The 72,089-nt window shown below is 35.7% G+C and overlaps 2 protein-coding genes across 2 annotated transcripts; both read left to right on the top strand.

The window, feature by feature from the left end:
- The first annotated feature begins 5,056 nt into the window (after window positions 1–5,056).
- On the top strand, window positions 5,057–5,992 carry LOC119533444 (olfactory receptor 4K1). Its single transcript, XM_037835483.1, has one exon. The coding sequence runs from the start codon at window positions 5,057–5,059 to the stop codon at window positions 5,990–5,992; it is 936 nt and encodes a 311-aa protein (XP_037691411.1).
- Window positions 5,993–15,965: 9,973 nt separating this feature from the next.
- LOC119533443 (olfactory receptor 4K1-like) lies at window positions 15,966–23,913 on the top strand. The gene is made up of 4 exons (XM_037835482.1): window positions 15,966–16,015; window positions 17,410–17,566; window positions 18,292–19,196; window positions 23,836–23,913. Exons 2-4 carry the CDS (start codon window positions 17,563–17,565, stop codon window positions 23,911–23,913), a joined length of 987 nt encoding a protein of 328 aa, XP_037691410.1. The 5' UTR covers window positions 15,966–16,015; window positions 17,410–17,562.
- Window positions 23,914–72,089: the final 48,176 nt, after the last annotated feature.

Here is a 72,089-nt window from a genome sequence, read left to right as displayed (position 1 = left end):
GGCTGGGTTGAGCCTCCCTTCTTCCCCTCAGCAGATTACTGTTTTTTTGTTTTTTTGTGTGTTTTTTTCCCCTTTCAGGGAGCCAGCAGCAAGACAGTCTATGAGGTCTGAGTGGGGAGGAGTGCCAGACCCCTGGTCTGGGGAACTTACAATGTTGCTGCATTCTCAGCTTTTCTTCCAGTTCCAAACACGTCCCATGTATGACTGGTTACTGGAGACCACAAAAACACGGTTTCATGTAGCTCTTAGGTAATTGCCAGCTGCTTTAAGGGAGAGACAAAATTCTGCACCTCACCATTCCACCATCTTGCCCCGCCCTGTGTCCTCTGGTTATTTTTAAAGTTATATTTCATAAATTTGTCTACATTATTTTGGTTATATAAATATGAACATAAAAATTTTATCAATCTTGAATTTTCTTTTTCCCTCAAAATTATGTTCTTAGATCTCATATATGTTTATACACAATTTAATTTATTAATTTTAATCACTGATGCATTATATCACTCTATATCATTATTTTTTATTCTCAAATTTATAGACACAAGTTTTTATAAGGCAGTTTATTGAGATATATTCATACAGTATACACACCATCCAAAGTGTACAATCCACAGCTTTTAAAGCAGAATCACAGAGTTGTACATTCATCAGCACAATCAATTTTAGAACATTTTCATTACTCCCCAAAGAAAAATCCCATACCTCTTAGCAGTCAACTCTCAATCCCTCTATCCTTGAAAAGCCCTACATAACCACTAACCTAATTCTGTCTTTATAAATTTATTTATATTTACATTTTATATAAATGGAATTATATGATATGTAGTACTTTGACTCTTAAGTTTTTACCAGTATGTCTCTTGTTTACCCAAGGCTGCAATGTGCAACAATGTGCATGCGTCTTTATGTATATGAACATATATGTACACATACATAAATTTATACTTACTTATACAAACACACATGAAAATATACATAATAAGTGGTAGGGATTCTTATCCTCAATTTCCTTCTTTAAAGGTCACCATTTAAAACTTACTCCAAAATGGTACAGCCACTGTGGAAAGCAGTACGGCAAGTCCTCAAAAAGTGAACAGAATTATCATGTGATCCAGCAATGCCACTCCTAGATACATACCCAAAGAAACTGAAAACAGGGACTCGATAGATATTTTCAAACCAATATTCATAGTAGTATCTTTCATAATAGCCAAAATGCAGAAATAACCCAAGTGTCTATCAACAGATGAATGGATATACAAAATAGTGGTACATACACACAATGGTGTATTATTCAGCCATATAAAGTAATGATGTTCTGAGATGCTGCAATAAGAACGAACACTGAGGACATTATGCTGAGTGAAATAAGCCTGGCACAAGAAAAGAAATACTATATGAATTCACTTATATGAGATATTGAGAAGTAGCAAATTGATAGACACTGAAAATAGGTTAGAGGTATAAGGGGAGAGTGGGGAAGGATGAGGAAGTGTTACTTGGTGCTGATAGAGTGTAAATTTTGAAAATTTTTAAATGAAATTTTAAAAACTTGCATGAGATCTCTGGAGTGAATAAGAAAACTTCCTATATGAAATATTGTGGAACAAACTTGTGTTTTGGGGGAAAAAGATAAGATATGGAATGGAGAAGAAATGAGAGCACCTTCAAATATTTAAAGAATCATATTGAAGAGGTGGTGATTTGTCCTATGAAGCTACAGATAGTAGAACCATTTGAGTACTCAACAATAGATTAAACTCTCTTGTGAAGTAGTGGGTTCCTTATGATCAGAGGAAACCACCCTTAAGCTAGGAGATCATTTCTGCAAGATTGCATAAATATTTTCCTTGTCAATTAGAAAGTGAGAAGGTTGGAAAATTACTTTGATGACTATGAGTTCAAAGGGAAAATCAAATGATTTCAGATATACCAACCAGTTGGCAAACTTTTGTGTTCCTTCTCTGTCCTTGGAAAAATAATTTGTAAAGCATAATTACTCCCACTGCATGGTGACCTCAGAGATCTCTAAAGGGTAATTTCTTAATTCTCCAATGAGATCAGTTCCTTGGGATCAGGATGCAAGGCTTTATATTGCCTTACCTTAGGATATCATGATTATTCCAGTGGTTGAGAGCCAAAGGAGTAGAGCCCTATTTAACTCAGGGCAGGACATGAGGAGCTTACTTTAGCACAGTGCAGGGGCCCAAGTTAAAATGCATCAAGTCAAGAGTACATTGCAAATATTTTCAGAATGAAGACTCATAACCAAAAATAAGAAGTTCACAAATAAATTGAAAGACACCAAATTAAGGAAAACAAGGAAGCACTTACAGCTGAAGGAAATTATTAAAAGTGTGAGTATTAAGCATGCATTTTTGTCATATATTTTGGACTAGAGAAATAATAGATATACCGTCTTCTAGATGCAAAAGCAGTAGCTAGAATTCAGCAAAGGGAAAGTCATTGTTGTCTCAGTAAATTTGGAAGCTGTCTAGAAGAGGTAAATTCCTGTTCTCCTTCTCTGTCTATATGACTCTTCCACAGCACTGGTTTCAGGGCAGTTCTGATAGAAATAGGATCATAATCTCAAGAAGAGAGGGAACCATGTTGCAACTATTCTATGTCCTCTCTCCCTTTTATGCCTTCTTTTTGGAGGATATTTAGCCATTTGTTAAAACAAAGATTTACAAGCTATCGAAATCTGCCTAGAAGAAGTGAGGAGTTCCTGTGCAAAGTAGAATAATGATCAAAAAGGATGCTTTGTTACCTTTGGTTTCTAGTCTTATTTAAAAAAAGTGTTCAAAAATAAATTATGGATAAGACAGATTATGCACACTTACAGTTTCAGGATTCCATTGACATATTTTAGTGAAGGATATTAATGTAAGATTAATTTCCTATATATCAACTTGGTCTTAAACTAGGAAGGAGAAATTTTGTCACAGTGCTTTTTGAAATCTGAAAACATTTTTACCCCAGAAGTACACTGGCAACATGAGAGCAAATTATCCAGCCTCAAAGGAGCTGGATATTCTAAGCATAGTCCAAGGAATTCTGAGTGACTTTTTCAAACTTATATGTTCTCATTACATAACTCCCTCTACACTTTGAAGTTTAGAGAGGAAAATAGTCTTAGAGATAATCTAGTTCTATATTCTAAAATTGATTACACAGCTAGTAGGTTGAAAAATGTTATACATCTCTACTAGTTCTTTCCTACCTTAATTATTAAGAAGAAAATGAAATATAATGTCGAGCCTGGTCTATTAAGAAATCCTAAGAAGTTAATTTGGAGAGGATTTTTTGGGTATTTCCTGTATTTTGAAAAATGAAGACTGTGAAATCTTGTCATTCACTAGGTATTGGAAAGACTGACTCTTTAGGGAATTTGGCTATTTTCAGAAAATTTCTGTCTCAAAGCTAAGACTGATACACTAACTTTATCTAAACTGATATTAAACCACATGCTTTCTTCTCCCCTACCCTTCTCTCTCTTGACAACACACCCCCTCCCCGCCCTGCCCTGCTGGCCTTCTCTGTCTCAGGCATTGTGCATACATCATCACTTGTAATCTTTCCAGTATCCATGAAATGTAATGAGTAATATCACCATTTCACGTTTTAGGAAACAGGTTGAAAGAAGTTAAGAAGCTTCTTAAATCATTCCATTATAAAATGGAGAAGTTGAGATGTGAACCTTATCTGCCCAGTTTCAGAGCCCCAGTGCTCTGTTCTGATCTAGCTTATATTTTTTGTTTGAAATCATCTCCCAGTTCACCATGGTAGTCATTACTGTTTCTATAAACAATATATTAGTTCTATAAACTTTTTGCAATTTTCTGTCTTAGCATCTCTCTTGTCATCTCTGTGTCTCAGTTTTCACATCTATAAAATGGCAATGTGAGTGTAGGTAGCTTGATGGGTAATAATGAGGATTAGGTGAGTTAACGCAATAATGTTTTTAGGAGAGTGCCTGGTATATATAAAATGGCATGAAATTATTATTACTGTTACAATTATCATATAAAGCATATTTTCTAATACTTGCTCTGAGAGAAGTATGCACCAGATGTGTGATTCATTTAAGTGGCAAACGATATTACACAATAAAAGCAAACTTCTGTGCTAGATTCTTTCTTACTGTGACTAATGGTTTCTATTAGTGCTGTTATCATCCACTGATGTATCTGCATGCTCTGCTACAAGAATAATGTTTTGTTCACTAGCCTCAGAGGTCTCCGAGTTGCCTCCCTACAATATTTCCCCATTAAATTATCATAATATTTAGCAGATTTTACACAGTGGGTTGGCTCCTGGGAGAAGTCTCTTACAGTGTCATATTTTAATTTTTAAATTCAAAATTGTAGCTCTTCAGGTCTTGTTTTTTAATCTTCAAAGTGAACACTTCCTTCTTTTCCAGTGTTTGCTTGCCTTCTTCTCTCCCTGTCCCATGTGAACTCATTCCAGGCTTGGCCCAGATCTTGGCAATGAGATGAATATCCCACGCTGGAAGCTTGTAATCAGGTCAGTTCTGGCCTCACTGATCTGTTTATATACTTGGGTAAATTATGTTTCAGAATTCTTCTTACACTAGATATCAGAACTGAAATACAAGGATGGTAACCTCTGAATGAGTAGGTTTTAGCACTTCAAAAACCAGATTAAAATTACATTAAAAAGCTTAAAAACAATTTAAACAGTTTAATCTCTTTTATCTTGCTAATATTTATTGTATTATTGTATTAATGTATTACTCATTTTTTATTTGCCTATTTCTGATTTCATATTATTTATTTTTAATATGTGTGTCTTATCTCGATAATTATAATTGGAACTATATCCTGTCCTCTTTGTTTCACACTTCTTTGACTTCCCATTGCAGTTTTAGGTGCTAAATATTAGTCAACTAATTATCTATCTATATTTCATTAAACTGACTCAACTGAAAGCTTATCACAGATCTTTTATATGTAAACTAGATATATTATAATGCCAATCATTCTGATATTTCCCTAATTTACTTTTATTTAGGTGACTATAGATTGGATACATGGCTCATACAAATGAATCAGTGGTGTCTGAGTTTGTGTTGCTGGGCCTCACTAGTTCTTATGAACTGCAGCTTTTCTTCTTTGTGATCTTCTCTATCATGTATGTGGCATCTGTGCTGGGCAACATCATGATTATTGCTATCATTTCCTCTGACTCCCATTTGAACTCTCCCATGTACTTCCTGCTCAGTAACCTTTCCTTCATTGACATCTGTCAGTCCAACTTTGCCACCCCCAAGATGCTTGTGGACTTCTTTGTTGAGCACAAGACAATCTCCTTTGAGGGGTGCATGACCCAGATATTCCTTCTTCACAGTTTTGTTGGGAGTGAGATGATGTTGCTTGTAGCTATGGCATATGACAGATTCATAGCCATATGTAAGCCCCTGCACTATAGCACCATTATGAATCGGAGACTCTGTATGATTTTTGTGTCTATTTCCTGGACTGTGGGTATTCTTCATTCTGTGAGCCACTTAGCTTTTACTGTGGGTCTGACATTCTGTGGCCCCAATGAGGTAGACAGCTTCTTTTGTGACCTTCCGCTGGTCATAGAGCTGACTTGCATAGATACGTATGAAATGGAAATCATGACACTAACTAACAGTGGCCTGATCTCACTGAGCTGTTTTCTGGCTTTAATTATATCTTACACCATCATTTTGATCACTGTTCGGCACCGGTCCTCCAGTGGCTCATCCAAGGCACTTTCCACATTAACTGCCCACATCACAGTGGTGATTCTTTTCTTTGGGCCTTGCATTTATTTCTATATATGGCCTTTCAGTAGATTTTCTGTGGATAAGTTCCTTTCTGTGTTCTACATTGTGTGTACACCCTTGTTGAACCCCATCATCTATTCTCTGAGGAATGAAGACTTTAAATCAGCTATGAGAAAATTAAGAAAACATCATGTGAACTCCTGGAAAAACTAGGGGACCCACATGAGGGAGCATGATCCTCCATGGCAATGAAAGCTTTCAGTGAATCACAGCATCATGCCAATGAGCTCTACAAATGATGTGGTTTATTTAGTTACAGAATTATTATTTTGCTCTGAATACTCTGGTTTATTTTGCTCCTGGTTTATTCTTTAAATGGAATTTTAAACAATTCCTTCATTCTTTATACTTCTAAATTACAAACTGTCTTGAAATTATTTAGTCATACTTTGAAATATTTTACACAGAAAACAGATTCTAATGTGCATAAAATTCTATTAATATTACTAAAATTGTGGTTCTCTTCAATTTACCACTTGGGATGTTTACAAGCTGCAATCAATATATACAAGGAAATTAAGTCTTTTATTTCTTTATTCAACTTATTCATGATATTATTCCATATACTGACACAGTAGAAAAATCATATTTCACAACATGGTTTTCACTTCACTGATGTACACTTATTAGCTTATCTTTCCATTGTGTAATGAATATTTTGGTTATTTATAATTTTCCTTACATATTATTAATAATACACAAATCCACAAATATTCCTATATATTTTTGGGCCTTTTTGATAAATTGGTATCCATTTCTACTCATTACAAGACTTTTTCTAGATATATGGTGCCATCAATAACACGTTTTTAAAATAGCATGTTGGTTACAACGAATTCCACAACATTCCCAAAAAGTTACAAATGTTTTGAAATCATTTGCAAACATGTCAGGTTTGAATATTTAAAGGCAAAGCAAAATGATTTCACTTCACAGTTATCTAAACCTGAGAAATGCACAGTGACAAAATTTATTGGTGACTGAGAACCAAATATGCAATGTATTCTTTCATATATCTTGAAAACATAAGAAAGAAGGTAAAATTCATGTACATCTAATATAAAAATAGAATCTATTAAATATTGTTTTGTTTCCTGTATACTTTCCACCTGACATTGTTTTATGAAAAAGGTCTTATAACTGAAAGATTAAATATATTCAAAAAATGGAAAGAATTGCTTGACCCAAAATATAATGCCTGTGATTGTTATCAGTCCACACTCAGTATTTTAATTGTACAATGAAACATAAATGAGTGGCTTTGTGCATAAATATTAACTCTGCAGGCTACCTCTTATTTTAAGCTAAATTTTAGATATAAACACACAGCTAAGATTTCTAAGAACACCAGATTTTTAGGCAGTGTCATTTGTACAATGTCAAACATGAATAATCTTTTAAGTTTGAATACCTGTTACATATTTTTATACAGTGCCAAAAAAAATTGTAGTTGTACAATAAACAGATCACTCATGATATTGTTGTTGGTGGTGTTTTTTCCTTTTGACTCTGCCCTGATCATGAAAATGGAAAGGCTTGAATCATAGCCTTGAAAAAGCAGGTCATTTGACTGCTCTGATCCTCAGTATTCTAATATGTAAAATTGGATTGTTAATAATAGCCATTTCACAGGAAAGATTTCCAATAATGGAAATAAAAGCATTTTATGAATACTTAAACATTAAGCAAATAGAATTATTGCTTTTATTTTAACAATATTACAGTAGTCTTAACAATGTTGGGGGGAAGAGAGAGTGTGAACATGATAGACTCACTTTTGCAAAAAAAAAAAATCATCCAAAATGGATATTATCTTCATTAATGAAGAAGAAGAGGGAGAAAAAGGAGAAGGAGAAGCAGCAGCAGCAGCAGAGTCAGTGGAAAAGGAGAAAAAGGAGGATAAAGAAGAGGGAAATTTGAAGCTCTCAGTGGCTATTTGATTCGATTTATTCTTTGTAGCATTGGAGACACAGTCTTTCAGTTTCTAATTCTTACTTTGGGTATATTTGAGTTTTCATGATCAGGCATGGCTATCTATAATCTATCACATTAAGTATGACAAAAATCTGCAAGTCATAAAATTTTTAAAAAATGATAAATTTGACTATATTATTTTCTACAGAGATTTTAAAAATATCCATCACAAATAAAGTCAAAAGAAAAACTAGTTAAAGAAATAGAACTCAGAGACAAAGAACAAATGTTTTTGCACATAAAGAGCCAATAGGAAAACTCAATAAGCCAACAGAAAATTTGGCAAAGAATATGAATATGAAATTTCTTGTTATTGTAATGGACGTGGTTCTTGGAACATATAAATAAATGCTAAAACTCAATTATAAAAATATTCAAGTAAAAGCATAGCAATATGTCTTTGTTCATCTACAGATTGGTAAAGATCCAAAGGTTTGATAGTATGCTGTGTTGATAAAACTGTGGGAAAATAGCAACTTTCAAAATTTATTGGTAAGTCTCTACATTGAAACAATATATGGAGGGTAATTTTCAATACATATTAAAATTTTAAATTCTTGAATTGGTAATTCTAGTTCTAGTATTTTATCTGACAGATATACCTACACATATGTAAAAATATTTACATAATATTTATTGCAAGCATTGTTTTTGAGAAAAAAATTTTGAAAAAAATACGAATATGAAAACCTAAATGCCCATCAACACAGACTCCTGAAATACAGGTACAGCCATAAAATACAATGTTGTGCAGCTATTAAAAAAGAGTGAGGGAGTTCTTTATGTGCTGAGAGTATCACACCAAAGTATTCACATATGAGAAAATCAGAATGCAGAACCATGTTGTTCTAGTTTGCTAACACTGCCAGAATGCAAAACACCAGAGATGGATTGGCTTTTATAAAGGGGGGTTTATTTGGTTACACAGTTACACTCTGAAGACCATAAAGTGTCCAAGGTAAGTCATCAACAATCAGATGCCTTCACTGGAGGATGGCCAATGGTATCCAGAAAACCTCGGTTATCTGGGAAGGCACGTGGCCGGCATCTACTCCAGAGTTCTGGTTTCAAAATGGCTTTCTCCCAGGACATTCCTCTCTAGGCTGCAGTTCCTCAAAAATGTCACTCTTAAATGCTCTTGGGGTGTTTGTCCTCTCTTAGATTCTTTGGAGCAAAAGTCTGCTTTCAAAGGCCATCTGCAGAATGTCTCTGTAGTCTGAAGCTCCTCTCGGTTCCAGTGCATTCTTCAGAGTGTCCCTCTTGGCTGTAGCTCCTCTTCAAAACATCACTCACAGCTGCACTGAGTTCCCTCTGCCCATCAGCTCATTTACAGGGCTTCACTGATCAAGGCCCACCCTGAATGGGTGGGGCCATGCCTCCATGGAAATATCTCATCAGTGTTATCATCTGCAGTTGGGTGGGTCACAGCTCCATGGAAATCTAATCAGCACCAAAGCGCCTGCCCCACAAGACTGCATAAAAGAATATGGCTTTTTCTGGGGAACATAATACATTCAAACTGGCACACACGTGTAAAGTGTCCTACCATTTTTGTTTACCAATATAAGTGTATAAAAAATACATTATTTAGATGCAATTGCTTATATAAACATAAATTAACTCTGGAAATATTAAAAAGCCTGGCGAAGAATGCTATCTTTGAGGAGAGGAACTGGTTGCCTGGGGTAGGGGATAAGAGTTAGATCAAGATTTATTTTTATATCTTATTAAACATCACATTAAAATATTACTTGAATTTTACTTTTTGGGCATGATGGAATAGCAGATATAATATTTTCCTTCCCAAGTGAAATGAATTATAAAGTGGATAAAACATATTAAATAATAACTATTAGGCATTGGACAACAGACAGTGAATAACAGTAATACCTTTGAGAAGAGAAACAATCAAGGTGCACTCGACTGATTTTCTAGCTTGTAGTCGGAGAAAGTTTCTAGGCTTCAGTAGAAGGAGGAGAGCCTAAATGAACCTGATACTCTCCCTGAGTAAAAGAGAGAATTTCTGGAGACCAGAAAAGTCAGAATAGAAAGAATTTGCATGGCAAAACACTAGAGAAGAAGGAGCTACACAGAAAGACAGCTGAAAGAGTTTCAGAATACTACTTCCAAGTATTTGGCTAAATATTAATCTGTACATCTGTGGGGAAGCTTGATGAAACCCAGGAAAGAACCACCTGGAAAGAAGTGGGGGGGTGGGGAGTCAGAATAATCCTAAACTCCCACAGGACAGGGAGTAGTTTATGCTCCCACCAGCAAAAGTAGAATATTGGGTATTTGGCAGAGTTATGGGAGAGTATTGCTCTAGAAGTACTGAAAAATTAGCCCTAGATGAGAAGCCAATCTGGACTTGTGCTAACAAAGTTTACAAGCAAACCTAGAAAGGACCAAACTGATTCCAGGTACTTAACTGTGTCACAGAATGAAAACCAACAATATATGCAGGAATACAGAAAAAGAAATAAAGACACACTGCAAAATTCATAAGGCATAATACAGCCTATAGGGATTAGCCCACAGGGACTCAGAGCAGAAATCAGTGGAGAATGAATTCTCCTACAGCTCCCAATGTCAGGGCTATCTTCCAGGGAAGGGTAGGATATCAGTATTTCACATCCTGCTCCCAGCTACCTATTGCTGACATTAAGTTCTGGGCTAGTGAAACCAAGTGGTTGGTGCTCCCATCTTCCAGCTAGCTAGGAGAATAGAGGCTTTGCCTTGGGTGCAGTGTCACTGAGGAAACTGGAGCCCTGCTCACCATTGAACCAGCTTGGAAGGATTGTGGTTCCACCACAATGGGAACCAAGAAGACCTGAGGCTACTGCCCCTCCCCCAACTCCACCTAGCATTCAGCTCCTAGAAAATGTATATCACTTAGAGAGAAGTGCACCATTTTACTCATCCCCAGCCCCACAGCCTGGTTTGGAGATTATGTTTGAGAGGAGAATCAGGCCATAATACCAGTGGCTCTTAATGTCTTCCCAGAGGAACTGTCTTCATTTGCAACAGAGTGTGACAAGTTCAAGTTTAAGGGAACTCTCAAAATCAATGGAGGTGTGGTGAAAGGCTATTGGGAGAAGATTAATGGAGCCATTGGACAAAGAGACTAAACGGTAGACAGGCTTCTTTGCCTGAGAGAATCTGGGAGTGAGACAGCTGGCAGTTGACCTCTAGGAGCCTGAATTTGATGGCTCAGTCTATGGAGCTCTAAGGCTTTGGTGGCAATAGTAAAGCAATATGCTGGCAAATAGTGGGGTTTAACAAATGGGTAGGGTCTGGGAAACAGTCAAAAAGAGCCTTGCCAAAGCCGCTGTCAAACAGGTTGACTGTGGCCATACCAAAGACTTTGCCCACCCCAGGAAGAGCAACATCAGAGACTTAATGTTGGAGGGGGAGGAGAAAGCCTGAGCATAATAGACTCCACTAAAATAATCTAACCACTCACTAAACAAATAAGCAAATAATAACAAGCCCTGCAGGAGACAGGAGGGGGAGCGGGGGGACAAGTACTCAGACTTTTTGCAATATATTATCTAAAATATGCAGTTTCCAAGGAAAAATTATAAAACATGAAAATAAACAGAAAAGTATGGCTCATGCACTAGGGAAAAAAACAGGCAACAAAAACTGCCTGTGTTGTCATCAGATGTCAGATTTAATAGATAAAGCTCTTCAAAATGGTAATTAAAAATATGTTCAAAGAACTAAAGGAAATCATGATTAAAGAAGTAAGGAAAAGTATAATAATGTAACATCAAATAGAAATGTCATTAAAAAGAGAAAAATTATTTAAAATACCAAAATAAAATTATGGAATTGAAAATTACTATTGCTGAAATGAAAAATTCACCAGAGGGGCCAACAGATTTCAGCTGGTAGAAGAAGGAGTTAGTGAACTTGAAGACAGATCAATAGAGATGATGCAGTCCTAACAACATAGAACAAAGCATGGGGAAAAATGAACAAAGCCTCAGAGATATGAAGGACATTACTAAGCCCACCAACATATATGTGATAGGAGTGCCGGAAGGAGAGGACAGAGAGAGAGAAAGGAGCAGAAAAGCTACTCAAAGAAATAATGACTGAAAAGTTGCGTTTCCTTACATTAGACGTTAGTTTACATACAGCTTTTTAGCAGCACATACACAAAAAGAAAAGGGCTGGAAGTGGAGCAAGGAGAGAAAAAACAAACAACAGAAGATGTGAATGGGGGGTGAGGAGGTGAAGACAGTGGTGCAATTATCTCTTATAAGAGGTTTGGTATAACTGACGAAGAGTTTTGTTTATAGTTGGAGAAGAAAGTTAAGAACTCAGTGTTCTTAAAATGGAGAAAGTGGAATAAACCCAGGTTAAGGGTAGTGAGATTGATACCATTTCTATGACTTTCTCGAAAGACAAATTATTTTGACAAATGAAAAGAAATCACCTCACAGCCACTTATTCATGCATTCACTGGATCAATAATATTATCAGAGCACCTACCATTTAGTAGTTTCTTTACCAAGACACAGGGATTCAATGGTGACCCAGAGAGACTGTTTTTTCCCACTTGGAGTTTACAGTCTTGAGGTGAAAAGGGGGGAGGAAGGAACAAACACATGTAAACAAACAAATATATAAACAAATGAAAATAGAGATGACTGCTGTGAAGAAAAAAATAGTGTCTTGAAACAAAAAAAAATTAAAAAGAGGAGCAGAAGGAAAGGGAAATGTGCTCAGGAAAAACCTCTCTGTCCAATGACCTTTCAGCTAATCCTGAAAGATAAGAACATAGCCATGTGAAGAACCAGAAGACATATTCAGGTAGAGGAAAAAGAAAGTGAAAATCCTTGATGGGAAAAAGGTATGTTCTACTCAAGGAAATGAAAACAGGAATTTAGTGAGTGAGCAAAAGGTAACAAGAGATGAAGTTGCAGGGTAAAATGTAAAATTGGAAATTGTAGGACTTGGTTAGGTGATTGAATTTTATTCCAAGGGCAGTGTGAAGATATTTGTCATTTAAAAGGTGAGTGGCATGTTCTGACTTTTTCTGAGGTCTCTCTGATCACTCTTGGAGGAAATGATTGGATAAAGTCAATGGTAGAGGTGGGAGACCATTAGAAGGATTTGACACATTTAAGGAAAAAGAAAAGGAAGATTTTGACAGGGTTGATGCCACAGAAATAGGAAGATGTTGATAAATCAGGATATATTTTAGAGACAGGCAAAGCTGGGCTTCTTGATGGATTGGATATGAGGTGAGGATAAGAGAAAGAAAAGAGCTAAGTTTCTGGCTCAAACCAGTGAGTCAATTAAAATGCCATTACTTGGTAAGGGACAGAGTAAAGGAGGAATATGTTTAAACAGAATAATCAAAATGTCAGTGAAACATTAAAGAGAAGATGTTGAGAAGGAATTTGGCCTATGTCAGCAGCTGGGAAAAGCCTTTGCTCCTCTATTAGGTTCACTAAATATCCTGGGTACTCTCTGTGTGTGTCAACATATTCATTTCCTCTGTCATTCTCTCCTCTTTGTAGACTTTCTCAGCCCTTCTGTGGTCTCATGGGATATCTTGCCACAACAGCCAAAAGCAAGATATGTGTATGTCTACACAACTTCACCCGCTTATACTCAATTAAGCTTTCTGTCTGATTCTGTTGGATGGCCAAATTATTGAGCACTGACAATTAAAATGTGGGATGCTTTTTTGTTTAGAATATTATCTAGTGTGGAATTTTAAACACTTCTTTATCATAAATATCACTATGAAAGGGAAGATGTAAAAGAAGAGTTCTAATTTCGTTAGGCCAACAGCTAGTTTATGTTTCTTCTTATCTGATTTTCTTCGGGCTGTGCTTACTTGCATTGTTTAGACAAATGGAAACAAGGAAGCTGGAGTCAGGCCGATTACTAAATGAGAGTAAATATAGATGTTGCAAGCTCCTGAGTCACTACATTTCCCCTTGTGATATATGCCCTCGCTTGCAATTGCAAACCAACGATTTAAAAGTTTTATCATCATGTTTTTGGGAAAAGCAACCAAAATTGCATTAATAACTCCCACAGCAAGATGACTTCACTTTATAAAGTTCTTTATTTGGTTCTTGCAATTCACAGGATTGGTTATCTGAGATTTTGAGGGGTGTGACATGGTGTTTAAATATTTGTTTTGTGGTCACTTGAACTCATTTGTTTTTGTTTTTCTTTTAAATTGGGTTTTGGAGGATTCTCTTTTCAAAGCTGTTGCTCTCTCCTGGGATTTTTCATAGCTGGTATGTGGAATTTAATCACATCAAGCAAAATGCTTAAAATAAATGTTATCTTCAGAATGTTAAAAGAATTCTGGACTGAAATTATTACCAGAGTTAAGATGACCTGGGTTCCTAAACTTGGAACTTGTGTGTGAGATTCTAAAAACTGCAACAAAATGTCAAGCTATCTCTAGTTACTATCCCACCAACAGGAGAGATTGATTGAGCAACCAAGATAAAGGTGAGCATGTTGATATTTAGTCCAGAAATAGATGAGATGATGTTAGATTTTGTGCCTGGGACAGAAAATTGTCCTTTTAATGAGTAGGTAGACTTTCTCAGCTAAGAGATAGGTTCTCAGTTATTAAGTCCTTCTTCATTAAGAGACTATAGTGAAGTACGTGTTTACGTGTACAAACTTCCACACTAGCAGTGTGGCCTTGTGACAGTGACTTTACAAATAAGACTTAGCTTCTTTTACTATAAAGTTAAGATAATAATACTTCCTTTGTAACATTTTTAAAGATAAATAAGATAATGCAAGATGTGTTTAGCACAGGCTTTGCATAACGTTGACGAAGAAAATACTGGCCATTATAATTACGAGTAGCAGAGGCTTTTCCTCCCAGCATTTTACAAATACTGAATGCTGTAATTTGACATTTTTTTCCCTTAAGGACTTTTCAGGCTTTTATTTATTTATTTATTTATTTACATTCTCTTGCATCAGAGTGAGCTATACATACATACGTATATATATATGCAATGATTAATCACATATGAATGCAAGGCAAGTAATTCAAGTCCTTCATATCCAAAAGCCTTTATCCAGTCTGATTAATTATTCAGAGACAGGAAGTCAATTTCCTCATATGAATATAGTTATCTTCATTGCCAAATCATCTTCTTTCTCTTCCATATTTTTTACTGATTCTTTTCCTGTCTCACATCTGTGTCACCAACAAGAAGACTTTTACATTATTGTTTGTTAATCTGAGTTGAGCAACCTCGGGTTTGATCCAAAGGAAAATCTGCTACAATTTAGCCTCCTGCTTTGTAAATCTCACTTTGCTCTTTTTGCTTGCTTGGAATGCTTTCTACAGTGCTTTTAGTTAGACCTTCTGACTGAGTCAAATCAAATTCCAAGTTTATAACGTACTATGTATGAATGCCACATTATTCTTTAATTGAAAGGTTGGTTCATGTTCAGTGTTATCTTTAACTTAGGTAGAGATGTGAAGTTATTTTCCAAGGTAGCATGCAACTCAGGTCACTAACCATCCATTTAACTCTGTATTTGAAATCTGAGGTAGATTTCATTATGAAACATCAAAGGCTTTCCTCTCTCACACTTTGATAACTACTAGGGAATTAATTCTGGCTCTGGTTTATCCCACTTTCCTTCTCTTATAGAGTAGAGTTAAAGAACTCTGAAGACTGGAAGTAACAAAAGATGAGCACAGAGTGAATTGTAAGTAATCCTACTTGGCTTCTCTCTTTTGTCAGATTTCCACCTCATTATTTCAATAAGTTATAAGTTCATTATAGAAAAAAAATGATTTCATTTGGTATTATTTCATTTTAATCTTATTTTTGGTCTTTTAAGATCCACCAATTGTGAATCTACTCAGAAGCATATACTTTTTCATTTAGATTGGCTTTAGCTGGGTGGTAGTAAAACTTTATTATGTGATTTTCAGTTTTAATAGTACGCTAACACAACACAAATGTATGTAACACTTTTTTTGTTTTCACATCTCTTTCAAATATATGCTACCACAGATAAGGAGTCAAAAGATCAGAAAGTCATGATGAAATGCACAAGGACATGAACACTATCAAGTTGGTTCACTGTTATATCCCCAGACCTACAAAGTGCTTGAGACAAAGTCACAATAGGTGCTCAGAAAGTTGAATGAATGAATGAATGAATGAGAAAACAGTATCATAAAAAGTAAGTAGTAAAGCCAAGAATTAAACTCAGCTCTTCTGATCTCAAATTACGTGCTCTTTACATTATAGTATCCTGTGAAAATTTTCAGTTATTGCCTTTCTGTGAAGACTGGCCAATCACACAACTTTGAATAAGGATGACGATTTGTCCTTAATAAGGAAATACCTTTGAATGGTTTTAGAGAAATTCTGCTTGTACTTTTAGAGCTAAACAAAGTCAGGTTAATGAAGAATAATTATAGACAAAGTAGAACAGAAAACTTTGGGCTTAACTACAAAGTTATAACCACAGTGTGGAAAAGCATAAGATTCTATGAGGTCTTACCATAAAAAGTAATGAATTTTTTTTTTTTTTTGGTTTTTAATAACCTCCATATTTAAAAGTCATGCCATAAATAGATAATACATCTCAACTAAATATCATCAGATGTCACTACAAACACACAGGGGCTCCTCTCAGCTTGGGAGAGCCAGCCATGAACATCATTTCAAAGGGCCCTTCCTAGAAATTGCAGATCATTTCAACTTTATTTTAAATTATCAAAGTCAAACCAAGCATTTTTATGGAAATACAGAATTTTCACAGCAATTTTATATGCATATTTCACTCCAGAAAATAAAATTAGTTTTTATGAGTACTCATTTAAAGACAGGATTTATAGTTTCCTAAAATTATAAACATATTTAAGCCCATGAGGCAGAATAATGTTCAGAATGGCCAATTATACATCTGTCAAGTCTGTAATAAAATTTAATGCATTTGACAAAAAGCATTTGACAAAATATATATATTTGTTACTTGTTAATTCCCTCCACCAGCCCGTTTGTCTTCCTTAGGCTGTAAACTACATGAGAGTGGGGAAACCATTTTTGCTTATTGCTTTGTCTCTAGAGTCTATAATAGTGTTGGGTACAGCACAGGTGTTCAATACTTATTTGTAGAATGAATTAGTTACATCAGAGAGCCTATTCAATAGGCTTTGGAAAATACTTTTGCTGTTATAACATTAGACTCTATTAGAGAACAAAGAGGTTATAAAAGCCTCAGCAAAGATAAGTAGTTCAAATATAAATTTAATTAGAAAATATATTATTCTAATCAAAATTGCATGCAGTCTCATCTTTGAAGAGCAAATAACTGGACATATTGAACAGTATTATATACAACTGCTGTAAAAGGGAAATCCTACTGTGAAACCTCAAAAGAACTGTTTTATTTTATTAAAAGTAATGTATGTTTCAAAGGTTTTAGGAAGCTAGTTCTTTCACTGACAACCCTCTTAACTCATTAATGTAAAATCTAAATTGTTCTAATACACAAAAAAAGATGCAATCTCTTGCTTATGCTAGCTAAACTTGTTTCAAATTAATTTCTCTCTATTCTTATCACTGCAGGTATATCAAATAGATGGCCACATCCCACTCCTTTATCATGTCCCTTACTAAAGTAACTATGCTGGTTTCCATCTCTTTACATTTGGCCTAAATTTCCTCTCCCACCAAGATTTTACAAGTCACTAGAATAATTTTCTACTATTCAAAATCTGAATGTGTAAGTATAGAACTTGTGATTTTCAAAATACTATGGAGAATTTGCACATTTTTCTGCATAAAATGTTTTTACAATATGATGGCAAATATTGCTTTCTTTCAACTTCTTCCCTCTTTCTATACTGATTTATTTATTAAATAGATTGTCTCTCATCTATCTATCTATCTATCTATCTATCTATCTATCTATCTATCCAGTTTGCCATTACATAAATACAAAAGTAAAAAATAATTCATCATGGGAAAGGGGAGTATTTGTTAAAAAAAAAAAAAATCAGGGGACACAAAAGGGCAGGAGGACTTGCTTTTAACTTATTGCATCAATCCAGTAGAAAAGTTGAGAGTGGCAACAAAGGAGGAAAAAAGGGAAGAGACCAAAACTGAAGGTAAATGAGATGGAATTCACAAGGCTTGGTAACTGTGTGTGGTTCTGAAAGGAAAGAATCTAGAATGACTCTCAGCTTTCTTGTTTGAGTAGCTAGAATATATGTAATATAATTCAAATAGGTAATAAAGAAAAGAAAGCTGTGTTTAAAGAAAAGAATAACTCATATAATTATTCAAATAACCACAGGGAAATATCTATTTCCTAACAATAATGTGAATAAACACCACTTTACAGCCTCACAATATTTGTATAGTTTTTGGAATTGTAGCATCTATTTCATTTGCCTGAAAGGTGAAGGACTTATCCTTATCCATTTCAATTATTTTTCTTCCCTCTAGATAACTTCAGCAGTCCAGATTCAGTTAATGGATGGAGAAATAAGTCAGCAGTTACTGAATTCATTTTGCTGGGCTTGTCTAGTTCTCAAGAACTCCAACTGTTCCTTTTCTTTATCTTCTCTGTGTTTTATGGAGCTGCTGTGCTGGGAAACATCCTTATCATCCTCACAGTAATTACCAACTTTCACTTGCGTTCCCCAATGTACTTTCTCCTTAGTAATCTCTCCTTCATTGATATGTGCCAGGCTACATTTGCAACTCCCAAGATGATTTCAGACTTCCTCAATCAACACAAGACCATCACCTTCCAGGGATGCATGTCACAAATCTTCTTCTTGCATGTCTTTGGTGGTACTGAGATGGTGCTTCTTGTTGTCATGGCCTATGACAGATACATTGCTATTTGCAAACCTCTGCACTATATGACCATCATGAGTCTAAGGGTGTGCACCATTCTGGTGGGGGTGTCCTGGGCCATTGGCCTTGTACACTCAGGCAGCCACCTGGCATTCACAGTTGATCTGCCTTTTTGTGGACCCAACAAAGTAGACAATTTCTTTTGTGACCTCCCTCAAGTGATCAAGCTTGCCTGCTTAGACGCCTATGTTTTGGAGATCCTGGTGCTCACCAACAGTGGCCTGCTCTCACTTATCTGTTTCCTTCTTCTGCTCATTTCTTACACTATCATCCTTGCTACTGTCCATCACCAAGTTTCTGGTGGAATGTCCAAGGCACTCTCCACCCTGTCTGCCCACATCACTGTTGTGGTTCTGTTCTTTGGCCCATTTATTTTCATATATATTTGGCCCTTTGAGAGCTTTCCAATTGATAAGTTTATCTCTGTGTTTTTTATTGTCTTCACTCCTCTCCTTAACCCCATCATTTATACACTGAGGAATAAAGATGTAAAGGAAGCTATGAAGAAGCTAAGGAACCGACACGTGGGTTCCAAGCAGTTCTTTTAAACAACACAGATCTTTACTTCTCGGTCTTTTGCAGAGACCATGTATGATTGTTATCCATGTGATTCTATCACAATTAGTCTTTTGCTATTAGAAGACTTGAAAATGGTGATCTAAATATGGTAAATACTGGGCAGAATCTCATATTATGAATACCAATTCCTGTATTCTCTGGCTTGCCTTATCTTCCCTGAAGCATAGCTATGGTATATATTAAAACTCCTAAGTAGTCTTTTTGCCTTATATAGGCTTATTTTAAAATATCTCTTGTAGCATTTTTAAATGAACTCTACATTAAAGTAGATTTGCTAACTCATCTGACCCAACTAGAGTAGCATAGAGAACAGTTTAGCATTATCTGAGTTAAAAACAGAATCTGTGTTACCATGTTAGGCTCTATGAAGTCTCTAAAACTGAATGCTCCTCTGCCTTTATCACTTATAGCTCATAAGCTCATAATTATTCCAGCTACTAACTTGGGTCTTACAAATAATGCAAAAATTCCACATTCAGAAATAAGGCATTATGTTGTATAAAATCACATCTGTATTACATTTATCATTTGTACTAAATTTTAAAGACATCGACTACATTGTAGCAATTATGTGGCTGAGTTTTGCTGCTCTGGCTTAGAAACAAAGAACAAAACATCAGAAAATATAACTAAATCCTTAGTAAAATTACAACAGAACTCTTACGCTCTCTGGGAGAAATGTCACAGCATTTATATGCAAATTTTCTTTATGCTTTATAATAAACCTTCCAGTAGTTGAAAATCACTGCAGTATATCTGAATAGTCAGTGTTTTTGTTTGGTTAATTTTACTGGAGAAGGAAAATTTTAAAGTAGCCACAAAAGCACATGCAAGTAATCAAAAAATACATTCTATTCTTCTTTTTTTCTCAAATTTTAAGTGAAACTTCAGAAGCATCCCACCAAATCATGGGAAGAATAAGAGAAGAAGGACAAGAACGTGGTTGATTGATTCCCTTATCAGCCACAGGATCTAACACTGTCAATACTGGGTGATTTAATTTATGCTCTGTTTGTATTATGTTCAATTCAAATATATAGTTTTTGAAATGAAGATGTGATTGTGTGTTTTGTATTTATGGCTTAGAATAGATTATAAGTTCCTAAGGCAAATATTGATCTATTTTTTACTATATTTGTCAATGTTCCAAATGTTTAAAATGCAAGTGCCACAAGGGTGATATAATTCATAAAACATTAATCTTCAGGTAATTTAAATTTTCTTTTCATACAAATGAGGCATTTGGAGTTATGGGTTAGAAAGCCAATGGAAAACTAGATTGTCCTTCTCTAATTCTCAGAATTTTATGTGGTTCATTGAATTCCATAGGACTCTAATGTTGTTTTCACATTTAGGTATCCATATGTAAGGTTACTTACTTGGATGATACTTTAATAAACTGTCATTGATTAAAAGTGGTCTGTAAAATATCACTGATGGGTTTCAAAAAAAGAGGAAGAAGTCATAGTCCCTTGTTAAAGAAAAGCTTTCAGCTTAATTAGCTGAGCAATAAAGAAGTTCATAAATAACTGGAAATATGCAAAGTTCATAAATAATAGAGGCAAGTGAAGGATTATTTATTAATAAATGTATACATTCAGTTAACAGTCTCATTGTGGTAAAGTTCAGTCTGCTCAGCTCAATGCAACTCAATGCATTTCAGCATTTTTTTTCTCCTTCCTTAATCTATGCCAGACACTATGGACACAGAAAAGAGAGTAAGGAAGATCCCTGGCCTTGTGGAAATGACTGCACATTAAGAAAGCAGGGAATCATGTAGGTTTTGAATGAAAAGGGGCTTGCTCTGTATAAGGGTTCCAGAAAGGTAGTGCCAGGAGAGAACATTCATCTGGCCAACCACCAGAAACCTCGTAACTTGATATTCACTGAATGGATTTGCTACAGTTCAAATTATGGTCCACAGAATCACGGACTCAGGAACTCTCAAGCTGTTGATAATTGCAAGAAATGTGAAAAAGAAACTTGTTAAATTACACTGAAAATTATAATTGTCAAACAAAACATATAATCACAATGTTGTGACTGGAACAGAAGCCAAATTATTAGTTCTTGGTTTCGGTGAATCTATGTTAAAATTAAAAGTTTGGGTTACATAATTGGCAAGTGTAGGGGCATCAGACTGATAGCCTGACAGAAAATCCTCACCTGGACAACGTTGGGATGGGCTCTGTTATTTGTCTTAGTGACTCTCTCTCTTATTTTTCCTTACACTCAGGACTGGGTCTAATATTTCTACCTCTCATCAGGTTAAAAATCAAGTCTCACTGACCTTGAAATTGGTCTCATTCAGAGCTGAAATTTGTTCTCCTATATGCTAATAGAATTTAACTTTCAAATGACAACCTGATTTCATCATTTCTAAAGTTTAAGGTCAAATATGAGCAGTAAAAGCAAAGAACAAATGTACACATACTAAACAGAGTAAAAAAAACCAAGTTAACAGATAATAAACATTTAAATCAAAACAACAGAAAAATGTCATTTTTCCCTATCAGATGGACAAAGAATTAAATGAAAGAAAAATATTGAATGGTACTGAAATTTTGGAAATATGCAGCCTCTAATTTGTCAAAAATTTTAAACAATTTTTAGAAAGCAACATTGTGCATTATCAAAATATGTCCATACTTACATCCCAACAATTTTATTTTTAGGAGTCTATCTCAAATAATTAATCTCACAATTCTGTAGCACAAAATTGAATATTCATATATATTGGAGATCCTGGATTTTATAATACATTTGGTCCCTGTAAAAAATTGGTGAATGCAAGTCATCAAGAAAAAATAAAACTTGTGCTTCCTTCTGTTCAAGGGGTCTCTGAGAATAGAGAATGATATTTATTCTCTTTTCTGGGAAAACAGTCCTCTACTCCCTTAATGAAGCCAGCATAACCTTGATTTCAAACTTTTACAGAAGTTGTATAAGAAGGGAAAATTATAGGTAGATCTCACACACAAACAAAGATACAAAATTCCTTACAAATAGCAAAGTGAATCAGTAATACATATAAAAGGAGAGTTAATACTAAGGTGTTTCATTAATAAATTAAATTATATTTATTAACTGTACTGAGTCATGTGCTTATTTACTTAACCTTGGAATATTATTTACAAATAGGTGTAGCAAAAATGGAATACTATGTGACCTAAATGTCACAAAAGGAAGAAACTAAATTTTACTCTTTTTAAAAAAAGGTTCTGAACACTCATGAAATTCTTCATGGAATAACTTCATGTTCAGAGGAATAACATCAAGTTAAGATTATCCAGGAAGACAAAGTTGGTCTAACATGGTAACCATTCAATGAAATTCACAACATTAACAGAAATAAAGAAAATACATGTTTGTTTCAATAAGTAAAAATAAATTGATAATAGTCAACAATCATTGTTGAGAAAAAATCCTTTTAGCAAACTAAGAATAGAAAATGTCTGGCTGAAACTTCACCATCTAGGCACAGATAACATAAAGATCCCTGAAAATGACACAGTTATCTACTCCATCATCTGGGATAGCAGTTCAAAAGGGAAAAAAATCAATAAAAATAAACACAAAGGGAAACTTGGAATAGAGGGAGGTGGTGGTTTAAGGTATATCTGATTCAGAAGGACTTAATTAAGTTAGTTGAGTGGATCCCAAATCGATCTGATCATCAAAGTCAGAGATCAGTATAACAGTTTGCTTATAATGTGTGTATGAAAGGAGAATTCAAACACAGGTGGAACTAAAGTGATTGATTTCTGAGCTTAGAGCCTCTGTCCAATAAATCTGATGGGATATATTCTTTAGGAGATAAGGGTAAAATTCTAAATCATGTAACTATAAATATTTATAGGAAGAAGAGCCTCATATTTCAAAGATAAAATTTAGCTCTCAACCTAATATCCATATTTAAGCTTTGATACTAAGGTGTTTCATTAATAAATTAAATTATATTTATTAACTGTATGGAGTTGATAAAAATCATGTTCTTATTTACTTAACCTTGGAATATTATTTACAAATAAGTGTATCAAAAATGGAATACTATGTGACCTAAATGTCATAAAAAGAAGAAACTAAATTGTTACTCTTTTTTAAAAAAGATTCTGAGCACTCATGAAATTCTTCATGGAATAACTTCATGTTCAGAGGAATAACATCAATAGCTTTTACACATTTTTGGCTTGGAATGGCAAAAATATAATACTATATTGCAAACTACTATCAATTGAATTAAAATATGAGCTTTCACTTGAAATAGAACAATTTCCAAACAGAAGTGAAATGGTATATACAGAAAGGACTGTCTGATCATAGCATGGACATAGTGTGTGGGGATCTCGACATTTATATGTTTGGTTCTAGCAAACAGCCAGAAAACAATTGCTTGAGTTGACATTTTTAACTCAAGTTTATTGGTTAAAGTCCCTATGTTCTATACAACACATTGTAACACTCTCATTTCATTGTTGTCTTCATGTTCTTTGGGCCATGCATCTTCATCTACATGTGGACGCTAAGCAGCTTCCCTATACCCTGAAGAATCAAAAAGTAAAGACAGCTATGAGGAAACTGAAGAATAGATTTCTGAGTTCTAACACGGCAACCCCTTCTCACTAGTTTCAGTTTTAACTTCTAATTCCAGGGAACTTCTGGTTTTAACTTTGTAGGCATTAACTGCCACAGTTTTTCTTTACAGAGCAATGGTCACAATGATCTGCTAGGCCCTTATTTTGGGACTTATTATCAAATTGTAACTTCCAAGAATTTGTGACAGCACAGGGTAAGAGCATTTGGAATAACTCTCATCTGTATGTTCAAAGTGCATTTTCAATTTCAGAAGATTAAGTGGACAGAAACAATTTTTTCCAGAAGCAAAGACTATCCATACAAATGCCAGGAGTGATTGTTCAGTTAGGAGATTCAATGTTAATACCCCTTTAATCAGAAAAAAGGAAAAATGAGTTACAAAAGGAAGAGTAAGTAGAGGGAGAACTAAGAGACAATTACATTTACATACAGCTAGCAGCTGAAAACTACTCAGAGAGTTGCCCCTAAATTATGACATATAAGCAGCATTTCTGTAAGTGTTAGAGACCCCCCACTCATGTAGGAGGTCAGTCTCTGATAGGCAATGATTTTTCTACATTTATCTTCAGCCACTCCTACTTAACCTTTAAACCTATTTGTGATCTATTCTATTTTAAAAAGCTTGGGATTACGTTTCATTAAAATGTTGATGGGGTCCAAAGAAAATGCTGTTAAGTGGAGGAGTCTGTGCCACTAACGCTTAGCTAATAAGCAGAGCTATTCAGCCAAGTTAACTCTTGATAATTCAGAATGAGGAGAGAGGCTAGAGAATTCCACAAATCAGGAAACATTATGAAATGGGATGCAAATTGATATACTGTGTTTTGAACATAAACTATGGGGTTTACTGCCTGGAAATTAAAACTAGAATTACATTAAAATGTACAGAATATAATATTAAGTTAATTTGTGGAGAGCCTACACTTTCTTTTTCAAGTGTTTTATTGCTTTAGATTTTGGTACAATTAATTTTCCTCTTAATATATGGACAAAAAATAAGAAATGTGTGCTTCATAAAACAATGTCAATGTAAGAAGCATGTTTATGTATTAAAATAGGTATTGTTACTGTTTTAAACAAGGGTTAGGTTCAATGCTAGCATTAAGGTACACAAGGTCTCACTACCACCTGCTGGTAGGTACTGGAATTAAAAGCATTTCAGGTCATGATAAATAATTTCTCCGGGGAACCATGCTTTGCAAATCATCTCCCAGAAATGATGGAAAACATGAAAGAGTTAACTATTATTTGGATTTTACTAAATGATGTTTATGACATATGGTGACTAGTATATGATTCAGTTTGAAATCACAAGAGGAAAGATCTGTTACAACCACAGTATTTGACAAATATCAAGATGTATTCTTTTCTGGCATTATTGAGTAAATGGAGAAAACCAAGAATAGATATGCATTAATTATAAGAGACAAGTTAAAAGAAGGAAATAACTAACTTTTATTTTAAACAAAATGAAAAAATAAGGTGTTTTTTTAAACCTTCATTAATGTATTCAACAAATAAGGGGACAACCTTACAGTTTAGAAGTGTGGGGTATTGTGTTTGAAACCCAGGCAGGTTTTAAATTGTTGGATAACAATGTTTGCATTATCAACATGGGAATGAAATGTGTTTATATCCACAAAATAAAAGCCCAATTTTATCTGAAATAGGGATAAAAATGAACCAATTTAGGTTGTGTGTGTGAATTTTCTCCCTGTTTCAATTAAATGTGCAAATACATGCAGGATCTAGGACCTCTTTTATGCCAGAAATGTTTTAACTGGTTTTAGAAATATCCAAAATAATTCTTTCAAGTAACATAAAATGTATGTATAAAAATGTAGTGTCTTTTTTGAGGAATGTCCTCTATCTTCAGCAATTTTGTGGAGAATTCTAAAACTCAGGTTAATTTTCACAGAAACATGAAAGGTGTAACTGATCATGAAGACTCTGTGAGGCAAATCAGTAATGGGATCAAGTAGTTGCATTAATAGCAAGTGTCTGCGTATGAGAATGAAAAGGACTGTGGACAGCTTCTGGAGCACTTCCATGTATAAAAAGAACTACCTATCACCTTCTCTGGTGACTCAATGTGAGGAGTCATCCAAGATATCTCTACATATTATATAAACACTTAAATCTCACTTGGGAGCTATGGGTGGATGATGTTATCTCCATGGGCCTTCAACATGCTGCTGGTGCCCTTAGACCAAGGACAAGTGCACTGGGAGAGTCACTGGCTCCCTAAGCCGTGGTGTGGGTGGTGCCACTTGTCACTACAGCACCCAAAGGCAGAAATGATGTTTTGCTAATGATCCACCCCTGTTGTTGGACAAATAGAAATCAGTGAATACAGATAAATATACCAGGTCGATGATAGCTTTAAATAGTCTGTACCATTTCCAATAACAAAAGAGAGGGTGTGTTGAGATATGAAGGATTTGCAAGAAGACCAGGATGGCAAGTACTTCATCTTTGTGTATTTTTGGAACCATGAAGCTTGGCAATACCAAATTTATGAGTTTCCTAAAATTGTATGAAGCATAGAAACTGAACTATCTTGAAAAATTAAGCAGAACCATTGAATGTATTTTAAAAAAAATACAATATCACATCTAGATGAAAACAGACAAATGTAAAATGTATTATGTGAAGGAATCGGATATATGGAATAGCAATGTAAAGTTTAAATGATGTGTTTCCAATGCGTTCAAAGAAAATTTCAGAATGCTATATAGTATAATGATGGTGAATTACCATGGAGCAAGTGAAGCTTAAGATTCAGAACCCCTCCTTTACACAGGTGTCCCCCCATGCCTTGGAATGGGTCCTAACATTATTTTATTCATGATTTTGATTTTATTTTCTTGAAAAGTTCCTCTCAGATTGCATAGGCTGTAGGCCCTATAGAACCTGTAGAGGTAAAGGGTAAATTTAAAGACTCTATTTAATGACAGTTTATTAGTGGTGTTAACTTGGACAATGTATATAACATTTCTTAAACTCAGTTTCTATATCTATAAAAGCAGATAATAAAGGTATCTATATCATAGGATTGTTTGAGGTATAAAGGAAGTAATTTTTATAAAGCATATAGCAAGTGTTCAATAAAGATTAGTCATTGTAAGAGCATTCTGGGTGATCAACTCTGGATATCTTTGTTTAAATGATTTGGTACTTCTCTTGTGCTAACAATTAACTTGTTTAATTTGAAATGTAAATCTTAATTTTATAAATTTTAAGTATTTGCGTCTATATATGTGTGCATTAACATGTATCAGGATTAATGTAGAAAATTAAAAGTGATTTCCAACAGAAAATTTCATTGGATATAACGTTAATTCAAGCTTCTGGAAACCTTTTTTACACTGAGGTAATAACCCTGCTCACGACTTTTGTAGTTTACAGGTAACTTCAAATTGCTGTTTAATCAGTTAATAGTTATTAAATTGGTATATTGATTTTAAGGTGGATTTTCACTACAATTTTGTCACCATAAAAATTATGATATTTGACCCTCTATATTATTAAGGTGAATATGCAGAGAGATGGATAGATTTATAGATACTTAGACAGATATGTAAAAGTTTGTATTTTTGAACTTCTTATGTGCGGTATTTTTGTACACTAATAAGTGCCCAGTATAATGTGATCACAAAACTCTTCTGCCAAATACAGAAGATAGCATCATTTTAGACTATTTGAACTCTTTACAGAAGTGTTTCCAAACCAACAAACAAATTACCAGCGAAACCCTATATTTCAAATGGGCTTTTAGACAAAACAGTTAAAGCGAAGTTGCTTCAGATGACAAGAGGGAGCTGGAGTACTCTGTTCTCCCCACTTCTTAAACATCCTTTGTTGCTTAATATTTTGTGGGATAAAATAAGAAAACTACTACCTAATAAGTTCAATTTTGCTAAATTGATCTTAAAAGGATTAAAGATACGTCTTCATTTAAATGTTTTTAAATTAAATTTCCAGGTTTGATGTATTCAAACACTTGACCATGTAAGTCATTTGGACAAAAATTAACGATTCTTTTGCCCTTTGCTGATATTGAGGGTTCCCACTGGAGGTAATGCCTTCACAAAGAATTGCAAATATTTAACTTGATGCTAGTACGCATGATGATGTTTTGATGAAGGTATTCAGGTGGAAAAATGGAGGGAGGGGGAGGTGGAATGGATGTAAACATGAAATTCATGTGAATTCCCTGCATGTTCTCATAGACTTCTGTGGAACCCACTGGGAAAATTGACAGTCTTTCATTTTATAAGCTTCTGTCATGATTGATTTTATAAAAATCAGGATACTTTTTTGTTGTGAATTATTTATAGCACTATTGGTTACACCTGTGATTCAATATGCATAAATTATGCTGGAGTTAGGACTAACACTGAAGTAAGATTGGAACTGTGATCATGGATTGATGTGTTGTTTGTATGGTCACCATTATAACCTGATTGATATTTTATCGCTTCCTCTCTGACTTTTTAAAAATAAATAAATCCCAATGCCTAATGTGCAAAATAAGATGTTTGCATTTTTATTTTTCACTTCTCTCCCATGTGGAGAGAAGACATATACCCATTTACATTCGTAACTGTCTTTTTAAAATTTACTGTTCTAAGCTGAAGGCTACATCCCATTCTAGTATGATCTTCTTTAAACTTTCCTAATTCAATCTCTAATGACCCTGTACAAAATATGGTTACATTCTGAGCTATTGTGGATTAAGACATTGGCATATCTTTCAGGGGGACACAATTCTTATCAATAACGATCATAATGTAAAATCCTTTAATAATTGTTGGTTTTGCTTTACTAATATTTTTGGTGAATTTTCTGTCTATATTCATGATGGATATTGGCCTATAGTTTTATCTTCTTGTGATGTCTTTGTTGGGGCAGGAGGAAAATACTGCCATCATATAAAAAGTTGGGAGGAGTTCCATTCTTCTCTATTTTCTGGATGAACTTTTGGAGAAATGATAGTGTTTCTTTTTAAAATTCTTTGATATTTATCACAGTATTTGACCTGGAATTTTATTTGTAGGCATATTTTTAATTACAAACTCAATTTCTTTACCTGTTAAAAGTCTATTTAAAATTTCTATTTCTTCTTGACTCATATTTAGTAATGTGCGCCTTTTCAGGAATTTTTTATGCCATAATAGCTGTCTCATCTGTTGGCATAAAGTTGTTCATGGTATTATAATTCTTTTATTTTATTCAGGGTCTATATTGATGTTCCTTTTTTAATTCCTGATTTTTGTAATATGTGCCGCCTCTTTTCATCAGTCTAACTAAAGGCTTGCCAATTTCCTTGACCTTTTCAAATAACCCAACTTTTGGTTCCATTGATTTTCTCTATTGTTTTTCTGTGTTCCATTTCATTGTTTGCGTTATAATATTTATTACCCTTTCTCTGCTGTATTAGATTTAGTTTGCTCTTCTTGAGTTTCCTGTTGTGAAAGATTAGATTACTGATTTGAAAATTATTATTTTTAATATATGTGTTTAGAGCTATACATTTCCCTCTAAGATTTACCTGAATGCCAGGATTTTAATATACTGTATTTTCATTCAGTTAAATATTATTTTCTAATCTTCCTTGTGCTTTCTCCTTTGATATATCTTTTGAAATATCCTTTGATATATCTCCTTTGTTAAAACTCCTTTGAAGACTGTTACTTGGTTTTACAAATTTATTTCTGATGCTGATTTCTAATTTAATACCAATGTGATCAGAACACATACTCTGTGAAGTTTTAGTATTTTTAAATTTATTAAGTATATTTTATAGCTTGGAATATGTTCTATCCTAGAGAATGTTCTATATGTCTTAAGAAGATTGTATATTTTTCTGTAGTTGGTGAAATACTTAAAGATGTCAATAAGATTGTTTGATAGTGTTGTTCAAGTCTTCTATATCCTTGCTGATTTTCTTTCTAATTGTTGTGTCAATTATTGACAGTGGAGTATTGAAATCTCCAAATATAATTGTCGGATTTTCCTGTTTTCCCTTCAATTCTGTCAGTTTTCATTTCTGATACTCTGCTGTTCGGTGCATATATGTTTAAAATTTTATATATTCTTAGTTAATTTAGTTTTAGTGTTTCAGAATGACTCTCTTAATCTCTAGTAACATTTTTATTTCAAGTGCATTTTCTCTGATATTAGTGTAATCACTCCAACTCTTTTATGATCATTCTTTGTAAGGTGTCCCTTTTCCATTCTTTTGCACTCCTTCTAATATGTGTTTTTGAACATAAACTGTATGTCTTGTAGACAGCATATAGTTGAATGTTTATTTTTATCCAGTCTAATAATCTGTCTTTTGTTTGTAGTCCTTAATTTATTTATATGTAATGTTAACTATTGGTGTGGTTTGATTTACATCTATATATTTGCAATTTAATTTCTACACATCTCATAGTTTTCTATATGCCTTTGTTCCTCCTCCCTTATATTCTTTTGTGTTAAATGGATATTTTCTAGTGTACCATTTTAATTCCTTTATAAGTTTTAAATATATTTTTGGAGTTATTTTAATTTTGGTTGATCTATTGATTATAGCATGCATAGTAATTTACCACCACCTATTTCAGGGTAATACTTGCTTAATTCCAGTAAAATATATGAACTTTTGCTCTAGCATATCTCCATTTACTTCCACTTCATTTGTGTTATCACTGTCATGTTATCGTACATCTTCATATTTCTTTGGGTTGAATAAAGTTATTTTCTACTGTCCCCTCCTTTCAGCCTGAAGGACTTCCTGTAGTATTTCTTGTAGAGCATACTTTCTAAGAATGAATTCTCTCAATATATTTTAAATCTGGAATATCTTTATTTCACCTTCATTTCCAAAGAATATAGATATACTTCATTTTATTACGCTTCACTTTATTGCTCTTCATAGATATTCAGGGGTTTTGTTTTGTTTTATTTTGTTTTGTTTGTTTATTACAAATTGAAGGTTTGTGGAAACCCTTTGTCAAGAAGGACCTTTGGGGCCATTTTTCCAATAGCATGTGCTTATTCCATGTCTCTGTGTCACATTTTGGTAACTCTCACAATATTTCAAATTTTTCATTATTATTAAATATGTTATGGAAATCTTTGAGCTATGATTTTTGATGTTACTATTATAATTGTTTTGAAGCACCATGAATTATGCCCATAAAAAATGGTGAACTTAATCAATAAATATTGTGTGTGTGACTTATTCACTGATCAGTTTTTCTGCAGTCTTTCTTCCTCTCCTCAGACTTCACTAATCCTGGTGAAGTTGATGTGAACATTGTTGAAATGACAGCAAAAGATTTAGAATGTTACACAAACATTTTGTGAAAGGAAGAGGAGATCAATGTGACAAAGTTAATTGTTTTCTTGTTTTAAGAAATGACCATAGTCACCCCAACCTTCAGCAACTACCACCCTGGTGAGTCAAAGCATTCAACATAGAAGCAAGACTCTCCACCAGAAAAAGACTACGACTCACTGAAGACTCAGAAGATTAACATACAAATTCTTTAACAATAATGTATTTTTAACTGAGATATCTATATTGTTCTTTTAGACATAACACTATGGCACACTTAATAGACTAAGTGTAGTATAAACATAATTTTTATATGCATTGGGGAACCAAAAAATTCATGTGACTCACATTATTGTGATGATTGCTGTATTGTGGTGATATGGAAATGCACCCGCAATATCTCCGAGGTATGCCTGTAGTTTCTCTAGCTATAGAATTTTGTTTGATCATTATTTTTATTTCAGTATTTTGAATATGACATTTTCCTAACTTCAGCATTCATTGTTTCTGATGTGAAGTTGGCCCTTAATCCTATTGAGTTCCTCTTGTCCTACTGAGTTGGTTTTCTCATCTCTTGAACTGGATTTCAAGATTTTGCTGGACATCACTAAATTCCTTTCTGTAGTGCTCATTCCATGTTATATTCTCACTTGCAGCATATGGATTGCCACCTAGCACTGTCAAAAGAGTAATTGGGAAATTTTGTTATTTTTAACAAGGTGCTAGATAAGATATCAATAACTATGTAATATATTGGAAGGGAAGTCAAAGGTTTAACTCCATAAAAGTCACAAGACACATTCATATTTATGTACATCTTCTTCCAAACCTTCAAAGAACAAATAACACATGGTACAATGACTTAACAATACTACAGGTCAATTTCACTTTCAAACCTATATGTAGAAATCCTAAATGAAAAATTAGTAATTCAAATCCAGTATGAAAAATATCCTAAATAGAAAATTTGTAACTCAGATACAAATTATGATTTTTTAAATTCATATTTATTGAGATATATTCACATATCATACAATCATCCATGGTGTACAATCACGTTAGTAGTACCAGCTTATAGTTATGCTTTCATCACACCAATCTATTTTTGAACATTTTCCTTACACCAGAAAGAATCAGAATCAGAATAAAAAATAAAAATAACAAAAGAACACCCAAATTACCCCCCCCATCCCAACCTATTTTTCATTTAGGTCTTATCCCCATTTTTCTACTCATCCATCCATACACTGCATAAAGGGAGTGCAAACTACAGGGTTTTCACAATCACACTGTCACCCCTTGTAAGCAAAATTGCTATACAGTCATCTGCAAGAATCAGTGCTACTGGGTTGGAGTTTGGTAGTTTCAGGTATTTACTTCTAGCTATTCCAGAATATTAAAACCTAAAATATGTTATCTATATAGTACGTAAGAATGTCCACTAGAGTGACCTCTCGACTTCATTTGAAATCTCTCAACCACTGAAGCTTTATTACGTTTCATTTCACATCTCCCTTTTGGTCAAGGTGATGTTCTCAATCCCACGATGTCACGTCCAGATTGATCCCCAGGAGTCATATCCTGTGTTGCCAGGGAGAATTACACTCCTGGTAGTCAGGTCCCACATAGCGGGGAGGGCAGCAAGATGACCTGCCAAAGTGGCTTAGTTAGAGAGAGAGGGCACATCTGAGCAACAAAGAGGCACTCAGGAAGAGACTCTTAGGCACAATTATAAGCAGGTTTCACCTCTTCTTGCAGCAACAAGCTCCATAAGGGCCAGCCCCAAGACAGAGGGCTCAGCACATTAAGCTGTCAGCCCCCAATGTTTGTGAGAATCACGTGAGAAGTACAACACCTCTGCATTCTCCTCCAGCTCTTCAGGGGGCCCTGAATATATATTTTTATTCTCCACCCAAATTACTTTAGGATGCGTTGCTATTTCATTCTAATCTACACAGACCTGCCATAGCTCACTTCCTATTCAAAGTTCCATGTAGTAGTGTTTGAACAAACTGACTATAGAAGTTCTATTGTTTAGAAAATATGGATCCTACACCAAATAAACCTCTCTTCCCTTGGTCTCACATAGAAGTTGATGTTTGAACACAGTCAGTTTCAACCTTTAACCTTTGGCCAAATTTGCTCTAGTCTTATCCAGATCTGCTTTATTCATATCTCTAATTGAAGTCTGGGGTTTATTTCAGCTTAATTTTTTTTTAACTGTTGTTGTATGCGTTGATACTGATATTCATTATCTGCTGAGTTCTAGCTCTGAGTTTCAGGTGTAACACAGGTACCCAATGTTCCAGAGACGAATCACGTGATACATTAAGGGTTCAACAGTTCAGCATTTGGAGATAGACATTACAATTCAGGAATAGATTTGACTGCTGTAAGAGCTTACAGTCTAGGTACCATTACAATAATCATTTCTCTGTTAGGCTGTGCTTTAAGATTTAATTCTGAGTTTACACATTGTAGTTAGTCCATATTGGTGAGGCATTATAGTGTTTGCCTTGTTTTCTGGTGTACTTCACTCAACATGCTGTCCACAGGATCAATTCACCATGTTACATGTATCACAGCTGCACTCATTCTCATAGTTGCTCAATATTCCATTGTATGCGCACACCACAGTTCACCATTCTGTTCCTCAGTCAGTGTACCCTTAGGCCACCTCCACCCATTGCAAATCATGAATACTGCCTCCATAACACTAGTGTGCAAGTGTCCATTCGTGTCTCTGCTCTTGGATCTTCCAAATACATATCCCATAATGAGGTTGTAGGACCTTATGGCCCCACATTCTTAGCTTCTTGTGGAGCCACCACAGTGACCTCCAGAAGGGTTACGCCATTCTGCCTCCTCATCAACAGTAAATAGGTACATCCCTCTCTCTATGTTTTCTCTAACACTTTTACCTCTATTTATATTTTTTCCTACAACCTTTTAGAGATATATTGACATAACATACAGCCATCCACAGTATGCAATTGGTTGTTCACGGCATCATCACATAGTTGTACATTTATCACCACAGTCAGCACTTGAATATATTGATTGTTATGAAAAACTGTTTTTTTTTCTGGTGAATAATAAAAAAGATAATAAAAAGAAAAGTAAAAATGTCATACAATACAATATAATAGTAAGGAAAAAAACAATACCGCCACCAAGAATCTGATATCCCTCCCTTATATTCCCTTCTTCTACGCATTTAACTTTGGTATATTGCCTTTGTTACATATAATGGAAGCATATTGGAATGTTACTGTTGACCATAGACTCCAGTTTGCTTTGATTATGTTTTTTTTTTTCCAAAATACCATCCCTTTTTCAACACTCTGCATGGTTGACATTCATTTGTTCTCCCACATGTGAGAACATTTTTATATTTGTACATTTAGCAATACTCATTGGCCACTCCAGTTTTTGCCAAGTTATACAGTTCCAGTCTTCATTATCTATCTTTACCTCTGGTGTCATACATTCCCCTATCCCACCTCTTTCAGCTTTACTCACAGACATCTTTGTTCCATGTACTTACAATATTGTGCTACCTTCACACAGTATTATGCTATTTCTGGATCTCTACAATCAATCCTGCTGAACATTTCTGTAGTCCTTCAGCTCCAAATGCCTGATCTCTACCCTCTTTCTATCTCCTAGTAGCCTGTGATATCAGCATTTAACTCTCAAAATTTGCTTATTAATATTATTTCACATTAATAAGACCATACAGTATTTGTCCTTTTGTTTCTTGCTAACTTCACTGAACATAATGTCTTCAAGGTTCATCCATATTATTATATGTTCAATGTCTTTGTTCTGTCTTACAGATGCATAATATTCCATCATGTGTATATACCACAGTTTGTTTATCCACTCGTCCATTGATGGACATATGGGCTGCTTCCATTTCTTGGCAATCATGAATAATGGTACAATAAATATCGGTTTACAAATGTCCATTTGTGTCTTAGCTTTCAGTTCCTTTGAGTATATACCTAGCAATGGCATAGCTGGTTCATATGGCAAATCTATACTTAGCTTCCTGAGGAACCTCCACACTGTCTTCCAGAGTGGTTGCACCATTCTACATTCCCACCAGCAATGAATAAGTGTGCTCTTACTCCACATTCTCTCCAGCACTTGTAATTTTCTGCTTTTTTTTGATAATGGCTATTCTGGTAGGTGTGAGATGGTATCTCATTGTAGTTTTGATTTGCATTGCCCTAATAGCCAGTGAAGTTGAGCATTTTTCCATAGGTTTTTGAGTCATTTGTATTCCCTCTTTGGAAAAGTTTCTGTCCATGTCTTTTGCCCATTTTTTAATTGAGTTGTTTGTCTTTCTGTTGTTGAGTTGTAGGATTGCTTTATATATTCAGGATATTAAACCCTTATTTGATATGAGGTTTCCCAATATTGTCTCCCATTGTGTAGGCTGCCTTTTTACTTTTTTAACAAAGTCCTTTGATGTACAAAAGTGTTTGATTTTGAGGAGATTCCGTTTCTCTATTTGTTCTTTGGTTGCTTGTGCTTTGGGTGCAAGGTCTAGGAAACCACTTCATATCACAAGATCCTTAAGATCATACCCTGCACTTTCTTCTAGAAGTCTTATGGTCTTAGCACTTATGTTTACATCTTTTATCCAATTAGAGTTAATTTTTGTATAAGATGTGAGGTAGGAGTCCTCTTTCATTCTTTTGGAAATGTATATCCAGTTCTCAAAACCCCCATTTATTGAAGAGGCTGCTCTGTCCCAGTTGATTTCACTTGACTGCCTTATCAAAGATCAATTGTCTGTAGATGTGAGAATCTATTTCTGAAAACTCAATTCAATTCCGTTTGTTGATATCTTTGTCCTTATGCCAGTAGCATGCTGTTTTGAGCACTGTAGCTTTGTAATATACTTCAAAGTCAGGTAGTGTGAGACCACCCACTTCGTTCCTCTTTCTCAAGATATTTTTGGCCCCTTGGGGCACCTTGCCCTTCCAAATAAATTTTGTTATTTGTTTTCCTCTTTCTGCAAATTAAGCTATTGGAATTTTAATTGGTATTGCATTGAATCTATTAATCAGTTTAGGTAGAGTTGATATCTTAATTATATTTAGTCTTCCAACCCATGAACACGGTATGTTCTTCCATTTTTTTAGGTCCTGTTCAATTTCTTTTAGCAGTTTCTTGTAATTTTCTTTGTATAGGTCTTTTGTGGCCTTTATTAAGTTTATTCCTAAATACTTGACTCTTTTGTTTGTTGTGGTAAATGGGATTTTTTTAAATTTCTTCATCTTGTTGCACATTACTTGTGTATAAGAACACTACAGATTTCTGTGTGTTGATCTTGTAGCCTGCCACTTTGCTGTATTCATTGATTAGCTCTAATAGCTTTGCTCTAGATTTTTCTGGATTTTCTACATATTGAATCACATCATTTGCAAACAGTGAAAGTTTTACTTCTTCCTCTCCAATTTGGATGCCTTTTATTACTTTTTCTTGCCTGATTGCTCTAACTAGAACTTGCAGCACAATGTTGAATAACAATGGTGGCAGTGGGCATCCCTGTCTTGTTCCAGATTTCAGACAGAAAGCTTTCAGTCTCTATCCATTGCATACAATGTTAGCTGTGGGTTTTTGATATATTGCCTTTATCACATTAAGAAAATTCCCTTCTATTCCTATCCTTTGACGTGTTTTCCTCAAGAAAGGATGTTGAATTTTGTCAAATGCCTTTTCTGCATTGATTGAGACAATCATTTGGTTCTTTTGCTTTGATTTATTAATGTGATGTATTACATTAATTGATTTTCTTATGTTGAACCAGCCTTGCATAATTGGAATAAATCCCACTTGGTCATGGTGTATAATTCTTTTAACGTGCTGCTGGATTTGATTTGCGAGTATTTTGCTGAGGATTTTTGCATCTATATTCATTATAGGGATTGGTCTATAACTTTTTTTTGTAGTGTCTTTGTCTGATTTTGATATTAGGGTGATGTTGGCTTCATAGAAAGAGTTGGATAGTTTTCCCTCATTTTCAATTTTTTTGAAGAGTTTAAGCAGAGTTGTTATTAATTCTTTCCTGAATGCTTGGTGGAATTCACATGTGAAGCCATCTGGTCCTGGGCCTTTCTTTTTCGGGGAGCTTTTTGATGAATGACTCAATCTCTTTGCTTGTGATTTATTTGTTGAGGTCCTCTATTTCTTCTCAGGTCAATGTTGGTTGCTTTTGCTTTTCTAGGAAATTGTCTATTTCATGTAAGTCATCCAGTTTATTAGCATATAGTTGCTCATAGTATTGTCTCATTATCTCCTTTATTTCTTCATGGTCAGTAGTTATGTTTCCTTTCCCTTTTCTGATTGCATTTATTTGCATCTGCTCTCCTTCTCTTTTTGTTAGCCTAGCTAGGGGTCCATCAATTTTGTTGATTTTCTTGAAGAACCAGCTTCTGGTTTTGTTGGTTCTATTGTTTTCCTGTTCATGGTTTCTTTTATTTCACCTCTGATTTTTGTTATTTCTTTCCTTCTGTTTGCTTTGGGGTTTATTTACTGTTCTTTCTCTAGTTCTTTCAGGTGGACAGTTAATTCCTCAATTTTTACTCTTTCTTCTCTTTTAATATAGGCATTTAAGGCAATAGATTTCTCTCTCAGCATGACCTTTGCTGAATCCCGTAAGTTTTGATATATAGTGTTTTCATTCTCATTTGCTTTGAGGTATTTACTCATTTCTCTTGTAATTTCTTCCTTTACCCACCGGTTTTCTAAGAGTGTTTTGTTTAGTCTCCATATATTTGTGAATTTTTCGATCTTCTGCCTGTTATTTATTTCCAACTTCATTCTATTATGATCTGAGATAGTGTTTTTTATTATATCAATATTTTCAAATTTATTGAGGCTTGCTTTGTAACCCAGCATGCGGTCTAACCTAGAAAATGTTCCATGAGCACTTGAGAAGAATATTTATCCTGCTGTTGTGGGGTGTAGTGTTATATAAATGTCTGTCACATCTAGTTCATTTATCATACAATTCAATATCTCCGTTTCCTTGTTGATACTCTGTGTAGATGTTCTATCCATCAATGAGAGTGGTGTATTGAAGTCTCCAACTATTATTGTGGAGTTATCTACTTCTCCTTTCAGTGTTTTCAGTGTCTGCCTCAAGAATTTTGGGGCACTCTGGCTTGGTGCATAAATGTTAATGATTGTTATGCTTTCTTGATGAATTGACCCTTTCATTAGTATATAGTGTCCTTCTTTGTCTCTTTTAATTGTTTTACTTTTGAAGTCTACTTTGTCTGATATTAATATAGCTACTCCTGCTTTTTTCTGGTTGCTGTTCACATTAAATATCTTTTTCCAACCTTTCACTTTCAGCCTATTTTTGTCCTTATGTCTAAGGTGAGTTTCTTATAGGCAACATAGAGATAAGTCCTGCTTTTTAATCCATTCTGCCAGTCTGTGTCTTTTTATTGGGTAGTTTAATCCATTAACATTTAGTGTTATTAATTTAATGGCAGTACTTTCTTCTATCATTTTGTCTTTTGGATTTTATATGTCATGTCTTATTTTTTCCTCTCTCTCTTTTTACCCTTCCTGATAATCTTCATTTCTACACTCTTCTCCAAACCTCTTTCACCTATCTTTTCCTATCAGTCCATAGCACTCCCTTTAGTATTTCCTGTAGTGCCAGTCTCATATTCAGGAACTCTCTCAGAGTCTGTTTGTCTGAAAGTATTTTAATCTCTCCCTCATTTTTGAAGGACAGTTTTGCTGGACATAGAATTCTTGGTTGGCAGTTCTTCTCTTTCAGTATGTTAAATATATCATACCACTGTCTTCTAGCCTTCATTGTTCCTGTGGAGAAATCTGTGCAAGGTCTTATCAAGCTTCCCTTCCATGTGATGGATTGCTTTTCCCTTGCTGCTTTCAGAATTCTCTCTTTGTCTTTGACATTGGACAATCTGATCAGTAAGTGTCTTGGAGTACATCTATTCGGGTCTATTCTGTTTGGGGTGCACTGTACTTGAATCTCTAATTTTCTGTCTTTTATAAGAGTTGGGAAATTTTCAGAGATCATTTCTTCTATTATTCTTTCTGCCTGCTTTCCCCCCTCTTTTCCCTCTGGAACACCCATAACACATATTTGTGCATGTCATATTGTCACTCAGCTCCCTAAGACCCTGGTTATATTTTTCCATTCTTTTCACCATTTGTTCTTTCATGTGTGTGAATTCAGAGGTCTGGTCTTCCAATTCACTGATCTTTCTTTTGCCTGTTCAAATCTGCTGTTGTATTCCTCCATTGTCTTTGTCATCTCCTCCATTATGCCCGTCATTCCCATAAGTTCTCTCATCTGGTTTTTCAAGTTTATGAATTCTTCCTTGTGCTTATCCAGTGTCCTTCTTTTATCTTTCATCTATTTTGCTATGTCTTCCCTCAGTTGACTGACTTGATTTTTGAATTGATTTAGATTTGTTTGACTCCAATTAGTCCTTCCTTCAGCTCATTGAATTGATTTAGCAATAATCGCTTCAACTCCTGTATCTCAGTTGAACTATTAGTTTGTTCCTTTGGCTGATCCATATTTTCATGTTTCCTAGTATGGCTCATTATCTTAAGCTGTCTAGGCATCTGACTTTTTTGATTAGTTTATTCTGGAGCTTGTTTTCACCCTTTTACCTAGGCTTTTCTTATTGGTTGGCTTTGTTCTCTAACCTTTGGTGTTTATTTCAGCTTATTCTAGACCTTTAACTTAGATTCTGTTTCGTTGATCAGTTTTTCACCTCTTGTTTTTCTGTTCCTTGCCCTGCCTCTATGTAGCCTTTTTGTGTGGTGACCTCCTCAGATACTGTCAGCCCCAGTCAGGTTTTCCTAGTCCAGAGGGGCCCAGATCTCAGGAGTAGGGTATGGAGTTTCCTTGAAAATGAGACCCTCCTGTGAGGCCTTTAGACTCTGTGCTTCTCCTATGCTGTCCAGCAGGTGGTGCTTGCCAGCCCGCAGTTCCCCCACCAGTGTAAGGAGGTGGGGAGTCTTTAGTTCTCCAGGTGACCCTAACCCAGTCTGGGACATGGCTGACTGAAGCTAGTTAATGAATTCAAAACATTGGGATCTGAGTTTCCAAAAGAGCTGGGAAGTTACAGTGTTTAAGGACTTTTCTCTTCCACTAGACTTATTGCTTTGTCTCTCAGAGCTATCTTAGCTCTGCTTTTGTTTGGGACCAAATTACAATTCTTTGAGGCTTTCTGTAATGGGCTTTTTAAAGTAATTGTTTTAGAAAAATAGAAAAAAAAATTTTTTTAAAGGGGGAGGGCCCAGTATGGACTATTTACAGTGTTTGCAGATCTAATGGACTATTGAAATGCTAAAAGACCAGGAGTTGATGGCAATTAAGGAGCAATCAAGAAAGCAAAGAAGCTGGCTTTTCAGACAAGGGCTCTCCCTCCATGGATTTGCATATGTGTCTGATTCTATTTGAGCCCTGCCCTTCTCTGTATTAGGTTCACCTGACTCAAAAAAGTTTGTTTTTATTTTGTTTTCTATTTTTTTGCTGTTTTGCTAGCTGTATCTCCTCTCCATTGGTGTGACTTCTCCCACATTTTCTGATGTCTACTCTCAGTTTATCTGTGTCTGCAGCTTTCATTCTCCCTCCTGATTCCCAGCACAGATAGCCTCTCCTCCCTTGGGATTGTGCCTGGCAGGGAGGGGTCTGGGCCCCCTGGCTGTGAGAATTTACATATTTCACTGATCTCAGTTGTTCCACATATTTGTGAGTGTTGTATGGAGTTTGTCCAATCTCAAATTCCTCTGTGATGTACAGTCCATGCAGTCCCTGGCTTTCTACCAACTGCCCCAGAGGAGTAACTACAACCTAGACCTCACCATTCCACCATCTTGCCCCTAAATTATGATTTCTTCATAACACTCCATAGTTCAGTAGGTCTTAATCTAAGAATGAAAATCTGTTCACATACGATGAACTAGTATTGATGTTTAACATTTAATATTAAAAGAGGAATTCAACATATATTACCATTGCAGAGGATCAGATGTTGTCTGCCCAGATTTTCTATATTTTCCTACTAAGGGAATATCACTAAAGTTAAATTCAATTCTTCATGGAGTATTTCTAGAATCCTTACACATACAAAATTTTCCTCAACCAACTAGAAACATAATTTATGTAATTGGTAGTGAGTGAGACACAGGGGTGTATCTCTGGGAGCTGAAGTAGAGTGGAAGTGGTTTGGCTCTCTGAATTTAAGGATTCTCTTGTTCAATAAGCCAGCAAACACTTAATGGCAAGAAGTCTCCATGAGACACATCTCATGATCAAATTTCAATCCCCAACCCTGAATGCAATGATAAATGATAAATGGAGAAAAGGGTGAAATAGAGAAGAGGAAGAAACATGCTTAAGTCAAGATTTATTATAGCTCAGATATTTCAGCACAAAAATATATATGAATCTGATGCAGCCCTTTAGTAGAAGTATTTCATTTCAAAGAAGCAAAATTTTCTTTCAACTTTTTTTCAAAATCTGCTGATAATTGCATCAGGTATGTTTTCTTTATTTTATGTCAACCATTTGCTTGATACATTTGCTTGAGATTTTCTCTTTGGACAATGTTAATAAGAACTTAATTAGAGAAAGAGAAACTTGGAGAAAGGGCTTGTTATATTTGGACTTAGGGTTTTGTTCACATTCCTTTGTATCAACAACAAAATATTTACACTCATGTTAGTCTGGTGCATAAAATTTGACTTTGGGTATGATGTAAAATAGTTTAAAGATGAATTTCTGGAATATTTGAAATGGATTTTTTATTGTAAAATTTTTATTCTGGTATATTGAGTAGAGGGGGCCCTATCAAAGTATACTAATGTTCAGCCCAGCCAAGCCCAAAACTGAGACAAAAATGGCATTCAGCAGCTGTATGAATGGCACTCTTAGTGAGGAATTCTGAAGTTTTCCTTTTTACTCCCACACTGTGATAGTTTATCTTTCACTTTCACTAAAAGACATTTCATAAGTCATTAACCAGCCCAAGAAGAGTTCTATTCTCAATATCTTTAAAACCTATGCTTGCTTCTATTGGATGAAAATTTCTGGCCCTACAATAGAATGCTCCAGGAATGATCCCACCTCTCACCCCAAGTGACAATGATTGTTTTAAATGTCCTTTGGAATGGTTCAGCTTTGATATTTTTCTCAAGGCAGAATTACTCACTCACTTGATTCATTTTTATGGCCAAGAATTGGAAGGATCTTTGAAAAGTGTAATGTAGCACATATTATCAAGAAATAAAGCTTTCCAACCTAAGAAGTTATAAACTAAAATTTATTCTTTTAATCAGAAAACATTACCCATTTTGTGAAACAAAAATACACATTACCTCACACTTTCTTAAAGAAAAAAATTCACCATCAGTAAACATGGTCCTAAATAGTCAAACCTATGTGATCCCACATCAGATAAACAAGACTCTTTGCTTATCAACAAGGAGCCAGAGGAAATAAAGGTTTCCAAGACCAGTTCTGAGTGAAAGGATGGTTTTTGCTTTTATAAGCACAAACAGACAAAGAAGAAAGCAGAAGAAAACAAAATAGAAAAGGACAAACAGTTTGGAGAGCCTGTCCCATTATCTTGAATTCCTCCCCTCATTCAGGCTTGTTTTTCAAGGGGAAGAAGGAGCTGCTTATCAGACCATATGGTGATAACCTTTGCATCCTTCTGCAGGCAATGCTGTGAGAGTTTCTGGGGACAGAGATTAACTTTTTTTTATTGTTGAGACTAGATCAAAAGCAAGCTATTTCAACAAGGGCTTTTTATGCTTAAAATATCTCAAGGTTGCTTGAGTGAAATGATTGTAATAAATGGTTTTCTAGCTACTGAAGACTATACTAGGCATTTTCTAGCTAAAGAATTATATATTTTTTTAAACTTCCAGCCATCATATCCCCTTTCTTACATGATATTTTCTTATCCTTAAGAAGTGGTATCTTGTGAGAATTCCTTATAAAAGAGAAAATGGGCAAAATTCCATCTTCTGTAACTGCTTCTTGCTAAGCAAGGGGAAAGAAGTTCTTATATTAATCTGGAAGATACTCTGTACATAAAACCACAGATACTGGGAACAGCAAGACAAACATATGGCAAGAAAAATAAAAGCCTTGCTAATGTTACTCTCTATTTCATAGGTAAATTCATTAACCACTTAGAAAATGAGTTTAGTTTATAATCTTTAACATGATCAATATCATTTTGCATAGGATTTAGTATTGAAGAGATATTGTCTTATTTACCTGGTATATATGTGTAGCACTTAATACTAACTAATGCATTTTTTTTTCCTGAGCTACATTGGGTATTAAGCTTACAATACTATATACGTTGTCCTCCCATGGGAGCAGGCCTCAGTGTTAATTACATTTTTAAGTTTCAACCACAGCACTCTGGCAATTATAGCTCGAGGATGTATGTTCTTTGTACAGTTGTTGTAGCACAGCATCATTGGTCTTCAGGAAAACAGGATGGTGGTCTCCAGTGTTTTATCAGACTTCTCACTGTGCCCTCCTGCACTATGCAACAGAGTCAGTCTGGAGTCAGTGTCTACTGAAGAGGTAAAGTAATGGAATCTTTTCTGGCAGGCAGAGCTAAATATGCCCATAGTGATAAGGTTTTTTTAGTGGCGGCATGTTTCTATTTACTTCTCTGCAGCCTGTCCATGTGATTGGTTGTACCCTATAGTTCTATGGACACAGAATGGGTCTAGCCAATAACTCAGATGGGGAGACACCATGCACAGTACTAGGAGCCTGATTTAAACATAAGCACTTCAGTTAAAACAGAGGTCCAATTTTTTTCCTTTACATTTTTACTAAGGCTATATAGTTAATGAGTAGAACGTAATTTATATACTTGCTTTGCTTCTTTTTTAAAGTCTTTGTTGTTGAAGATGAAGCTTTGTTGTTGAAGATGAAGTTGACTGCAAGCACTTCTAGGGAAGCACACATGTACAACAATGTAACTGATAAGGAAATTTGGCTGTTTCTCTAACACATAACATTTTAAAAATAACTAAAACCATAACTAGCAGTACTTATTGTTGGTTAATATTATGCAGATGAGTAAACAACAGAAGTTTAGAAAATCCTTTTTATTTTTTTAACATTGTCTAAACATTTTTTATGCAACTTGGGGCATATCAAATGCACTTAACCATTTTTAGCACTTAATTTTTCAAGGTGAAACAACAAATCCTTTGCAACTATTTGGAATAAAAAGATATTCTTTAAGACTTGACCTTGAGCAAGCAAAATGTTAAAAGTAGTCAGGTATGAAATAATATTTTGTTTATTTAATGAAAGTTAAAGAAAAGACTTATTTAAAAGTGAGAAGACTTGGTATTCTTAAGCAACCAAGGACATGATAAGTCAAAATAAAATATGAGGAGTTATTCTGATAAAACAAGACTTTCTGCCTTTTATACTGATAATGCAGAAAAAAAAAAAAAAAACTTTAACTTCTTACTAAAAACAGACCAATAATCCAAGAAAACTTTTTTGCTTTTAAAGAGAGGAAACTAAACTTAATGTTTGACTAACTTAAAAATCTTTTAAGAACAGACCCCATCAAATCTTTCCTGGACAAAATTACTTTATTTTCCATTTTATAAAAGCACATTTTTATATTTATATAAAGTTATGAAATGGTTCTGGAAACTCTTTTCAACCAAACCTCTCACAGTATACAATTATCATTAAAATCAAACTTATCAGAATAATGCTAAATATTTAAAACACTTTAGTCAATGCATTTTGAAACAATAATACACAAAGTTTTGACAAGGATAAATGTAACATATAGGTATTATATTGCTCCTCCCACCAAAAAAGATTTAATATTGCATGGAATTTTGAAATCATCTTAAACTATTTTGTCTTCACACTTTTGTTAAATTCTTTAGAGGCATATTGGCTTTATGTATCTGTCCACTATTATAGAGTGCTGAAGAAGGTTGAAGCTGTGAATATGCACCACAATCTCATATAACAGTAACTATATCAAAGTATTTGACAGGGATTCCCAATGTTTTCTCCATTTGCCTCCCATGCCTTCTCCTCTATGCCCACCCTTTTGTTATGTATCATAAGGCAGTCTCCTCAGCAGGTGTGAAACATATTTGGAGGACATGGACTAAAGCATTTGCTTCTTGGTTACTAGGAGGAGAAGGTTTACCAATTTAATTAATTACCCAGCAGAGTATTCTCTCATCATCATAGTTTTATTTACAATCCAAACAGGGCTGTTAACAGGAATTTATGCCAGTCTGACAATTTGCACTTTTGCCAATTTTTAAATTTTATCAGTTACTTCTTGTATCAGTTACATCCTTCAAGGGATTTCAGGTTTTTGGATTCCAATCCTTCTTAGCTAAGATAGCTTTAGCCTTTGGTTGGTCCTTTTCTTTTTGAACTTCTTAATTTTAAAAACTAACAGGTCAGTACTTCTATATCATTATTTCTCTTATCTAATTGCTCTGGAAGCCCTGTCACTAAAGCACATGGGGAAGCCACAGTTAGCCAGTTTCCTAACTGTAACTTTCCCTTTGACTAGCAGATTTCTTGTCTTTCTTAAGAAAGTCTTCTATAGCTAGCTGTACCATATATAATGGTCAGCTATTGCATCAGCAATTCATGTGTTCACTTTACTAAAATTCATAATTATTTGTTCTTGTAATACATTTTTTTAATTGGATAATTACCTGAAGGTCAAGATTCCAATCTTTTGGCCACTCAACCCCTTAGGTAGTTTATGTTGTGGGCACACAAACTTGCAATAATGTACTAACAATTCTTTTTTAAATGTCATTCTCCAAATTTAGACCATTCATTAAGAATAGTTCCCAAGGGAGATGTAGCCAGCACACTTTGAGAGTTTCCCATGGCTGGGAAATAGCAACAGAAATCATGAAGACAGAACATCAGAGTAGGAGCTCCTCAAATACAACTGGTTCCCCACAACTGCAAACTGAACAAACTGCACAAATTCAAAAAGAGAACTAGAAATCTGGGGTCATGGAGAGGGGGGCTCAAATCCATCAAGTCTGCATGCATGACTCCTGGATCAACTCAACAGCCATTTCACACAATAGGCTAATTGAAACGAAAGTAAGCAAAGTGAACACAAATACAAAAGACCACAGTGTTGCCTGGCACAGGGAAAGTCGCAGCTTCAAAGTCACCTTCACGCAGTTGCCCCTGGTGTCCCTCCATGGCAGGCACCTCCACCTGGACCATTCAGTCCCAGTTCTCCAGGAAAAATTCCCAGGTAGCTGCTAGGGACAGAGCTGAGGGGTCCAGGTGAACCTCATGGCTGATGAGATATGGATCAGAGCTGTACTAAAAGCAGCAGGGGTCCTGCATGGTCACCGAATTATTACCATCAAAAAACACAGTCCTAAATAGTAAGGCCTGGCTGATCCCTCATCAGAGAAACAGGTCTCTTTCCTTTGGTGAGAAGGTAAGTCTATTGAAGATGCATCAACAAGGAACCAGAAGGGAAAAGAAAATTTCCAAGACCAGTTCACCCTGAGAAGAGTGGTTTGGACTTTTATAACCCCAAAGAGACAAATAATTGGCCAGGATCAAGAAGAACACAGAAGAAAAAAATATAGAAGAGGAAAAGCTGTTTGGTCACTATATCCTATTTTCTTGAAATCCTTCCCCCACTTCAGATTCTTTTGCAAGGAGAAGGTGGCAGTGGTTATCAGACCATATGGTGATATCCATTGACTCCTCCTGCAGGCAATGCTGGGATAGTTTCTAGGAACAGAGAGTTTTTTGTTGTTGATGTTAGATCAACAACAAGCTATTTCAACAACGGCTTTTTATGCTTAAAATAACAAGGCTGCTTGAGTGAAGTGATTACAATAAATGGTTTTCTAGCTACTGAAGACTACACTAAGCATTTTCCAGCCAAAGAATTATATTGAGTACATTTTTTAGCTTATCCAGCTATCAAATCAGCTATTATGAATTTCATTTATTGTATATTTAGTAATATTTAGTGGAGTTTTACATCAACTCCCTAATCTAATCTTTTCATTTTCAAATTTGGGTGACTTTTTTAGTAATATACTTTATAAAGCCATACCTGAAAAATTTCTTTAGAGACTCTACCATCAAGTGCAATGGAAAGAGTCCTGCAGACAGGATGAAATTCTGGATCAGTTGCTTCTTGGTTGTATAATCCTGAATATATTAGTTGATCTTTCTGAGTCCCAATTTCCTTACATGCAAAATGGGGACAATAATCTCTTCCACACCAGATTGTTGTCAAAATTAAATGCCCATATACTGTATGTACAAACATCTCAAAGTAAACAGTTTTGCCCACTGATACAATCCTTTTTTTTTTTTACCAACTTTTACTGAGTGACATTTATCACTATTAATTATACCATAGAAAATGAAGTGTTTGAATGTTCTTTCTTAAGGGGGAAAAACAAGCAAAAACAAACAAACAAACAAAAAAACAAACAAAAAACCAAAACCCAAAACAAACAAACAAAACAAAACAAAACAAAAAACAAAAACTGCTTTCTTTTCAACGAAGAGATTCCTGAACTTCTGGACACATTACTGATGAATACTCAAATCAAAATCTTTCTCCATGGAAGGCTTTTCTGTACTGTTCCAAAGAAGCTGTGAAGAAAGCAAAGAACAGATTATTTTGCAATTTATTGACAAATTGTTTATAATCTCAATTTGTGCCAAAAGAAAAAGCATTGGGTTGATGGATAATATTCAAAGACTATAACATATTTTATTATGTCAGGGGAATCCAAGAAGTCAAAGCCTACTGATTCCATATCCTGGACATAATTCTTTTGTAAGCTTCTGTACTAATCCATGAAATGTTACAGTTGGTCTTCAAATGATCTACTTTTCAACTACTTAATTTAAAATAGATGTTTGCCTTTTGTTGCTAATCTCACCTCATCTGTAGATATTCTGTGATGACATATTGGCCAGCTCAGTTTATTTTCATATACTTCAGTGTCAGAACTGCTTTCACTACTTCAGAGATAACATGGATAGAACAGTTTTCATGGTCATAGTTGTAGGGGTTAAGTAATAGACAAAGGGCAGAGGCAAGAAGGGAGGCAACCATAGGAAAAAGATAACAGGAAAAATTAGGTCTTTTCCTTGTAAGTTTAGCAACATGGGATATTCTCTAGTAATTGCAGCTGCTTGTAAATGAGTGGTTAATGAAAAGGAATATGGCAAGAAAGGCAGTACAAGAATCTGGATACCTTAGCATCTTCTCATGGTTAGATCTTTGCAATGCTGATTTTTTATTTGTTTAGCATCATTACCTTCAGAAAGATCATATTTAAGCCACAAATTTATAAAATAGAGTTTTTATTTACTACAACAAGCTACAATACTTCATTTCTTAGGATAATTGAGAGAATAAATCTGGCAAAATTACAGATAAAATATTTCCAAATAGGAATAACCTCAGGACATTTTGAATTAGTATTGAAAAGGACCTTTCAGGATTGTGGTCTACTTGCATTACTCTTAATAATAATCCATTAAAATATCCCTTTTCAGGTACTTTTCTTATAGCCTGAGAACATGGACCAGGCAAATTATTCTAGGATAGTTGAGTTTGTGTTGCAGGGAACCTCCAATTCCTGGGAGCTCCAGTGTCTCTTTTTTTGTGTCCTTCAACTTCTTGTACTTCATCATCACACTGGGGAATCTCTTCATTTTCCTCACGGTGATTTCTGAACCTGCCTTGCACACACCCATGCACATCATGCTCAGTAACCTTTCCATCCTTGATGGGATTCTGATCACTTATGCAACCCACAAGATGATCCATGATTTCCTTTTTATGAACCCAAGACCAACCCTTTGAGGGATGCATGGCCTAGGTATAATTCCTCCATGTCTTTGCCAGTGGTGAGATGGTACTCCTTGTAGTCATGGCTTATGACAGGTATGTAGCCATATGCAAACCTCTCAATTATGCAACCATCATGAACTTGTGCAACTGCACATTCATGGATGTAGGCTCTTGGGCCACTGGGATCATTCACTCCCTTTGCCAGTTGGCTTTCACCTAAACTTGCCTTTCTGTGGCCCCAAATAATGGACAGTTATTATTGTGACCTCACTTTGGTCATCAAATTTGCCTGTATGGATACTTATGTTCCTGAAGTGTTGATGCTTTTGGAGAGTGGTGTGACTTCACTTTTGCTCTTGCTGATCTCCTGCAAGGTCATCCTGGTCACTGTTAGACATCATTCCTCTGCAGGCCTGGCCAAGGCCCACAGCATCCAGGTTGCCCACATCATGTCATTGAGCCTCTTCTTTGGGCCTTGTATCTTCATCTATGCCTGGCCTTTCAGCCACTTCCCAGTGGATAAGGTCCTTTCTGTGTTCTCTAGTTTTAACTCCTATATTGAACCCTGTTCTCTACACATTGAGAAACAAAGAGGTGAAATTAGCAATGCATAAACTGAAGACCTGATATGTGTCTGCCAGCTGTCTATCCAGCTGTCTCTAACAGGACTAGGTTTGTTGAATTGAAAATACAGGACTTTTGAGTAAATGGAACTTTGCCTCTTGTCTTGTGACTAACGTTGTTTTCAAAAATTATTTAATTTGATTAAAATACAAATGTAATACATGGTCTTCCTTAAATATTTGTTGTAAAGAAGCCTACCCATGATTATGCATTCTCTAACTACACATATATTTGCCTTAGTATTTTAAAAATATTTCATAATTTGTATTTGTATTAGAGTTCATAGCCTGCTACATAAAAGCTGTAACACCATGTTTTTTAAACTATTGTTTAATTTAAATGTTATGCATTTAATTTAATTAAAACAAAACAAAACAAAAAACAGATGAAGATTCATACTAGCCAAACTGCAAAGGTAATGTGCTACCTATGGTGTAAACACTCCAAATAATACATGAGATTTAGTTCTATCATAAAAATAATCCCAGTGATATTCTCTTTTCATGTTTTATATCAGCAGTTTTCATCAAAAAGATCATAGATTAATTCCATGATGTAAAAAATAATTTTGCAAACATTCAAGTTAACATTTTTCACATGTCCTTATTTTTTGCTTCCCATATACAGAACTTCAAAGGTCTCCACATACCACATTAGTTTTTTGTCTGTTTCTTTTTTTTTTTAATTGAAATTGTTCACATACCATACAATCATCCAGTGATCCAAAGTGCACATTCAGTTTCCCATGGAACTATCATATAGCTGTGCATCCATCACCCCAATTAATTTTTAGAACATTTTCATTACTCCAGAAAAGATATAAAGATGAAAGAAAACTTGAATCCTCCCATACCCCTATCCACCCTGTCTCCATTATAGACTCATAGCATTGGTATAGTACATTGGTTACTGTTGGTGAAAGAATGTTAAAATACTCCTAACTGTAGTACATAGGTTGCAATAGGTGTATTTTTCCCTTATATACCCCTCTATTATTAACTTCTAGTTATAGCATCATACATTTGTTCTAGTTCATGAAAGAGATTTCTAACATTTGTACAGTTAATCATGGACATTGTCCACCACAAGATTCGCTATTTTATACATTACCATCTTTTAACCTCCAGCATTCCTTCTGGTGACACACATGGCTTTAAGCTTCCCCTTTCCACTACATTCACACACCATTCAGCACTGTTAGTTATTCTCACAGTAACATGCTAACATCACCTCTGTCCATTTCCAAACATTTAAGTTCGACCCAGTTAAATATTCTGCTCATAAAAAGCAACCACTCCCCAATTCTTTAGCCTCATTCTATATCCTGGTAACTTATATTTCATGTCTATGAGTTTACATGTTATAATTAGTTCATGTCAGTGAGACCATACATATTTGTCCTGATGTATCTCACTTATTTCACTCAATATAATGCCCTCAAGATTTCTTCAACCTCCTTTCTTTAAGACAGTTTTGTTCACCCACCGCACATTCCATCCTAAGTAAACAATCAATAGTTCCCTGTATTATCACATATTTATGCATTCACCACAATGACCAATCTATCTAAGAACATCTCCACTTCTTTAGTAAAGAAGGAGGAAGAGTCAAAGAAGGTAGAGAGAGAAAAGAAAAAGAAAAAGAAAGAAAATAATTTAAAAAATCACAGCTAAAAAGCAGCAAGAGTAAAGATAGAATTGAACTAAAGTAGAATAAGAGTCAGACAACATCACCAATGCCAAGAGCAGCAAACCCCTCCCTTATGACCCCCTCTTATAGACATGTAGCTTTGGTTTATTGCCTTTGTTACATTAAAGGAAGCATAATACAATGTTTCCATTAATTATATTCTCTAGTTTGCATTGATTGTATTTTCCCCCCAATCCCACCCTATTTTTAACACCTTGCAAGGTTGACATTCATTTGTTCTCCCCCATGAAAAAACATATTTGTATATTTTATCACAATTGTTGAGCTCTCTAGGTTTCACTGAGTTAAAAGTACTAGTCTTTATCTTTTCTCTTTCCTTCTGGTGCCCCACATGCTCCTAAACTTCCTCTTTCAACCATATTCATAGTTATCTTTGTTCAGTGTACTTACATTGCTGTGCTATCATCACTGAAAATTGTGTTCCAAACCTCCCAGTCCTGTCTTTTCCTATCTGTCTGTAGTGCTCTCTTTAGTATTTCCTATAGGGCATGTATATTGTTCACAAGCTCTCTCACTGTCTCTTTGTCAGAGAATATTTTGAACTCTCCCTCATATTTGAAGTTCAGTTTTGCTGGATATAGGATTCTTGCTTGGTAGTTTTTCTCTTTCAGTATCTTAAATATATCATACCACTTCTTTCTTGCCTGTATGGTTTCTGCTGAGAAATCCACACATAGTCTTATCAAGCTTCCTTTTTATGGGATGGATTGCTTTTCTCTTGCTGCTGTCAGGATTCTCTCTTTGTCTTTGATGTTTGATAATCTGATCATTATGTGTCTTCGCATAGGTCTATTTGGATCTATTCTGTTTGGGGTACACTGTACTTCTGGGACTTTCATAAGAGATGGGAAATTTTCATTGATTATTTCCTCTATTATTGCTTCTTCCCTTTTTCCCTTCTCTTCTCCTTCTGGGACACCCATGGCATGTATGTTCATGGCTTCATGTTGTAATTCAATTCCCTGAAACATTGCTCATATTTTTCCCTACTCTTCCCTATCTGTTCTTTTGTGTGTAGGATTTCAGGTGTCTTGTTCTCCAGTTCCTGAGTGTTTTATTCTGCCTTTTGAGATCTGCTATTGTATAACTCCATTGTGTTTTTCATCTCTTGTGTTATGCCTTTCATTTACATAGATTCTGCCAGTAATTTTTTTTTCAAACTTTTGTTTTCTACCTTATGTGCACCCAGTGTTTCCTTTATATCCTTCATCTCTTTTGCCATATCTTCACTGAACTTGTTGATTTGGTTTTTTGATTTGGTTTAGCATATTTCTTGGAAAATATTTAATAGATTGTTTCATTAAAGTAAAACAATATCTCAATAGTATCTTAATTGAGTTGTAAGTTTGTTCCTTTGGGCCATATCTTTGTTTTTCCTTTTGTAATTTGTAGTTTTCTGTTGTCTAGGCATCTGGTTTCCTTGGTTACTGCAACCAGATTTTCCCGGATTAGAGTCTGTTCAGGTCTCAGAATGGGGTTATATTCAGGGTATACATTAGAAGAATGACAGGCTTTCCTGTGGGGCCTCTAGCCACTGTGCTTTACCTAACCTGCCCAGCAGGTGGCGCCTGTCACCCTGTTGCTCCCAACTGGTATAAGGATTGTGGCCCCTTTAATTTCTGTTTTGGCTATTTTCCCCCAGGGTCTGGGGTCTGATTTCTGAAGGGAAGGCCAGCCCTAGAGCTGGGCCCTACCTCCTTCCTTCTATGGAAGATATACCCCCTAGGTAGTTATCTTCTGCAGTTGAATTGGTGCTTCTCTTATCTCCACCCCTAATGGGTCAGAGCAGTGTGAAATGAAAATTTCTGAGTCTCTCTTCACTGAACCACTCAGGTTGATTCACCCTACAGTCAGAGAGAGCCCCTGGTATTTCTGGCTCTTTGATGTCAGTCATCTCTAAAAGCCTCTGTCTGCTTCTTAGGGGGTTTGTCTATATTCATAGCTTGTATTCAGCAGTTCACATTTGTTAATTAAAACCCCAGTTGGAGCTGAGCTGAGCTATATTCACTGGCTCTGGGAATGCCGATTTCTCCTACAGCAAGGGCTTGCAACTCAGCTTGCCATGGGGAGAGGGACTCCCAGTATGGTGCTACAGTTTTTACTTACAGATTTTATGCTGTGATCTTAGGCATTCCACCCAATCCAGGTTGGGGTGTGATGTGTGGACAGTCACAATTGTCCCCCAGCAGTTGTTCCAGATTATTTACTCATGGTTCCCAGTTTTTTATTAGTTGTTCCAGGGGACTAACTAAATTCCACTCCTCTCTATGTCACCATCTTGCCTCTCCTCCACCACATTACTTTTTACCTTTATAAAATAATTTAAAATTGGTTAGGAAGAATTTTATCTTTATAATTTTAGCACTATAATTGTGTTGTTATCACAATAAGAAAGTTAACCAGTTTTCTATCTATAAAATATTTACATAGCAAAGCACACTAAGCTTTAGACACTTGGCAATCAAACCCATAAAAATTGGAGAGGACCTCCAATATAAGGGTTCTGTATCAGTTATTTTTGTGTCCCGGGCATGGTATGCCTTCACTGGTTCAAAGGGCAGCAGAGGGGACAAACTTGTTTCAGAATACGGTGAACATTTTCTGAAAGAAGAGTATGGTATTGCCTCAGTGTCATGTAGGACTCCAAATTTCTCCAAGGGGGTCTCCTCGGAAGGCAATTCCAACTGATAAAAAATGAAGGAAAAAATTTCAACATTTATTCTGTGGAGACACTGTACACATAACATGCATTCACTGTGATTTTGAACTCAATTCATCCCAGGAACTTTTCACCATTGTCCTGGTTTTTAGGTTGGGTTGTCCATCAGTCCTGCACTCCATTGTACCTTCTTCCCTGGTATCAACATTTTGATTGAAGATTACCTGGACAAGCAAAGTCTGGATATGGATGTCCCATGTGCAGTTTTTTGTAAAATATGCAAAATAATTTAAGCCTGTAATTCCCTTGTGGGGATAAGTTATTAGAGCTGCCTGTTATTTTCCTTTAAAACACACACTGCTGTAGGATCTTCTTAAGGCTTTAATCCAATTATTCCAGTCATTTTGTAAAGAACACAAGGCTTTCCTTTAAAATAGTGAAAATGAAGATGGTCCATAGCACTGCATGCTTTTAGTAAGGTAGGAGGAAACTGACACCTCACTAACTGGGCCCTTCTGTTCAAATAGTACTCCATTGAGACAGATAAGGTTCTTCTGTTCATTATCCTGGCTTTACAAAATGATTAAGGTCAGAAAGTTAACCAGTATAGGAACCTGAATCAGACAACGAATGTATATTCCAATATAGGTAGTGCTACATAGTTACTGGTTTTGGTAAAACCTTACGTACTGGACTAGGAATCTGGTACCCAATGTTTTGGAACTTCATCCTTCAGAGTCTGAAGCATACATCATGTGTGAATGAGAAGAGTGGAGTCAGGAACCCTTAGAAGACTAGGGAGAAGTGCACGATCACACTTCTTTCTCCCCCTTCCCTTACCAGTCAAGGAGCTAGGACTACTGTCTCCATCTGGGTGATGGCTCAATAGGAGAAGACAAGCCACTGCTGACACACAGATGGACCCTTGACTTTCATTTATAGCTTTCTGCTCTATAATCAGACACCAAGATGGAATGAAAAGTCTCACTTTCCATGCAGAACTTTTACTGAGACATGACCCAGAATTGGAGCAGGTGATTCTGAGAAAATAACACTTCAGGGACAGAACTCCAGGTTGTAGATGAAGAGGGCTCACTCTGCCTGGCTCTGGTTGACAGCTTTCTCTTTCTTCATCATGATTTGCATGCCTGCAATGAATCGAATGGTGTAAGGATTGTGGCTCCTTTAATTTCTGTTTTGGCTGTTTTCCCCCAGGGTCTGGGGTCTGAATCGAAAGGCAGAGGACACACCTGCGGCCTTGGTGGTGTCCTCTGGAGTGGAGGAGAAAGAGAGCGCAACGGGGAGAACACGCCCAGGTGGCGCAGCCAGAAGTCGGCAAAAGGCAGCACCCACTGAGGCACCTCGCCCTGGAGCAGGAAGCACAGCACTAGACTGTTGGTCGCTTGGGCTTCATGCTGTAAATATACTTATCTATTTCCTATGTTATACCTTAAACATTTTCCTAAATACCATAACTATTAATAATCATGAAGTTATAATGGCTGTTGGAAAGTAAACAGATGAGTAGTTGCCAGGGCTTTGGTGAGGGGGATTGTCTATATTGTGGGAGTATCAGGAAACTTCTGAGGTGTTGTAACTATCCTGTATTGAGCTGGGATGGTGGAGCAACGTTTCTGTGCATTTGTCACAATCCATAGAAATGCATGAATTTTACTCGGCCAAAAAAAAAAAAAGTCACAGATAATTACAGAAAAATTAATAAAATGTTTCATTTTGAAAATATATTTACTATTATAAGCATTTTTCTCAAGTTCATGATTCTTTTCACTGTTAGGTTCTCAGTTAAATTAGGAAGAAAGAATACATGAGTATTCTAAAGTTTCTTGATGCATTTTGCAAAATTGCTACCCAGAGTATTTTTCTTGCTGCATTTTGAACAGACTTTTACATCATTGAGCAGGATTTTGAAAATGCTTAGTCATATGTCCTCTATCACAGAGTTCCATATGGAACAGTCCATGGCCCCAAAAGTTTTCTGATACAACCCTTATACAGACAATTTCTCCCCCTTTCCACAATCCCTGACAACCATTCATGTTTTCCCTTCTGCTGTTTTGCCTTTTCCAGATTCTCATATGAATAGAATCATGCAGTATGCAGTTTATATAGATCTGCTTCTTTCACTTACCAAGATGCATTTAAAATTCATCAATACTATTGCGTGAGTCAGTAGTTCATTCCATTTATTGATGATTTCATTCCTTTGATGCATGTAGCACAGTTTTATTTATCCCTTTACCAAATGTAGTATATTTGGCTGGTCTCTCATTTTGGGTGATTATGGATGAAGTTACTATAGACATTAATGTATGGGTTTTTTCTGTGGACGTTAGTTTTCATTTCTCTTGAGTAGATACCTAAGTGTGAGATTACTGGATCTTATGGTAGTTTTTGTAGAAACAGCTTTATTAAGGTGTAATTGGTATATGATAAATTGAATATATTTGAAGTGCACATTTTAATAAATGTTGACATATATATTTGTATGTGTGTTTATGCATGTATATATCAGTGAAACTACCATCACAGTCAAAATAATGAACATATGTGTGCCAGTTTGGATATATTAGGTCCCCCAAGGGAAAAACATGATCTTTAAATCCAATCTTGTGGGACATTGGGATTAGGTTGTTTCCATGAAGATGTGACCCACCCAACTGTGAATGACACCTTTGGTTAGGTTGTGGCCTCTGATTGAATGTTTCCCTGGAGGTGTGGCCCTGCCCATTCAGAGTGTGCCTTGATTAGTTCACTGGAGTCTTGTAAAAAGCTGGAACAGAAGGAGTTCAGAGCAGCTGCCCCTAAGAGGGGAGAAAGCCATTTGAAACCAGAACCCTGGAGGAGACACCAGCCTATGCCTTCCCAACTAACAGAGGTTTTCTGGATGCCAATGGCCTTTCTCCAGTGAAGGTACCCAATTGTTGGTGCCTTACCTTGGACACTTTATGGCCTTAAGACTGTAACTTTGTAACCAAATAAACCCCCTTTATAAAAGCCAATGGATTTCTGGTGTTTTGCAAAATGGCAGCCTTAGCAAACTGGAACAATATCCATTGCTCTATAGTTTTGTCCCACCCCTCCCCAATGTACCATTTGTATTCTTTTCTAATTTTTCTCACTCAGTAACATTATTTGAGTTTCATCTATTTTGTTATATGTATGTATAATCATTTCTTATTATTGCTGAGTAGTGTTCCATTGTATGTCTATAACACAGATTATTTATCCATTCCTCTGTTGATAGACATTTGAATTGTGTCCATTTTTGCTATTACTAATATAGCTGCTACAAATATTTGTGTACAAGTCTGTTACTTTCTTATCTTTTTAGACATATAACTAGATCATAATATAGGTGTATGTTTAACTTTTTAGGAAACTGTCAAACTGTCTTCTGAAGTGATTTTACCATTCTACATTCCCTCATTTTCACAAGAGTTCCAGATTTTCCACATCTTCACCAAACTTGGTATGACTAGTCTTTAATTTCAGACTTTCTATTAAGTGTGATTTTGTATCTCACTGTAGTTTTAATTAGTGTTTCCCTAATGACTAATTATTTTGAACATCTTTTCATGAGATTTTATTTTTTTGGAAATCTGTATATCTTTGGTATATGTCTCTTGAAATCTTTTGTCCATTTCTTTTATTGGGTTGCTTGCTTTCTTATTATTAAGTTGAGAGAATACCTTACATACCCTGGATACAAGTCTTTCCTCATATATGCTTTTTAAAGATTTTCTCCCTATTTATGGCTTGCCTTTTTATTCAAACAATGTCTTTTAAAGAGCAGAGCATTTACTTTCCAAGAAGGTAAATATATCCGTTTGTTCAATAGATTATGAGTTTCAGTTTGTATCTAAAAAAATCCTTGCCTAACTCAAGGTCACAAAGCTTTTATGAAATAAATTAATTGTTTTTTGTTTTTCATTTTTTATGTTGTTGAATATCAAATTTTTCCAGCACCATTTGTTGAAAATATCATTCTTTCTCTCCTGAATCCCTTTTGCACCTATCTCAAAAATCAATTGTCCATATATCAGTTGTTTTATTGCTGGACTTTATTATGTTCCATTGAAATTTTTTTCTATCTTTGCACCAATATCATACTGTTTTGGTTGCTGTAGCTTTATAAGAATTAACTAATTAAGAGGGAATTGGCTTTCTAACTTTCTTCTTTTTATTGAAGTTGTGCCCTTCCACCTCCTTTGCTCAGCCATATGAATTTTAGAATCAGTTTTTCAAACTTAAAAAAAAAAAGCTTGCTTGGATACTGATTGGTATTTTGTTGAATCTATGAATCAATTTGAAATCAACTGTCCTGTTAATAATGAATCTTTCACCACATGAACAAGCTATATCATTCAATTCAGTTACACTCTCTTTCATTTCTCTTAACAATGTTTTATAATTTATGGTGTACAATACTTTTATATCTTCAGTCAGATTTATTTCTAAATATTTCATTTTTTGGTGGTATTTTAAATGTTATTTAAAAATTTTTGAAATACAATTGACTTTTCTATGTTTACTTTATACCCTATGAACTTGCTAAACTCATTTGTTGGTTTTAGGAGGTGTTAACAATTTTCTATGTCAATCAGTGTTGGCAAATTTTTTCTGTAACAGGCCAGAAAATAAATATGGGTCTTAGGTTTTAAAAGCCATACTCTCTCCCTCAGTACTATTTTAATCAGCTGTTCTTGTGCAAAAATTGCCATAGGTACTAAATAACAAATTGTTGGGGTTTTCTTCCAATAAAATTTATTTACAAAACCATGTAGAGGGCCAGATTTTGCCCAAAGGCTGGGTTTGCCTTGCATAAATAGTCATCTTATTTTTAAATAGACATAGTTTGTTTCTTTGTTTCTCCTTGTATGCCTTTTTTGTTTGTTTTCCTTGCGTTATTGTACTGGCTAGGACATTCTGTATGCTGTTGAGTAAGAGTAGTGAGCGAGGACATCCTTGCTTTGTTTCTGATCTTAGAGAAAGCAATCGCTCTTTTACCACTAAGAGGTGTAGGTTTTTTCTAGATGCCCTTTACAAGCTTAAGGGATTTCCCTTTTATTCCTAGTTTGTTGCAAGTCTTTATCTGAATAAATGTTGAATTTTTCCAGTGTTTTTCTTCTTTTTTATGCAACTATCCAGATATCATATTATTGAACCAGGCTTGTTTTCTTCAGATAAAACAAGTTTCATCATGATGTATTGTTTTTATACATTGCTGGATTATATTTTCTGTTAAGGATTTTTACATGCATGTTCATAAGGAAGAGTGATCTGTAGCTTACTTTGCCTGTAATCTACTTGTTTTTGTATTGTAATGCTTTCCTAATAAAATGAACTGGGAAGTGCTCTGTTTTGTATGCATGATGCATAATATATTTATTAATGCTGTAAATATATTTAGCGGTTTCTGTATGCCAAACATCAGAGTTAAAGAGTTGATTTGTGCAGCCCATTCTGAAGGAGATCTCAGCCTATTAAATTATATTTTCCTCATCAACTTTCTCTGAAGTGATAGAAGATTTTTATTAGAGGAGGGGGCAAGATGGCAGAGTGGTGAGGTGTGGATTTTAGTTACTCTTCTGAGGCAGGTGGTAGATAGCCAGGAACTCTGTAGAACTGATGCCTCAGGGAAATCAGAGTTTGGACACATGAGGTAAAACAGTCTCAAGTGTGTAGAGCAGCTGACATCAGCAAAATCTGTAAGTTCTTGTGGCCAGGGGGCCCATTCCCCACTCTGCCTGGCACAATGGACTGTTTTGCAGCTAGCTTCCCAAGGGAGAGGGGCAGCTGATGCTGGGAACCAAGAGGGAGGCTCAACCCAGCCCCAGTTGCAGAACTGATTAACAAACCAGGGCTGCTGAACAAAACTCCAACCATAGATAAACTGAGACCAGACACTAGAGATTCTGGGAGCAGTCAGCCTGGTGGAGAGGAGATATGGCTAGCAAAAAAACAAAGAACAAGAACAAAAACAGAGACTTTTGGAGTTGGGGTAAACATAATGTGGAGAAGGGCTGGGGCCAAACAGAATCAGGCACATGTGCAAACCCAGTTGGACAGGGCACTTCTCTGAAAAGCCAGTTTTTCTGTTTTTTGTTTGTTTGTTTGCTCCTCAGTTGCTCTCCAACTCCTGCCAACCATGAATGCTATATCTGGCAAAACTGTCCTTCAAAAATGAGGGAAAGGTTAAAATAATTTCAGACCAAAAGACACTGAGAGAGTTTGTGAATAAGAGACTGGCAGTACAAGAAATACTAACAGGAGTGCTACAAACTGATAGAAAAAGACAGGAGAGAGAGGCTTGAAGAAGAGTATAGAAATGAGGATTATCAGGAAGGGTAAAAGGAGAGAGAGGAAAAATAAGACATTACATATAAAATCCAAAAGGCAAAATGGTAGTAGAAAGAACTGCCCCTACAGTAATAACAATAATGTTAATGGATTAAATTCCCTAATAAAGAGACACAGACTGGGAGAATGGATTAAAAAACAGGATCCATCTATATGCTGTCTACAAGAAACTCACTTTAGACAAAAGGGCAAAAATAGGCTGAAAGTGAGAGGTTGGAAAAAGATATTCATGCAAACAGCAAGCAGAAAATGCGGGAGTAGCTATATTAATATCAGACAAATTAGATTTCAAAAGTAAAACAAATAATAGAGGCAAAGAAGGACAATATATATTAATAAAAGGGCCAATTCATCAAGAAAACATAATAATCATAAATATTTATGCACCAAGAGAGTACCCCAAAATTCATGAGGCAAACACTGGGAACACTGAAAGAAGAAGTAGATACCTCAACCATAATAGTTGGAGACTTCAATACACCACTGTCATCGATGGATAGAACACCTAGACAGAGGATCAATAAGGAAAGGAGATGTTGAATTGTATGACAAATGAACTAGACTTAGGAGGTATTTATAGAACACTACACCACACAACAGCAGGATACACATTTTTCTCAAGTGCTCATGGGACATTCTCTAGGATTGACCACCTGGGTCACAAAGAAAATCTCAACAAATTAGAAAATATTGATGTTATAAAAAACATTTTCTCAGATCATAATGAAATGAAGTTGGAAATAAATAAACAGCAGAGGACTGTAAAATTCACAAATACGTGGAGGCTAAACAACACACTCTTTGAAAACCAGTGTGTAAAGGAAGAAAGTACAAGAGAAATTAGTAAATACCTTGAAGCAGATGACAATGAAAACACAACATTTCAAAAGTTATGGGATGCAGCAAAGGTGGTGCTGAGAGGAAATGTATTGCCCTAAATGCCTGCATTAAAAGAGAAGAGAGAGCAGAAATTAAGAACAGCAAACTAACCCCAAAGCAAAGAGAAGGAAAGAAATAAAAAAGATTAGAGCAGAAATAAATGAAATTGAAAACAGGAAAACATTAGAGAGAATCAACAAAACCAGAAGTTGGATCTTTGAAGATACTATGAGCAATTATATGCTAATAAAGTACACAATTTAGATGAAATGGATAACTTCCTTGAAAATCACAAATAACCAACATTGACTCAAAAAGACATAGACAACCTCAACAAACGAATCACAAATAGAGTGAGTCAGACATCAAAAAGCTCCCAAAAAAGAAAACCCCTGCACCAGATAGCTTCACATGTGAATTCTACCAAGCTTTCAAGAAAGAATTACTACCAATCCTGCTTAAACTCCTCAAAAAAATTGAGGAGCAGGGGAAGCTGCCCATCTCATTCTATGAAGCCAAAATCACCCTAATACCAAAACCAGACAATGATAATACAAAAAAAAAAAAAAAAAAAAAAAGAATTAGAGACCAATCTCTTTAATGAGTATAGATGCAAACATCCTCAAAAAAATACTCGCAAAACAAATCCAGTAGCACATTAAAGGTATTATACACTATGACCAGGTGGGGTTTATTCCAGGTATACAAGGCTGGTTCAACACAAGAAAATCAATTAATGTAATGCACCACATCAATAAATCAAAGCAGAAGAACCACATGATCATCTTGATAGATGCAGAAAAGGCATTTGACAAAATTCAACATCCTTTCTTGAGGAAAACACATCAAAGGATAGGAATAGAAGGGAATTTTCTCAATATGAGAAACGCAATACATGAAAAACCCACAGCTGACATTACACTCAATGGGGAGAGACTGAAAGCTTTCCCTCCAAGATCAGGAACAAGACAGGGATGCCCACTGTCACCATTCTTATTCAACATTGTTCTGGAAGTGCTATCTAGAAAAATTAGGCAAGAAAAAGAAATAAAAGGCATCCAAATCAGACAGGAAGAAGCAAAACTGTCACTGCAGATGACATGATCCTATATGTAGAAAATCCGGAAAAATCTACAGTAAAGCTATCAGAACTAATCAATGAATACAGCAAAGTGGCAGGCTACCAGATCAACATGCAAAAATCTGTAGTTTTCTTATACTCAAGTAATTTGCAAAAAGAGGAAGAAATCAAGAAATTCCATTTATGATAACCAACAAAACAAGTATTTAGGAGTAAACTTAACAAAGGCCACAAAAGACCCATACAGAGAAAGCTATAAGAAACTGCTAAAATAAATTTAACAGGAACTAAAAAAATGGAAGAACCTACCATATTCATGGGTTGGAAGACTAAATATAATTAAGATGTAAATTCTACCTAAACTGATTTATAGACTCAATGCAACATCAATTAAAATGCCAACAACTTACTTTGCAGAAACAGAAAAAACAATAACCAAATTTATTTGGAAGGGAAAGGTGCCCCAAATAGCCAAAAATATCTTGATAAAGAGGAATGAAGTGGTAGGTCTAACAAAACCTGACTTTGAAGCATTTCACAAGGCTACAGTGATCAAAACAGCATAGTACCTGTGTAAGGAAACATACACTGACCAATGGAATCAAATTGAGTGTTCAGAAATAGACTCTTCTACAGACAATTGATCTTTGATAAGGCAGTCAAGCCAAGACACTTTTCTGAAGAGGAAATACAAATGGCTCAAAAAATATGAAAAAATGCTCAAATTCACTAGCTATTAGGTAAATGCAAATCAAAATCACAGTTGAATATCATCTCACACCTATCAGAATGGTCATCATCCAAAAAGAAGAAAATTATATGTGTTGGAGAGGATGTGGAGAAAGAGGCACAATTATTCACTGTTGGTGGGAATGTAAAATGATGCAACCACTCTGGAAGACAGTGTTTCAGTTCCTCAGGAAGCTAAGTATAGATTTGCCATATGACCCAGCTATTCCATTGCTAGGTATATACTCAGAGGAACTGAAAGTTAAGACATGAACAGATATTTGTAAACCAATGTTTATCACAGCATTATTCACAATAGCTGAGAGATGGAAACAGCCTGATGTCCATCAATGGTTGAGTGGGTAAACAAACTGTGGTACATAGATACAATGGAATATTAGGCAGCTGTAAAGCAGAACAAAGACATGGAGCATATAATAATGTGGATGACTCTTGAGGACATTATGTTGAGTGAAGTTAGCCAGAACCAAAAGGACAAATACTGTATGGTCTTGCTAATATGAACTAACATTAATAAGCAAACTTTGAGAGTTATAAGCTGATAACACAGGATACCAGGAGATAGAAAGAGAGTAGAGATCAGGCATTTGATGCTGAAGGACTACAGAATGTTCAGCAGGATTGGTTGTATAAATCCAGAAATAGATAACACAATACTATGTGGTGGTAGCACAATATTGTAAGTACACTGAACAAAGATGTCCATGAGTAAAGCTGAAAGAGGTGGGCTATGGACATGAATGACACCTGGGGTAAAGATAGAAGATAAAAACTGGGACTCTTTAGCTTAGGAAAAACTGGATTGGTCAATGACTGTGACTAAATGTACAAATATAAAACTGCTCTTGCACCTGGGAGAACACATGAATATCAACCATGCAGAGTGTTGGAAATGGGATGGTATTGGGGAAAAAACATAATCAAAGCAAAATGCAGTCTATGCTCAACAGTAAGATTGTAATATGTTGAGCATTAAATGTAACAAAGGGAATATACCAAAGATAAATGTCTATGAGTGGGGGATAAAAGGGAGGGATATGGGATTCCTGTTAATGGTGTTACCTGGCCCTACTGTTATATTTTATTATATGATATTATATTTTTCTTTTTATTATCATTTTTATTATTCATTAAAAAACAAACTTAATTTTGTAGTAATCAATATGTTCAAGTGCTGACAGTGGTGGTAAGTGCACAAATGTGTGATGATAACCATGAACAACTGATTGTACACTGTGGATAATTATATGGTATGTGAATATAGCTCTATAAAATTGTATGAAAAATATAAACAGGGATAAAAGTGCTGGAGAAAACATGGAGAGAAGGATGTATGTATTTATGGTTGGTTAGGAGGCAGAATGGTATAGTCTTTCTGGAGGACAGTAGGAAGCTAACTATGTGGGTGCCATAAGGTCCTGCAACCTCCTGCAGGGACATGAATGGACATTTGTATGTTGGTGTTTATGGAGACATTATGTTTGATTTGCAATGGTTGGAGGTGGCCTAAGGGTACATTGACTGAGGAACAGAGTGGTGAACTGTTGTGTGTGCATACAATGGAATATTGTGCAACTGCGAGAAAGAGTGAAGCTGTGAGATATACATTGAGGTGAATGGATCCTGTAGACAGCATTTTGAGTGAACAACACCAGAAGCAAAGACAAACACTATAATGCTTCACTAATATGGACTAACTGCAATGCATAAACTCAGAATTGAACCTTAGAGCACAGCTTATTAGGGGAACACTTATTTTAATGATCCCTATGTTATAAACTCTTACAGCAGTCACATCTATTCCTGAATTGTAATGCCTATCTCCAGATTGTGAGATGCTGATCCCCTGTGTATAACCTGATTGATCCCTGGAACTTTGGGTATCAGTGTGACACCTGAAACTCAGAGCTAGAACTCAGCAGATACGAATGTCAGTATTAGCACATACAGCAACTGTTAAAAAAGCTGAAAAAGAATCCAGACTTCAACTAGAGATATGAATGAAGCAGATGTGATTAGGATTATGGCAAATCAGGCCAAAGGGTAAAGGACAATACTGACTGCATTTTAAAATTTCAACTTCCAAGTTAGACCAAGGGAAGAGATGTTTAATTGGTGCAAGATCTATATTTCACAAACAATTTAACTCATACAGTTTGTTCAAATACCATAATTACATGGAACTTTTAATAGGAATTATGACCTGGTAGGTTTGCATAGTTAGTGTGAAATAGTGACACATCCCAAAATAATTTGGAAAGAGAATAAAAATATATAAGCAGGAACCCCCTGAAGAGCTGAGTGAAAATGCAGAGGTGTTGGGCTTCTTCACCGAATTGTTGCTGGTGTTCTCACAAACATTGAGGAGTGGTGGTTTGATGTTCTGAGCCCTGTATCATGGAACTTGCCCTTATGAAGCTCATTACTGCAAAGGAGAGGCTAAACCTGCTTACAGTTGTGCCTAAGAGTCTCCCCCTGAGTGCCTCTTTGTTGCTCAGATGTGACCCTCTCTCTCTAGCTAAGGGAACTCTCCAAGTGAATTTACTGCCCTCCCCACTATGTGGGATTTAACTCTTAAGGGTGTAAATCTCCCTGACACCATGGGATATGATTCCCAGGGACAAATCTGGACCTGGCATCATGGGATTGAGAACATCTTGACCAAAAGGGGGATGTGAAATGAAATGAAGTAAAGATTCAGTGGCTGAGAGATTCCAAATGGAGTGAAGATGCACTATATAGATGAACCTTTTTAGGTTTTAATGTATTGGAATAGCTAGAAGTAAATACCTGAAACTATCCAACTGCAGCCCAGTAGCCTTGACTCTTGAAGATTATTGCATCCAATGTAGCTTACAGATGGTGACAGTGTGATTGTGAAAGCTTTGTGGATCACACTCCCTTTATCCAGTATATGGATGGATGAGTTAAAAAATGGGGATAGAAAACCAATTGAAAAATAGGATGGGGAGATGATTTGAGTGTTCTTTTTTACTTTCCTTTTTTGCAATTTTATTGAGATATAATCACATAATATACAATCATTCAAAGTGTAAAGTGTATAATCATTGTTTCATAGTATCATCATACGGTTTTGCTTTCATAAACACAGTCAAACTCTGAACATTTTCATTACTCCAAAAAATAAGAAAAATTAAAATAAAAAGAACATCCAAAACTTCCCATTCCCCTCCTCCTCCCATTGTCCATTTACCTTTTTCTAATACAGTTTAATTGAGATATATTCACACACCTTGCAGTCATCCACAGTATACAATCAGTTATTCACAGCACCATCATACAGCTGTTGTTCATAACCAGAATCAATTTTTGAACCTTTTCCTTACTCCAAAATAAAAATAAAGGCAAAAAAGGGCTCTTAACTCTTCTCTTCCTGTCCATCCTCCCCTATTCTTCATCTAATTTTTGGCCCCATTTTTCCACTCATCTGTCCATACACTGGATAAATGGAGTGCAAGCCACAAGGTTTTCACAGTCACACAGTCACACTATGCAATCTACATAGTTATAGTCATCTTCAAGAATCAAGGTCACTGGGTTGCAGTTTGACAGCTTCAGGTGTTTCCCTCTAGCCATTCTAACACACTAAAGACTAAAAGGTGATGCCTATATAGTGCATAAGAATACCCTCCAGAGTGACGTCTTGAATCGATTTGAAATCTCTCAGCCACTGGAACCTTATTTTGTTTCATCTCTCTTCCCTCTTTTGGTCAAGAAGATCTTCTCAATCCCACAGTGCTGTGTCCAGGCTCATCTCCAGGAGTCATTTCCCACATTGCCAGGGGGATTCGTACCCCTGGGAGCCACATCCCACCTAGGGGGGAGGGCAGTGAGTTCACCTGCCTAGTGGGCTTAGTGAGAGAGGGGGCCACATCTGAGGAACAGAGGCTCCCTGGGGGGGGGGGGCAGGACTACTAGGCAAAATTATAAGTGGGCTTAGCCTCTCCTTTGCAGCAACTAACCTCACAGGGGAAAGCCCCCTGATCTAAGAATCAGCCCATTAAATTGGCAGCCCTAAATGTTTGTGGGAAAATCAGCAAAAGCCCAGGTGGGGAAGTCCAGCACTTTCACATTTCTCCCCAGCTCCTCGGGGAGCTCCAGAAATACTTAAACTCTGCCCATATCGCTCTGGGATATGTTGGGATTTCACCCCAGCCTGTATAAACACACAAAATCCCACTTTCCATTCAAAGCTCCATGAACCTATGGTGTTCAGACAAATTGATCATACAAGTTAAATTATCTAGTGTGCTATAGAAAATATAGATCCTGCACCAGATAAACATCTCCTGCCTTGGTCCTCACACATAAGTTGTAGTGTTTGTTTGTTTGTTTCTTTTATTTTATTGAGATTGTTCACATACTGTACAATTATCCAAGGATCCCAAGTGCCCAATCAGTCGTCCATGGTACCATCATACAGCTGTGCATCCATCACCACAGTTAATTTTTTTCCAATTTTTAGAACATTTTCATTATTCCATAAAAGAAATAAAGACAAAAAAGAAAACTCAGTTCCTCTCCTACCCCTAACCACCCCCCTCCATTATTGAATAATAGTATTGGTATAGTATGTTTGTTACTGTTGATGAAATAATGTTAAGGTACTGTTAACTATAGTGCATAGTTTGCAATAGGTGTATAATTTTTTTCCTATATACCCCTCTATTATTAGCTTCTAGTTATAGTGTCATACATTTGTTGTAGTTCATGAAAGACATTTCTAATATTTTTAAAGTTAATCACAGACACTGTCCACCACAAGATTCACTGTTTTATACATTCCCATCTTTTAACCTCCAGCTTTCCTTCTGGTGACATACATGACTCTGAGCTTCCCCTTTCTACCACATTCACACACCATTCAGCACTGTCAGTTATTCTCACAATAACTTGCTACCGTCACCTCTGTCCACTTCCAAACACTTAGGTTCAACCTAGTTGAATGTTCTGCTCATTATTAGCACTGCTCCCCATTCTTCAGCCTCGCTCTTTATAACCTGTTAACTTATATTTCATGTCTATGTATTTACATATTATAATTAGTTCATATCAGAGAGACCAATATTTGTCCTTACGTGTCTGACTTATTTCACTCAATGTAGTGCCCTCAAGGTTTCTTCCTTAACCCATTTTTTTAAGATGGTTTTGTTCACCTACCATACTGTCTGTCCTAAGTAAACAGTCAGTGGTTCCCTGTATAGTTACAAGTTTATGTATTCACCACCATCACCATTATCTATACAAGGACATCATATTGATTTCTTCCACAAAGAAGGAGGAAGAGTCAAAGAAGGTAGAGAGACAAAAGAAAAAGAAAGAACAAAACAACGTGACAGCTAAAAAGCTACAAAAGGAAAGATAGAACTAAACTCAAGTAGAATAAAAGAATCAGACAACATCATCAATGCCAAGAGTCCTATACGCCTCCTTTATGTCCCCCTTTTATAGGCTTTTAGCTTTGGTATGTTGCCTTTTTTACATGAAAGGAAGCACCATACAATGAATGTTTCTGTTAACTATAGTTCCTAGTTTACATTGATTGTGTTTTTCCCAACAGCACCCCATTTTTAACACCTTACAAGGTTGACATTCATTTGTTCTCCCTCATGTGAAAACATAATTGTATAATTTATCACAATTGTTGAGCATTCTAGGTTTCACTGAGTTATACAGTACCAGTCTTTATCTTTTCTCTTTCCTTTTAATGTCCCACATGCTCCTAACCTTCCTCTTTCAACCATACCCACAGTCATCTTTGTTCAGTGTACTTAGATTGCTGTGCTACCACCACCCAAAATTGTGTTCCAAACCCATCACTCCTTTCTTTTCCTATTTGTCTGTATTGCTCCCTTTACTATTTCCTGTAGCGTAAATATCTTGTTCACAGATTCTCTCATTGTCTGTTTGTCAGAGAATATTTTAAACTCTCCCTCATATTTGAAGGACAATTTTGCCAGGTATAGGATTCTTGGTTGGTGGTTTTTCTCTTTTGATATCTTAAATACATCACACCACTTCCTTCTTGCTGCCATGGTTTCCATTGAGAAATCCACATATAGTCTTACCAAGTTTCCTTTGTATGTGGTGGATCACTTTTCTCTTGCTCCTTTCAGGATTCTCTCTTTGTCTTTGATGTTTGATAATATGATTTTTAAGTGTCTTGGTCTAGGCCTGTTCAGAACTATTCTGTCTGGGGTATGCTGCACTTCTTGGATCTGTAATTTTATAACTTTCGTAAGAGATGAGAAATTTTCAGATTATTTCCTTTATTATTTCTTCTGCCCCTTTTCCCTTCTCTTCTCCTTCTGGGACACCCATGACACATTTATTGGTGTGTTTCATGTTGTCATTTAATTCCCTGAGACATTGTTCATATTTTTCCATTCTTTTCCCTGTCTGTTCTTTTGTGTGTAGGATTTCAGTTGTCTTGTTCTCCAGTTCCTGAGTGTTTTTTTCTGCCTCTTGAGATCTGCTGTTGTATGTCTCCATTGCATTTTTCATCTCTTGTGTTGTGCCTTTCATTTCCATAGCTTCTGCCAGTTGTTTTTCAAACTTTCAATTTCTACCTTATGTTCACCTTGTGTTTTCTTTATAGCCTTTGTCTCTTTTGCTATATTTTCTCTGAACTCATTGATTTGGTTTTTTATTTTATTTAGCATATCTCTTTGAAAATGTTTAATAGATTGTTTCATTGAAGTGAAACAATATCTCAATTGTACCTTGATTGAGGTGTAAGTTTATTCCTTTGACTGGGTCATATCTTCATTTTTCCTAGTATACATTGTAGTTTTCTGTTGTGTAGGCATCTGGTTTCCTTGGTTACCCCAGTCAAATTTTCCCAGACCAGAATGGGTTCAGGTCTCAGAATGGGGTTATAATCAGGGCATATCTTATTGGAATGACAGACTTTCCTGTGAGGTTTCCAGTTGCTGTGCTTTTCCTAACCTGCCCAGCAGGTGGTACCTGCCAGCCTGCCACTCCCAGTTGCATAAGGAGATATGTTTTGGCTTCAGTTTCTGTTTTGGCTGTTTTGCCCCAGGCTCTGGGGTCTGGTTCTGAAGGGAAAGCTGGGCCCCACCTCCTTATTCTTAGGGAAGATACACCCCCTAGGTATTTATCATTTGCATTTGAATTCTCTCTGTCTCTGTTATCTTCACCCCTGTCTGGGTCAGAGTGCTGTGAACTGAGAATGGCTGTGGCTCTCTCTCTTGAGTCCCTGAGTTTGAGAGAGAAAAAAAGGGACAGAAAGCCCTCTTTTGGGGCCAGTATGTGGCCCTCCAGTTTCACTCATTGGCCAGAGGTAAGACCCAGTCTTCTTGGCTCCCTCTCCCAGTACGGATGAGTCTTCTGGGTTCTTTAAGGTCAAGTCATCACTAAAACCCTCTGCCTGCTTTTTGGGAGTTTGTAGCTTGTATTCAGTGGTCTACATTTGTTAATTAAAACCCCAGTTGGAGCTCAGCTGAGCTATATTTGCTTACTTGGAGAGTGCTGCTAGTTTCTACCACAGTGAGGTTTTGCAGCAAAGCCTGCCTTGGTGGAGGGGACTCTTGGAATGGTTCTGCAGCTTATACTTACAGATTCTGTGCTGTGATCTCAGGCATTCCTCCCAAACCACATTGGTGTATGAAGTGTGGAGAGTCACGGTTGTCCCCCAAAAGTTATTCCAGATTATTTACTAGTTGTTCTTGGTTGTTTATCAGTTGTTTCAGGGGAGTGACTAAATTCCACTCCTCTCCATGCCACCATCTTGCCACTCCTTCTTTTTTACATCTATTTTTTTTTTTTCTTAGCTTTACTTTTTCTGGTACAAGGAAAATGTTCAAACAATAGATTGGGGTGATGAGTGCACAGCTATATGATGGTACTGTCAACAATTGATTATACACTTTGGATGATTTTATGGTGTGAATATATCTCAATAAATCAGTTAAAAATTATATTTTTTATAAATCTGGAATACTCACTTCATGGCACTGATGATGATGAATTTTAAATTCATCAATAGAGGAAAAAAATCCATACAATGTATTATGGCTTTTCTTGTATAAAACAACTGAGGTGATTTTTACTTTTAATTTATTTTGGATTTCTACATGGACCTCAAGTTTTCAAATATTTCTTCCCTCTCTGTGATATAATCAATTTTACTCCTTCTTCTGGATCTTTCTCAGTAGTTCACAACTAAAAGAGCATCTTTCAAGGTTGCCAGTGACCTCCATTTTGTTAAATCCTGAAGTCATTTCTCAGTCCTCTTCTTACTTAGCATCAGTTGTACATATTGGTGATCACATTCTGCTTCCTGAAACACTCTTCATTTTGCTTTTGGAGCTCTGTTTTCTTCTAGCTTTGGTTATATGATTTTGGTGATTCCTCCTCAGTCTTTTTTAGCTGTTTTGCCTCTTCTCTCTGACCTCTTAATGTTAGAGGGTACCTGTGGGTTCCCAGGGCCCAGGCCTCTCCCTGTCACTCTGTGAAATCCAAAAAGCACATAGCAGCCTGCATGACCTAGGTCAACTAATGTTTAAGCTAATCTCCACAGGGAGGCAGGAATGTGCAGGTGGTCACTGTGAGCTGCACCAGGTTCTCCTCTGCATAGGATGCTAGCCCACGCCTCACTCTTTTCCAGAGTCCTTGTGGTTTTATCTGACTGTTATTCTCTGGAGTCCTTGAGGTGTTATCTGACACCCTAAGGATACTTAATCTTTCCCTTATTTATATAGTGGTGAGACGTAAGTTTATATTTTCAACTGGTCCTTTACTTTGAACTTCAAATTTCAATACCCATCATCACCTGGATTTCTGTCACTCATTTCACCCTTAACAAGCCCAAAATTGGACTCTTGAGAG

Source organism: Choloepus didactylus, chromosome 4 (assembly GCF_015220235.1).
Source record: "Choloepus didactylus isolate mChoDid1 chromosome 4, mChoDid1.pri, whole genome shotgun sequence".
Classification (NCBI taxonomy): Eukaryota; Metazoa; Chordata; class Mammalia; order Pilosa; family Megalonychidae; genus Choloepus; species Choloepus didactylus.
The sequence above is the reverse complement of the archived record's forward strand: the minus strand, read 5'-3'. Positions and strand labels throughout refer to the sequence as shown.

What these genes read in the sequence shown, in the direction of transcription:
- LOC119533444 (XM_037835483.1), top strand. Translation starts at nt 5,057, where the DNA reads ATGGCTCATACAAATGAATCAGTGGTGTCTGAGTTTGTGTTGCTGGGC.
- LOC119533443 (XM_037835482.1), top strand. An exon ending in ATACACTGAGGAATAAAGAT is followed by an intron (nt 19,197 to 23,835) that starts GTAAAGGAAGCT and finishes TATACCCTGAAG; the next exon opens with AATCAAAAAGTAAAGACAGC.